This window comes from Peromyscus eremicus, unplaced genomic scaffold (assembly GCF_949786415.1).
Source record: "Peromyscus eremicus unplaced genomic scaffold, PerEre_H2_v1 PerEre#2#unplaced_2246, whole genome shotgun sequence".
Classification (NCBI taxonomy): Eukaryota; Metazoa; Chordata; class Mammalia; order Rodentia; family Cricetidae; genus Peromyscus; species Peromyscus eremicus.
This window is the reverse complement of record NW_026736481.1, coordinates 1-68,921: the sequence shown is the minus strand read 5'-3', so window position 1 is coordinate 68,921 and position 68,921 is coordinate 1. Positions and strand designations below refer to the sequence as shown.

The following is a 68,921-nucleotide window of genomic DNA, read 5'->3' as shown; positions in this document are numbered from 1 at the left end:
GGTTTTCTTGGCTTTCTTTAAGGGATTTATTGATTTCTTGCAATTTTTGTTTGTCTTTTCCTCAATTTCTTTAAGAGAATTTTTCATTTTTTCTTGAAAGGCCTCTAGCATCTTCATGAAGGTATTTTTAAGTTCATTTCTTCTGCTTCTTCTACCTTGTGATGTTCAGGTCTTGCTGTTGGAGGAGGGCTAGGTTCTGGTGATGCCATATTGCTCTTTATGTTGTTGTACATTTGCCTTGATGTCTGCCTATCTCCTCCTCTAATAGGTGCAAGAGGTGCCTGTATCTGAGTGAGCTGCTATTGATCCACTCTGTGCTTGTTGTGTCTGTGTCTCAGGGGTCCAATCTTAGCTCTTGGTCTAATTGGAGCTGGCAGATTCTGTATCTCAGGGAGCTGCTCTTGGCCCAATCTAAGCTAGCTGATTCTGTGACTCACAGAGCCACTCTGGTCTTATTAGGTCTCTTGGTCCAGTCAGAGCTGATAGATTCTGTGTCTCAGGAAGCCTCTCTTGGTCCAATGAGGATGGCACATTCCCTGTGTCAGGAAGTTATTCTTGGTCCAATGAGAGATGGCAGTTTGGTTTCTCTGTCTCAGGAAGTTACTGAGGTCACAAGCAGATGGGTATTGGGGCAGGGCATGGAACTTGTAGATTGCAGAGTCCAATGGGAGGTTTTGGTGAGGGGGGCCTTCCTGTATGAGTTTTCCCTGCCTGCTGGCAACTGGGGCAGTGTTGGGTGGGGGTTCCTGGAGACTGGGTCATGAAGCTACTTTTAATGTCACTTTCTTCTGCTTCTTCTATATTGTGATGATCAGGTCTTGCTGTTGGAGAAGGGCTAGATTCTGGTGACACCATATTGCTCTTTATGTTGTTGTATGTATTTTGCATTGAAGTCTGCCCATCTGTTCCTCTAACAGGTGCAATAGGTGTCTGTGTCTGAGCAAGCTGCTACTGGTCCACTCAGTGCTTGTTGTGTCTGTGTCTCAGGGGGTCCCTCTGGGTCCCATCTTAGCTCTTGGTCTAATTGGAGCTGGCAGATTCTGTATCTCAGGTAGCTGCTCTTGGCTCAGTCCAAGCTAGCTGATTCTCTGATTTAGAAAGTCACTCTTGGCTTTATCAGGGCTCTTGGTCCAGTCAGAGCTGGTGGGTTCTATTTCTTAGGAAGCCTCTCTTGGTCCAGTGAGAGCTGGCAGATTCTGTGTCTAAGGAAGCCACTCTTGGTCCAATGAGAACTGGCAGACTGTGGTCACAGGCAGATGGGTATTGTAGATTGTAGGGTCCCATGTGGTGTTTTTGTGGAGGAGCCTGGCCATGGGAGTTTTCCCTGCTGACATGCCAGACTATTTCAAACCTACAGGAGAAAGGGATCTGGGACACAGGACTGGTGGGGACCTGCTTTGTCAGCTATTCAGCTTGGGACATTCCCTGAATTCCCAAGGAAGAAGACTCAGAGTGCATCTGGCTTGGATTTTTTTCTCTTCCATTAAAACTGCTAGAAGTTGATCTGGGAAATACATACTGTGCAAGACTAGAAAAAAACAGCACCTTTCTCTAGTAGTCCAGAAATAAAAACAAACAAGCAAACAAACAAATGGAAAACAGCACAGCAATGTCTAAATCACAGTTCAGGAGATATATGCATGTCCTTAATTAGATACCAGGTGACTGTGGGCAAGCTGATAACTGTGTGGAGGCCTTCTAAAGGAGACAATACAACACTGTAGTAAAGGCTCTGATTAGTCCTACAGCACAGAAACATACCTGGGTTCAATTTGTTAACCTTTATACCTGCTCATAACCAGAGAAACCTTCTCACAGGAAACCCACACACACTGCAGACAGCCTGTAATCAACAGGAGTGTGCTGCATGCAAGTCTGCCCAAGAGTAGGACCATATCTCTAAAGTGATGTTCTTAAGAAAATAAAGCAGGAGGATGCATCATCCTCCACAACTGATCCATCCCCTGCTAGGTTTGGGGCTATAATAGGAAGATTTGTGGGCAGACCTAAGGGACAAGATATGCAGAACATACTAGAGATCTCAGAAGGGGAACACAATTCCTCAGATACACTGAATATCAAACATATTGTCTCCGGGACAGAAGTATTTGTTGACTGAGGTGGAAAAGCACACAGAAGTGTTCCTTCCCTGGCATTTCTGAGAGTCATGCTTATCAAGAAAAACTGAAAAGGACAGAGATCCAGCTACAGGGGATCCTCTTGTCTCCACCCTCTCCTCTCAGCCTGGGCTCCTACCTCATCTCAGAAACATCAAAATGATACTGCAGCTTTACTGCCAAGTCCTTTTGCTGCAGGACCTTCTGCTTCAGTGAGTAATAAAGTTTTTCCCAGGAAACTAGAAAATTTCTACAACCAAAAGCCAAAATAAACCTTTTGTCTCTGTAAGGGGATTGTATAAGGGATTTTGTTCCAGCTACAGAAGGCTGGCTAACTAATGGCCAAATGATTGCATGTATTACTTCATGGTGAACAATATTCCATGGAAGGGCTCAACCACATTGTACTTTTTCACTCATTGATGATGAACATCTGGATAGTTTCTGCTTCAAGACTGCTCTGAGAAATGATGCTCCCACACTGGGGTCCCCTAATTTCTCTGTGGACACATAATTATTATTTTAGAATCACTGAGTCACCTGGAAACTGCAGTTCAAATTCCAAAAAAAAAAAAACTGTAGCATGAATCTTAAAAGTTCTGATTAATAAAATCAAACCTGAAGCCAGTTATTGGGGTGAACACTGGATGATCAGAGAGACAGAACAAGCCACAGCTATCTCACCTTGCCAATTCCTCAGCTGGTTCTGTTTCCTCAGACTGGAAGCTTCTGTGTCCTCATCCCAATGGCTCTCAGCTGAACTGCTGCTAGAAGCCTGAATGCTTAACCAGCCAAACAATTAACCAGGCAAATGCTCAACCAGCCAAATTCTTAACCAGCCAAATGCCTCTAGTTTCTGGTCTCCACGCCTTATATATCTTTCTGTTTTTGCCATCACTCCCTGGGATTAAAGGCTGGCTTTCTGGGATTAAAGGCGTGAGTCACCATGCTTGGCTGTATCCTTGAACAGATGGATTTCTGCCTCTGGAATGCTAGGATTGAAGGTGTGTGCTACCACTGCCTAACTTCTATGTTTAATATTGAGGCTGCTCTGTCTCTGACCCCAGATAAGTTTATTAGCATGCACAATATTTAGGAGAATACAATACCACAAAAAAACTGTATAAAGTTTCACAGAGGGCTATACCATTTTGCACCACCAGCTATGTGTGAGGGTCTTCATCTCCTGACACTCCATGAGGCCAATTTTAACTCATTATGAAGAAATTTGAAATAAAAGTAGTTTCTGAGTGCTGCAGACACAACATGGAGTGAGTGCTTTAGACTATGATGGGCCCAAGTAGGCAGCTCTTAGACAGCCCTATTCTCAAACCACAGCATGGCTAGGGGACTTCTGCTGGACTGAAATAAAATCACAACCACGCTGAAATCCAGAATCTCTAAGAATACAATTCAGGCCAAGCTCTAAGGCCAAGATTAACTGAGCCAAGTTTCAGCAAAAGTGGAAAGAAGATGGTTGAATGTAACAAAGCAGGGTGCAGGAAAGACATAGCAAGTTACCTGACCACACAGTGGGCAGTCCCCATTCAGCCAAAGTCAAGAAGGGACACATACCCACAGCCAGCCTTTCTTGACTCGTGCCCCTTGATTTACCTCAGCAGCTGCCTCCACCTCACCTTCAAGTATGCATTCCTTCAGTTTCCTCCAAAGGGTTTCTTAGCAGATAAATATTTTGCCTCTACAAACACCTGAAAATCTTTGAGTTTACAGTAGGTTTTGTGTCCTTTTATTCTAGGGAGCTGGGTGTACATGAGATGTTTGATGGATATAAAGTGGTACTAACCAGAGGGTGCATAGAGCTTTCTCATTAAAGATGGTCTCCATCTCATACCCAGTGAAGCCTGCCCCTAGGACCCATCACTGGGCCCCAGCCATTCCCCGGGAACAACCACCCAACTCAGACCCAATTGCCAGCCAGCAGGCAGGGCTCCTACGGGAAGGCTCTCCCTTCACCAAGACCTGTCAGTGGACCCTGCAATCTACACACCCTGCCCCCATTTCCATTGGCCCAAGATCCCAGCCACTTCCTGAGGCTTGGAAACCAACCCCAAGCTCTCATCAGGCCTAGAGAGAGAGCTCTCATTGGACAAAGAGCTGTCATTGGACCAAGTGTAACCTCAGCAGACAGGGAATCTGCCAGCCCTCATTAGACCAAGAGTGGCTTTCTGAGGAGTAAAATCTCCCACCTCTCATTGGAAGAAGAGAGGCTTCCTGAAACACAGAATCAGTCAGCTCTGACTGGACGAAGAGCCCTGATAAGACCGAGAATGAATCTGTGAGTCACAGAATTAGCTTGCATGGCTTGACCCAAGAGCAACTCCTTGAGATGCAGAATCTGCCTGCACCAATTAGACCAACAGCTAAGATTAGACCGAGAAGGGCCCCCAAGACACAGTCACAACAAGCACAGAGTGGACAAACAGCAACTCAATCAGACACAGGCACCTCTTATACATATTAGATGAGGAGATGAACAAATGTCAAGGCAGAAGTACATACTGAAAGACCCCCAGCCTCCCCGCCTAACATAGCTTAGCTCAGCTGTTTTTGAATAAAGCCTGAGAGGAGCTCAGTTAGCCACCTGGCCCCAGAGGGAGGAACTAAAAGGTCAGAAAAAGGTCAGAAAAACACCCTGTACCCTAGACAGAAGCTAGGCATGGCGAGCTCGGGGAGAAACCACGAGCTGACCTGGGTTTGAACCTGGCCTCATTTGCATCATCCAATCAGAACTGGCCTCATTTGCCTCATCCAATCAAAACCCTGTAACCAGGCTTCTTGCTTCTGTACCCGTGCCGACCCTATAAAAACCCTCTGCTCCAGCCCGTGGGCGCGCCAGTCCCTTGAGCTTCTTGAGAGACTGTGTCGCCCCGGGTACCCGTGTTCCAGAATAAAGCCTCTTGCTGTTTGCATCTGACTCGTGGTTTCGGTGTGTTCCTTGGGCAAGGGTCTCTCCTGAGGGAAGACTGCCATCAGGGGGTCTTTCAATACAACAACATAAAGGGCAATATGGCATCACCAGAACCTAGCCCTCCTCCAACAGCAAGACATGAACATCACAATGTAGAGGAAGCAGAAGAAAGCGACGTTAAGAATACTATCAGGAAGATGCTAGAGGCCATCCAAGTAAAAATGAAAAATGAAATTGAGGAAAAGACAAATAAAAAATTGTAAGAAATCAATAAATCCCTTAAAGAAAATCATGAAAAAAGCAATGAAACAGGTAGGGAAATATTTCAAGACCCGAAAAATAACCCTTAAGGAAATAGAAACAGTCATTAAAAGTCTCCCAACCAAAAAAAGCCCAGGACCAGATGGTTTCAATGTAGACTTCTACCAGATCTTCAAAGAAGAGATAATACCAATACTTTTTTAAATTGTTCCACACAATAGAAACAGAAAGACCGATTCCCAAGCCAAACAAAAATGCACCAAAGAAAGAGAACTACAGACCAATCTCCCTCATGAACATTGGTGCAAATATACTCAATAAAATATTGGCAAACAGACTCCAAGAACACATCAGAACAATTATCCACCATGATCAAGTAGGCTTCATCCCAGGGATGCAAGGGTGGTTCAACATATGAAAGCCTGTCAATGTAATACACCATATAAACAAACTGAAAGAAAAAAACATATGATCATCTCACTAGAGGCTGAAAAGGCATTTGACAAACTTCATACACCCCTTCATGATAAAGGTCTTGGAGAGATCAGGAATACAGGGAACATATCTAAACATAATAAAGGCAATTTACAGCAAGCCAACAGCCAACATCAAATTAAATGGAGAGAAACTCAAAGAGATTCCACTAAAATCAGGAACAAGACAAGGCTGTCCACTCTCCCCATACTTATTCAATATAGTACTTGAAGGACTAGCTAGAACAATAAGACAACAAAAGGAAATCAAAGGGATAAAAATTGGAAAGGAAGAAATCAAACTTTCACTATTTGCAAATGACATGATAGTGTACATAAGTGACCCCAAAAACTCAACCAAGGAACTCATACAGCTTACAAACACCTTCAGCAATGTAGCAGGATACAACATCAACTCAAAAAATCATTAGCCCTCCTATATACAAATGACAAACGGGCTGAGAAAGAAATCAGAGATACATCACCCTTTATAATAGCCATAAATGATATAGAATACCTTGGGGTTACTCTAACTAAGCAAGTGAAGGACTTGTATGACAAGAACTTTAAGTCCCTGAAGAAAGAAATTGAAGAACATGTCAGAAAATGGAAAGATCTCCCATGCCCATGGATAGGCAGGATTAACATAGTAAAAATGGCAATCTTACCAAAAGCAATCTACAGATTCAATGCAGTCCCCATCAAACTCCCAACACAATTCTTCACAGACCTGGAAAGAACAATACTCAACTTCATATAGAAAAACAAAAACCCAGGATAGCCAAAAGAATCCTGTACAATAAAACAACCTCTGGAGGCATCACGATCCCTGACTTCAAGCTCTACTTTAGAGCTATAGTAATAAAAACAGCTTGATCCTGGCATGAAAACTAACATGTAGACCAATGGAACCGAACTAAGACCCTCACATTAACCCAAACACCTATGAACAGATGATTTTCGACAAAGAAGCCAAAATTATACAATGGAAAAAAGAAAGCATCTTCAACAATGATGCTGGAATAACTGGATATCAACATGTAGAAGGCTGCAAATAGATCCATATCTATCACCGTGCACAAGACTTAAGTCCAAGTGGATCAAGGACCTCAACATAAATCCAGCTACTCTGAACCTGCTAGAAGAGAAAGTAGGAAGTAGTCTTGAATGCATTGGCATAGGAGACCACTTCCTAAATAGAACACCAGTAGCACAGACACTGAGAGAAACAATCAATCAATGGGACCTCTTGAAACTGAGAAGCTTTTGTAGAGCAAAGGATACGGTCAACAAGGCAAAGCGACAGCCTACAGAATGGGAAAAGATCTTCACCAACCCCACATCTGACAGAGGACTGATATCCAGAATATATAAGGAACTCAAGAAATTAGACATCAAAATGCCCAACAGTCCAATTAAGAAATGGGCTATAGAACTAAACAGAGAATTCTCAACAGAGGAAACTCAAATGGCTGAAAGACATTTAAGGAATTGCTCAACATCCCTAATCATCAGGGAAATGCAAATCAAAACAACTCTGAGATACCACCTTACGCCTGTCAGAATGGCTAAGATCAAAAACACTGAAGACACCTTATGCTGGAGTGGATGTGGAGCTAGGGGAACTCTCCTCCATTGCTGGTGGAAATGCAAGCTTGTACAACCACTTTGGAAATCAATATGGAGCTTTCTTAGAAAATTGGGAATCCATCTCCCCCAAGATCCAGCTATACCACACTTGGGCATATACCCAAGGAATGCTCAACCACACCACAAGAGCACTTGTTCAGCTATGTTCATATCAGCATTGTTTGTAATAGCCAGAACATGGAAACAAGCTAGATGCCCTTCAACGGAAGAATGGATAAACAAAATGTGGTACATATACACAATGAAATACTACTCAGCAGAGAAAAACAATGGCATCATGAGCTTTGCAGACAAATGGATGGATCTAGAAAAAATCATCCTGAGTGATGTCGAGTAACCCAGACTCAGAAAGACAAACATGGTATGTACTCACTCATAGCAGGATACTAGATGTAGAACAAGGATGACTGGACTGCTACTCACATCACCAGGGAGGCTACCTGGAAAACAGGACCCTAAGCAAGACATGGGGATCGCCCAATGACAGAGAAATGGAATGAGACCTACATGAACAGCCTGGACATGAGTGGGGGTAGAGAACGGCAAGGGTCGAGGGAAAGAGAGCTTGGGGGAGCAGGAGATCCCAGCTGGATCAACAACAGAGAGGGAGAACAAGGAATAGGAGACCATGGTAAATGAAGACCACATGAGAATAGGAAGAAGCAAAGTGCTAGAGAGGCCCACAGAAATCCACAAAGATACCCCCACAACAGACTGCTGGCAATGGTCGAGAGACAGCCCGAACTGAACTACTCTGGTGATGGGATGGCCAAACACCCTAATTGTCGAGCTAGAAACCTCATCCAACTACTGAGGGATCTGGATGCAGAGATCCATGACTAGGCCCCAGGTGGATCTCTGGGAGTCCAATTAGCGAGAATGAGGAGGGTTTATATGAGCAAGAATTGTTGAGACCAAGGTTGGATAAAGCACAGGGACAAATAGCCAAATGAACGGAAACACATGAAATATGAACCAATGGTTGAGGGGTCACCAACTGAATCAGGCCCTCTGAGTGGGTGAGACAGTTGATTGGCCTGATCTGTTTGGGAGGCATCTAGGCAGTGGGACCGGGTCCTGTGCTCATTGCATGAGTGGGCTGTTTGAAACCTGGGGCCTATGCAGGGTTGCTTGGCTAGGCCTGGGAGGAGGGGACTGAACCTACCAGGTTGATCTCAGTCTGCAGGGAAGGCTTTGCCCTGGAGAAGATGGGAATGGGGGGCGGGCTGGGGGGAAGGTGAGGGGGGCGGGAGGGGGGAGAACAAGGGAATCCGTGGCTGATATGTAGAACTGAATTGTATTGCAAAATAAAAATTTAAAAAAAAAAAAACTTACCCAGGCTCTACTGCCCTGGCCTGCATTTATTTCCCCTCCAGGAACTTTTCCACCCAGAGACTCACTGATCCTGCAGGTAAATGATAAAATCTGCACAGCTGAGCTTGACCACACAAGTTCAAGCCCCCAAGGAGGGCTCCTAACAAAGCCTCAAGATAGCTCCAACTGACCCATCATAGTCTCTTCACTGAACCTACACTGGTTCCTCCACAGAAGACCTTGATTGCGAAAGAAAAAGGAAGCAACTCATGGTCATTCCCTAGGAACTTTTCACCAGATTATGGTACATAGAATATAAAATAAGCCAAGGTCAGTCAGGAGGGTGCTAGTGAAATCACCTGCAGTGGTCTTCTGAAATGGAGCACTCTACACAACTATGAGTAGGGAATCTGTCCTACTTATCTATCAGATAAGCACGTGATAGAGTCAGCAACAAAATGTCAGCACAGAGATGCACTATGGGATTCCATGTTATGAAGCCAGTGAGAAATCAGACATTTCCTGGGAAGTTACCTCTGTGCAGTGAAAGGAAAGAAGTCTACTTTTAATTTTTACAATAGCTGTATTGTTTGATTTTTGTTAATTATTAAAAAACACATTGATTCTAAAATAATAAAACGAATAAAAATGAAGAGAAATCTACCACATCCTTCCACTTTCTGAGCAACTAAATTTGTAGCAATCAGATGAGACTGAACAAAACAGGAAGGGAGTCTCCATGTGGGAGGGACAGGAAATCCAAAGAGCTCAGGCTAGCCAGCCTAGCCAGGGCAGGAAGTTTCAGGTTCAGTGAGAGACCTGGGCTCAAAGAAATAAAGGAAAGAGAAAGAGAGGAAGACACAATACATTATCTGGTCTTCTCACACACCCACCAATGTGCACATCTGCACAAACATGCATATACAATACCCAGACACACACACACACACACACACACACACACACACACACACACAAACTGCAAAAATCATAAGTGAGCAGAAAGCAATGAGGAGGAAATCATGCTGGACAAATAATTTTATTTAGACTATGCATAGCAGCAGTTTCAAGCAAGATCTACAACTCTGCTATTCTTCCCATAAGAACTCAAAATGCCTAGGAGAGCATGCTCTCCTTGGCCAGACTATATTTAGTTCTTTGGAGAAATTTTCTCTTGAACACTTCTACTCCTGCCTGAAGCCTGTCATAAAGCCCTTCCTATAACTGTGGTCATCCAGTCAGCTCCAGCCTGTAAGGTTCTGGCTGGGAGAAATTGTTAGCACCACTCACAGAAAACATGGCTGAATAGTTGCTATTCAGGCTTCAGTCAAAGTGGACCAAAAGCTCAGCAAGGTGAAGAGACAACCTTGAGATGCAGGGAGGGAGCACAAGAGGAAAAGGCCACCCAAAAAGATGACAGTGAGAGCCACTCATTTGGCATTTACAAGGGGCTCTCCTCTGTTGAGAGCTGCTGGCAGCAAAAGTCCATGGAGCATACAGCAGTGACAACTAGAGTTCAGAAGGTCAACCTATCCGAACTAAGGATTCTGTTAGAGGAAAGCATCACACAAGGCGTTATGGAATTACTGCCTTTTGAATGAACTGGCTGTCTCTTGTTGTAAACTTCTTGTGCAATAACAGCTATGATCCTCCCCATTTACCATGCATCTCCATGTTATGTGTACATGTAATCTCACGACTGCATCTCAATCTTGGGCACAACTCTCCTTATACATTTGGGGAAATCAGACAACTGTCCCCAGCTGTGTTTATTTTTTCATTAACATACATCTGGCCAGGGCCATTCTCCAGACAAAAGTATTTCAGCAAAGATACCTTTTTCCAAGGACAAATGCAGAGAAATAAACATTAGCTCATCTCACCCACAGACAGAGAAAAGAAGCACTAACAATCAAATCCTCAACTCCTTATCTTCACCCCGGGTTATTTACACAAGACCCTAACTAAAGAGATTTAATGCTCACATTCCTGGGTGATGTTTTAGCCACTTGCTAGTTACTTAGTTAAGGTAGTTACTTCCCACTGACCCAAGAGATTGCCCTCAAGGCCAGGCAGGTGATAGGTGCCAAGCTTCTTTCTTGTGCAAATTAAGTTTTCATTCCTCCTCAGCCAGGTGCTATTCCTAGATTCTCTAATTGATCTTAGCCTTTAGTTGACCCTAACAGAGAACTCCCCTTTAGTCTCTCCCCTTTGGGGTTGTTAATCTAGCTGACAACTATTGCTTTATGTGTGGATCCTTATCACCTCTCTCTGTGACTCTGAAAACTTCAAGCCTCTCATTGCTTTGCCAAAGAATTACTGTTTGAGTATATATACTGGTTCCCTCACAGCACTGGGGGAATTTGATGAGGACGGAGATGGAAAGAACTAGATAGACATGAGAGAACAGCAGAAGGGACTGAGAGCAGGAGGGACTGAGAGGAGGTAAGTGTGAGAACAGAAAAGAAACTGTGTAGATAGAATTGACTTAGAAGAATAAGGTGAATGGACTAAAGAACTCAGTGTGCTTAGATTCATTTGATATCCCTCAGATTAGAATCCTCAGCTGGTTGTTAGACCCTTCCATGGACCCTGGGAGAAAACGATAAAGGCTGGACCTTTTACTGATTTTGGTACTCCTCCTTGCAAGCTGCTTCCCACCTGTGATTTTACATGAACCCTGCAAAGTAAGTGAACCCCAGGCCCCTGACCTCAACCCCTCAAAGCTGTGTTACTCCCTGAATGGCTCCCCACATCACACCAATCCTGCTATAATAACATGCAGGTGTGGGAGATGGGATTGATCTGCCTGTCTCAATGGACTGCAGCTTCTAGCAGAGCAAGAGGATTTGCTTGCCAATCAAGTTTCTTCCAAGAGACTAACTCCCCCAGAGAGTCTTGTGAATGATCACAGAAATGAACACTTGGATGGCATGTAGGTGCGTGGATGGATAAGTGGGTAGATGGTTACATGGGTGTGTGTTTGTTAGAAAAGAGGCAGCCTGCCCAAGTGGTCTCAGCCTACCTGTTGCTTCTTGGCTCAGAGTTTACAGATCCTCCTCACCTCCTCACAGGACTCTTGCAACAAAATTTGCTCCCCCTGCAGCTTTCTGTTCTCATGTCTCAATGTTCACTTCTTTTCTTCAGCTGAGTCCACTCACTCAGGAACTGACTGTGCAGGATGCTGAACCACCACCAAAAAATGGTGAGCCCCGGCCAGCTTCCATCTGCCATGCCCATCTCCAAGTATCAACATCCTTGCAAGGTCCAAGGTAGCTAGACAGCCCCAGACTGGAGCCCACAATAGCCATGCCAACATGACTTATAGGCTGGCCCAATCCAGAAAAGAGTAAAATTCCAGAAAGACTCAAAGTACTTCTGAAAACTCTGACACCAAAAGAGATCCATGTACCTCCAAGTGGACCCCACCTGTGGCTTTCTATCCATGGTACTGGGGAAACACCAGCAGGTAGAGGACAAACATGCTCTAGGGAAGCAAGAAAACCAAACTGGAATAGAATCCATCTATGGGCCCCATGGAAATCTGCTCTGTAAACCCCTGCCAGAGCCCCAGAGGCCCAGGGATGCCTGAGAACCCTTCATGGTGCAAAGGGTTTTTTTTTTCTATCTAGAATTCCTCAGGATGGCAGAAAAATGCTGGGAGGGCCTCACAGTGTCTTCACTCTTAGGAAAACTGAGTCCAGGAGGCCCAAGTCCAAGAGCTATGAGGCAGGTTGCTGGCTAAGAAGCACACGGGCTAGAACCAGAGCCCCCACTTTGGTTCAAAGACAAAGAAGGGCAGAAGCAGTCCTTCCCAAGTGCTGGGGTCCCAGCTAAGTCAGGCACTCACCTGTAGGAGTTGATCTCAGTCAGCTCCTTACACTTGTCCAAGGCCTCATTAGTCTCCTTGGACAACTTGTACAGGTCCAATATCACCTGCTTATGCTCCATCTTTAACTTCCCTAACTCATTCATCCTGTGGTAGGGCATGGCCCCAGGAGCAAAGAACCCCATGAATACAGGACTCAAGGATCACATGAATTCAGGCTATGTCTTAGAACATATCAGTCCAGTGGATGCCATATCCTGGCTCCTAATCCCAGGGACCTCCTGGTGCTTATTGGACTCACTATGCTGGCCCCAGGCCAGCAGAGGCAAGGTGTCTAAAGGGAGGGAGCCAGGGCTGCGTGAGCACCTTCAACTGGCCTGGAGGAATAGACTAGCTCTCTAAGAAGTTCCCATAAGCCTTTGACACAGACCTGATCCCATCTGAAATCTGTGATGTTTCTCCTGTCTTTAGGACACGGATTCTTTGTCTTTATCTTTGCTACACAGATGCCAAGAGCACATAATCAGTGTTTCCAGGGAGGAGACCCAACAGCAGGATGGCTTTATAAACTCCCCAGAAGACTCCAATATGTCTCCAAGGTCAGCACAAGGACGAAGAGCACTTCTGCTCAAATTGGGGCTCCCTGCCCTCAGCACTGGAATCAACTGGAACCTGTGAGGCAGGCAAATCCTCATGCCCCGCCACAGACCCTTGGTTCCCAAGATCTGGAGCATCACACACACACACACACACACACACACACACACACACACACACACACAACATACTATTAGGGTGCCCACAAAATGTATGGAGGTGGCATTGTTTCAGAGTATAAGAAATAAGACCAGAGAGGAGCAGTGATGAACTCTAGGCCTTCAAGTCACACACTTGAGATGTGCCAAGTAGGACCAGGCCCTTCCCATGGCTGCCAGGAACAACCAGCACCCAAGCACCTGCTGGTCAAGTATAAAAGACTCAGTATAAACTCACAGACATAGCATCTCCCACAAGCCAACACTTGTTGAGGCCTTTTGAGATGCATGTTGAGAGCTCACACACTACTGCCCCTTCCCCCAGACTGTGATTCAGGCTACAGACTCTGATTTTCGTTTGGAGGAAGCAGAACAGCCTATGTCCCTATCTCACTCTTGTACAGGCTTCATTTCTGCCTCTCAGATGCACTTAGGAAAATCTGTTTGGGCATGAGGATACCCTGGAGGTGCAGCATCCTGTGACCTGTGTAATTCTGGGGAAGACATATGGGGTCAAGATAGTCACCAGAGAAATGGGCCTAATGACTACATGTTGTTCAAATCACTGTTGCTATAATGGGCCAGGATTACACACAGTTCATTCCTCTCTTTGGTCATCCTCTGAAGCTGAAGGATCAGTTTCTCCACCTTGTTTATCTGCTGCTCCTGCTTGGTGAGGGAGGGTGGGATTGGTGAATCCTCAGTAGTTGCTGTGTGTAAACAAACACAAGTTAACTAGTGTAGTAGAATGGCATAGAGTCCCAAGAAGTCTGAGGAAGAGAGAATGCACAGAACCCAGTGAAGCCTCCAAAGATTAGGGTAGCTGTCCTCAAGCCGGGGCCCATAAGTGATGTCCCTGTCCCAACCACTATGGCCAGACATGTACCTCAGCCCCTACTGCAGTCCCACTGGCCATAAAGGCTTAAACGAGCCTAGTCATGTTAGTTTAGGGGACAATGTCAGCTCATATCTGAAATTATGCAGGTAAGTCCTGGACTCCACAGTGCCTACCACCACCCACCCCTCATCTCCTGTAATAAGACTAAAAGCAACTGAATTTGAGCTCCCCTGGCTGCATGGCCAGGGGAAATTTCCTCCCTGTTATTGGCATCAGATCCTCTTGGAACCTAAAGGAATCTGCTGAAGATTAAGTGCAGCAGCACCCTACCCTGACATACCATTTCTCACTCTGTGACTCCTGCTGGCCTTTGCCACTCAGAATGAAATTAAGGAGCTCCCAGCACAGCAGCTGCAGCCTTGACAATTTCTGGATCTCTGACAAACTAACCATCAGAACTCCTCAGCTCTGAGTCTGCTCTTTAGGAACCCAGAAAGCAGGAGAGGCCTATTGCTTCCCAGAAACTCTGACCTCCTGAACCCCACTAATGGAAAGCCCAGCTCAAGTCCCTATCCTCCAGGATGCTATCTATCCATTGCTCAGAACTCATTGTGCCTCACACAGGCCCATTTATTTCTTGGTGTTTTATACTGAAACTGAAGGCCAGCTTCCTTCTGCTGTTCTCTAGTCTTTCTATGTTCTCTATTATCTCTCTGAAGCAGTCTGATCAGTCTTGTCAACCTGTCTATGGGTAACACTATATGCACTGAACAAATGCCCCAAGTATATTTGGTGTCCCCACAACCATGGTGACATCACAGAGGATGCCAAGGATTCTCCAGGATACAATAGAGTGTCCAAAGAAGGGTCGATTAAGGTCACTGCCAATAGCCCTCACTTACCTGCTAACTAACTCTTCCCCATTTCACCAGAAGCCAATCTACCATTTCTAAGAGCCTTCCATGACATCCAAGAGAAGCCTTTCAGCATCTCCTCCTACCAAAACCAGATTGTATTCAGAAGATTTCCTGTGTCCTGCCTGGCCCGTGGTTGGGACAAATCTCTCACCCACAGTCCCGTGGCCTTTTATAAAATAATCACACAGAGGCTTAATATTATTTACAACTGCTCGGCCATAAGCTCAGGCTTATTGCTGTCTAGCTCTTGTACTTAAATTAACCCATAATTCTTATCTATGTTTAGCCATATGGCTTGGTACCTTTTCTCAGTTCTGCCTTGTTATCTTTTCTCCCAGGTGTCTGGCTGGTGACTCCTGACTCAGCCTTCCTCTTCCCAGCATTCCTTTAGTCTGCTTGTCCCTCCTATACTTCCTGCCTGGCTACTGGCCAATCAGCATTTTATTAAACTAGTGTACAAAAGCATTATCTCACAGCACTAGATCATCTCTTTACTTCATTAGAATCTTTTCACTATTTTATCCTGTGTGGAGGTGAAGACTCACTTTCCAAACATGGCCCAGAAATGGCTCCTCCCCTCCTTAAAATCTTAATCAGATGAGAAATAAACAATGCTAAGAAATTAGCTCAGGATGATGGGGGTGGAGATCAGTTCCCTGAAGTGAACAAACATTAAGAAATACCCATATGGTAGTTACAATGTGTGGGAATGGTAGGGGATTGTGGGTGTCCTGTCAGACCAAAGGTCAGTCACATAGATAATGACAAATTTTCCCAAAACTTATGCAGAATTCATCCCGGTCATCATGGTGTTAGCAAAGGTGTGACCAACTAGTAGCAGGTCAGGCTGGAGATGCCTAAGTACTGGGGCTCCTTAGGTGAGCTCTCACACACAAGAACAAATAGTCACAGGAAAAGTGATGACCCAAACCTGCACTCAAGTTTGAGGAAAGACGACTGGTTAGGAATAGGCCAAGAACTCAGAAACCTTAAGGGTCATTGGCAGGTGGCAGCACTCGGTGGCTCCTGCCTTGCTCGTATGTGTCATGTAAAGTGTGAGAACCTCTGGCTTTGGCCAGGTGACTTTTAACTCCCTGTTATTGGTGGTACACAATCTAAAGAGACAGTCGGGGTGAAGTGCAGTGCTGGTACTGAAGCCTCGTTAGTCCCTCCGTGCCTCCTTCCCACTCAGAGTGAATCCAAGGGTCTCAGTACAGCAGCTGCAGCCTTGACCATCCCTGGCTCTCTGGCAAACTAACCATCAGAAAGCCTTGACTCTGGGGCTGCTCTTGAGGAACCCAGAGAAGCAGAATAGGCCCATTGCTTCCAAGTAGCTCCAAGCTCCTGAGCCTCACTTCCAAAAAGCCCAGATGAACCCCCCTCCTTCAGGAAGCTCCCCATCCCCTGCACAGGACTCACGGAGCTTCCCCAGGACCATTTATTTCTTAAGTGATGCACTGACACTGAAGGCCAGCTTTTTCTGCCTCTCTCTGGTCTCCCTATGCTCTCCATTCCATCTCCAAAGCAGCCTGCTCAGTCTTACCAACATGGCTGTGGATGTGACCTGTAGACACTGAACAAATGTCCCAAGGGCAGTTGGTGGTCCCACAACACTGGTGACATCACAGAGAATGGCAGAGATCCCCAAGATACAATAGAATGTCCAGGGAGGAGTTTGATGACATTATATGCTACAGCCATTACCTCCCTGCTAAGTATCTCACCCCCAAATGACCTGAAGCTAAGGTGCCATTTCCAGGAGCTTCTCTGGGGTCATGGAGGAAGCCCTTCAGTACTTCAGCCTTCCAAACCCAGATATCTAGCTCTCTGCTTCATTAGAAACTTTATCTGTATCAAGGCTCACTTGCAAAACACTGTACAGGGATGGCTCTTTCCCTCCTTAAGATTCATATGGTGAAAAATAATGGATGCTGAAAAATTAGGTCAGGACGATGTGGAGTAGGAGGGATGAGTCCTCTGAAATGAACAGCATCTGGGGAAGAGCCTCAGACTTTCAGAGATTGGTGGTACAAAACAAAGAGAAGTCACATAGGTAGTGATAAAAATCCCCCCCACACCCCGAGAGTCAGCAGAGCTCACTCAAGCTGTGTTAGTGAAACTCTTGACTGGTCTGTCTGGAGCCACCTGAGCCCAGGTGAGCCCTCAGATACTAGAAAGAGTATGATGGTGCAAATCTTGAATCAATAGATTGACAAGAGTCGTGGCAAGACAGAGGTCAGTGTGAGCTACGTGGAGGCACTACGAGTGGGAAATACATACACACACACACACACACACACAAACAGGCACACAATCAAGGGTTGTAAAAGTGAAGAGTTGGAAACTGATTTTTTATTCATTAAAAGTCATTTTGCTCAACAGAGACTTAAAAAGGGCAGTCAGTGTATACAGTTTATGGCCTTAGCCAACAATTAAAACAACAACAAGAATAAAATAATTAACAAAAAACCCATAATAATTCAAACCAAAGCGAAGAATACCAAAACCTCTAAGGAAACAAAACCCAAGCCCAAACCAGACCCCCCCAAAAAAGAAAAACTTAAGCTAAAAATATTCTCTTGCTCTAGACCCAACAAATCAATGGAGAGCATCTGGCTTTCCAAAGACACAAAAGTGACTCAAACATCCTCTATAAATCCTTTCTCAGGTCGGGTCATGCCAGTCCAGGCTGTGAAACTGAAGAATCCTCAGACATTTTCTTTAGGGAATAACCAACGACTAACACAAGGTGTGAGGGAGTGCTGCAGTCTCCACAGTGCATTATCTTCAGCAACACTTTCTTTTTATATATAGTATTTTTATTTTATAATTAACTTAATTTCACATATCAGTCACAGATTCCCCCTTCCTCACTCCCCCCACATCCCCAGGACTCCCCCAGTCCACCCCTCCCCGTTCCCACCTTCTCCAAGGCAAGGTCTCCCCTGGGGAGTCAGCCCAGCCTGATACATTCAGTTGAGGCAGGTCCAAGCCTCTCCTCCCTACACCAAGGCTGAGCAAAGTGTCCAAGCATAGGCCTCAGGCTCCCAAAAACCAGCCCATGCACTAAGGACATGTCTCGGCTCCACTGCCTGGGGGCCTCACAAACAGTTCAAGCTAATCAATTGTCTCACTTATCCAGAGGGCCTGGTCCAGTTCCATGGGAGTTACTGTGCCATTGGTTCACAGTTCATGCGTTTCCACTAGTTTGGCTTTTTGTCCCTGTGCTTTTTCCAATCATGGTCTTAATATCTCTTGCTCATATAATCCCTCCTCTCTCTCGCTGATTGACTCCTGGAGCTCCACCTGGGGCTTGGCCGTGGATTTCTGCATCAACTTCTATCAGACACTGGATAAGAGTTCTATCATTACAGCCAGAGTGTTTGGCCTTCCGATCACCAGAGCAGGTCAGCTGAGACACTCTCTTGACCATTGCAGTATGTCCTGGCATCTCACCTGCAGTGCACACCTTTCCGGCGTCTCACCTGCAGTGCACACCCATCCGGTGTCTCACCTGAAGTGCACACACATCCAGCATCATTTCACCTGCAGTGCACACCCATCCAGCATCTCATCTGCAGTGCACACCCATCTGGCATCTCACCTGCAGTGCACACCCATCTGGCATCTCACCTGCAGTGCACACCCATCTGGCGTCTCACCTGCAGTACACACCCATCCAGCATCTCACCTGCAATGCCCTGTACAGACTCTTCGGCTGTCGGTTTTGGCTCTTTTTCAGTATTGCTTCACTGTGAAATATGGAAACCCTTCTTACATTCATATAAAAACTCATTTACAAAATATTCTAAATTCTCATTATGACTTCCTAATATATCTTAGGTTAGAAGTTTCCAGAAGAATTAAATTTGTGTTTCAAGAGTTGATTATGATTGGTGACTGCTTTCCTTATAATGTTTTCTTATGTTGAAGATATGGGGAGAGTTTAGCTTGATTAAAATAGCAACAACCTCACATCCACATCCACATGCTTTGTTCTGGCAGAAGCAGTAATTGGTGGTTTTCTATTTACATGTTCACTTAGTTCGTATTCCAATTTCATTGTTCCTCATGCTCCCAGAGCAACACAATCTTGTCTCTGTCATGACAGTTTGCTGGCATTTTTTGAGACTGATATTCTCTCCCAAGAGGTTGGTTTGGTAGATCATGAAATTAATTCCTGCCTCTAAGCATCCCTCTCAAGCACTCCCGGAAGCCACCACATTTTTTATATTTTCAAGCCACCTTCTGAATAATTCATTCATGAATAAATGCTGAAACCATCACCTGAATGTGTAGTGGGTAGCCATTCCAGCTTTGGTCTGGAAGTTCCAACCCCCATTGAGGCTTCGGTATCTATCACGCCTCCGAGGCAGGGCCGAGAGAGGGCCCTGAAGACCCGAGATCCGGATGTGCCGCCTTCTCTTGGTTCCCGGATCCTGGACAGTGGAGGTAGACCTAGCAGAGTTCTCCAGAGAACACCGCCGGGCTGCACTGCGTCTTTCCCAGACCCTGAGACCTACCTATCCCTTCATTTGTAAGTTACGCCACTAAATAAACCTCCCTTTTAACTACGTGGAGTGGCCTTAATAATTTCACCAATATGGATGGTTTTGTACTTAACACATTTCTGTGTAATTCACAATCTGTGCCAAAACTCACAAGAGGACAATACTTTCCCTCAGCTCTGAGTCTTCCTGATGAGAGCTAAGAGCTCCAGATCCCAGAAGTTGTCCTCAGTAAACTCCAAGAGCTTTCCTTTCCTCTCTCCCACGCTGTGTTGCACCACTGCTGAGGATCTGCTACACCGTGGACCTGCTCTTCAGAACCTTGTTCAGCAGTGTGGTAGGATATGAAGTCACGGCAGAAATATCAGTGGCATTTCTGTACACTATCTAGCTTTAAAATGTCATTCTAAATATCATCCCCAAGGAAATATAATATTAGTGGACAATCAAAAGGCAAAAGTGTCACGCCCTTCTTATATACTTGCTGTGCTTGAAGGATTTTACAAATTGTAGACACAGCCAAGAGTTGAGGAACACAAATCTTTAAGCACTAGAAAAGACTAGGAACAGCAGAGCAAGTTTTTGTTTTCTTTGTCTTTCTAAGAATCCAAGCAAATCAAATAAAAAGGGGGTCCTGACACTTTTAACTTTAGGGGATGGGAATGACAAGAAAGATTGACTGATGAGCAAAGCCTACAAAATGCTAAAACATGCCAAGGAAAGAAAGCAAATGATCTGAATAATGGGTCAGCATCCATCAGGACTTCTCACAGGGTCCAGCCACAGGGCCTCAGGAAATGTGATCACCAGGCCTTCTGAGCTGGTGAGCACAGCAGGGCTGTGAAGGATCTGAACCATCATCCAGCTCCCCTCAGTGTTTGGTCTTTGGAGGCCAGACAGGTAGGTCTGCTTCGGAGCTGCAACTGATAAGTCTTTGCAGGTAAGCTGTGCAAGGCAGGCTAAGTTCTGGAGTTTGAGCCAGGCACGGGCAGTTGCAAGTGCATCCTTGTTGCTAGGAGACACAGGGGTATTCGCGAGGAGGTGCATGTCGTTGCTAGGAGACAAAGAGAGATTCTGCTCAAACGAACCACGGACTTGCCCTGGCAAGACGCTCCTGCGACGTGGTGGCGATCCTTGTCTGTGTTTCTAAGTTTTAGAGTGGGGTTTGGGAGGGAGTGGGTGGCAAAAGGGGAGAGTGGAGAGGGCAGAACGGGCCTGGGCGGCCCTGGGCCTGTACCATGCAGAAAGACACTGATCATGGTGCCCAGACACCGACACCGAGTGCCTCAGAGCAGGCACACTGGACTGACTGCTTGTGGACCTTCTGCCAAGGCTGTGGGTCCCATGAACAAAGCGAAGACGAATATCCTCCACACGTCATCCAGTTGGCACCTTTGGAAAAGGTCCAAAGGGCGCCCAAAAAGTCTACGGTAAAGCACTTCACCACCTCCCGTGGACACAACGTGGATGAACATGACAGGAAGAGAAGGTCCCATGAACAAAGCAAAGACGAATATCCTCCATATGTCATCCAGTTGGAACCTTTGGAAAAGGTCCAAAGGGCGCCCAAAAAGTCTACGGTAAAGCGCTTCACCACCTCCCGTGGACACAACGTGAATGAACATGACAGGAGGAGAAGGTAACGGCCTGGGGGAGTTGGCTGGGGGCAGATGGGTAGGAGGGACAGGGACTGTTAGGGACAGTCAGGGCCAATCAGGGAGAAGCACCACCTTCCAGGGCTCCTTTCTAGGGGAGGGGAGAGGACAGGCTTTGGTTCTGCTTCACTGAGGTTTGCTGGGTTTTCTGCAGGCCTTAGACCCCTAAGCACCCGAGACCACACACTTTGGAAGGATCTAGCTGTTAGGCCTTCTCTAAGGGAAGCAAAACAATAAATTTCTGTTGGTTCCTGAATCCTTTTACATTGCCCCTTTTACAGCAGTTTATTAGACATTTTAAAGAGATTTAGCTAATAAGATGATATTTTGACAGGTGTAAGGTGGTATCTCAGAGTCGTTTTGATTTGAATTTCCCTGATGATTAGGGATGTTTATGGTGGCATTTTATTTGTACTGAAATGTGATTTTAATTGTATGTTAATAAATAAAGTTGTCTGGGGGTCAGAGCTAATAGAGCCATAGCAAAACCTGGGCAGTGGTGGCCCATGCCTTTAATCTCAATACCATAGAAGACCTGGAGGGCTGTACAACAGACAGTGATGAGGCAGTCATGTGGTTGGTTTTACAACCAATGAGAAGGCAGAACAGAAAGTCTATATAAAGGCAAACAGACAGGAAGTAGCTCTTTTTCGGAGAGGTCTCTTGGCTGAAGAGGCTAGCTGCAGCAGGCTGGTAAGGCTCTTAGCTCTGATCTCTTGGCTTTCTTCTTTGCATTGGTTCTATGTTTCTTATTTAAGAAGACGGTTGCTTACATCTACAGATGTTGAGCAATTCCTTAAATGTCTTTCAGCCATTTGAGTTTCCTCTGTTGAGAATTCACTGTTTAGTTCTATAGCCCATTTCTTAATTGGACTGTTGAGCATTTTGATGTCTAATTTCTTGAGTTCTTTATATATTCTGGATATCAGGCCTCTGTCAGATGTGGGGTTGGTGAAGACCTTTTCCCATTCTGTAGGCTGTCGCTTTGCCTTGTTGACTGTATCCTTTGCTCTACAAAAGCTTCTCAGTTTCAAGAGGTCCCATTGATTGATTGTTTCTCTCAGTGTCTGTACTACTGGGGTTATATTTAGGAAGTGATCTTCTATGCCAATGCATTCAAGACTACTTCCTACTTTCTCTTCTATCAGGTTCAGAGTAGCTGGATTTATCTTGAGGTCTTTGATCCACTTGGACTTAAGTTTTGTGCACATGACAGATATGGATCTATTTGCAGCCTTCTACAAGTGCTAGAGAGGTCCACAGAAATCCACAAAGAAAGATACCTCCACAATAGACTACTGGCAATGGTCGAGAGACAGCCCAAACTGACCTACTCTGGTGATAGGATGGCCAAACACCCTAATTGTCATGCTAGAAACCTCATTCACTGACTGAGGGAACCAGATGCAGAGACCCATGGCCAGGCCCAATTGGAGCTCCAGGAGTCCAATTGGCAAAAAAGAGGGGGGTTTGTATGAGCAAGAATTGTTGAGACCAAGGTTGGACAAAGATAGCCAAATGAATGGAAACACATGAACTATGAACCAATAGCTTAGGAGCCCCCAACTGAATCAGGCCCTCTGGATAAGTGAGACAGTTGATTAGCTTGAACTGTATGGGAGGCATCCAGGCAGTGGGACCGGGACCTGTCCTCAGTGCATGTGCTGGCTGTTTGGAACCTGGGGCTTATGCAGGGACACTTGGCTCAGCCTGGGAGGAGGGGACTGGACCTGCCTGGACTGAATCTACCAGGTTGAACTCAATCCTCAGGGGAGTCTTTGCCCTGGAGGAGATGGGAATGGAGGGTGGGCTGGGGGGAAGGCGGGGGGGGGGCACAGGAGTGGGGAGAACAAGGGAATCGTGGCTGATATGTAAAATTAAATTAAATTACAAAATAAAATTAAAAATAAATAAGTAAATTATCTCTCCTAAAAACAAACAAAAAAGATGACATTTTTTTTAAGTATGCATTTAGAGACTGTTTAGATTATGTGAATGAGTGTTTTGACTGTACGCAATTTCTTTGCACCACGTGTGTCAGAAGAGAGTGTTGGGTCCCCTGGAGTTATGAATGGCTGTGAAGTGCTATGTGGGTGATAAGAATTGAACCCAAGTCCTCTACAAGAAAAACCAGGGTTCCTTACCATCAAGCCATCTCTCCAGCCCTTAATATATATGTTTTTAATACTAAATTATACACATTGCAGAAAATTGTATCATGAGATAAATTCTCCCATATGACATCAATGTTAAGGCTTAGAGAAGCAACCAAAGGAAATTTCGCATCAGAGTGACCCATGTTTGCTGAGGGATCTTATGAGGAAAGTTTGAACAGGGAAGGTGACTCTACTCACCTCTCCTTCCTTGGTGTGCAGGGTGTGTGTGTGTGTGTGTGTGTGTGTGTGTGTGTGTGTGTGTGTACAGATGTGAAGGCTAGAAGGCTGACATTGTCTTTCTCTATTGCCTTTCACCTCATTAAAATTGTGTGTGTTTGTGCTCCTGAATTTGGTCTGCCAGGTTTTTTTGGTTTTGTTTTGTTTTTATTTTATTTTTCTTTATTAAGAAAATTTCTAGCCACTCCTCATGCTATCCACAGACCCCCCTCCTCCCTCCTCCCTCCTCCTACCCCCAGCCCTCTTTCCCAAGCCGCCCCACATTCCCACATCCCCCAAATCAAGCTCTCCCATGGGGAGTCAGCAGAGACCTGCTCACTGAGCCTAGGCAGGTCCAAGCCCCTTCCCACTGCACTAAGGCTGTGCAAGGTGTCACACCACAGGAACCGGATTCCCAGAAGCCTGCCCATGCACCAGGGACAGATCCTGATCCCCCTGCCTAGGTGCCCCCCAAACAGTTTGAGCCAAACAACCATCTTCCATATCCAGAGGGCCTAGTCCAGTCCCATGGGGGCTCCATAGCCATTAGTCTACAGTTCATGGGCTTCCACTAGTGTGGCCAGTCATCTCTGCACGTCCTCCCATCATGATCTTGATGTCCACCACCTGCCGAATCCCTTCTCTCTCTCATTGATTGGATTCCCGGAGGAGCTCAGTCTGGTGCCTGGCCATGGATCTCTGAATCTGCCTTCATCAGTCACTGGACAAAGGCTCTATGATCCTCTTTGGGACCTGAACCCCCACTGAAGAAGATCTCTGGCATTAAATATCATGAGTTATAAGTGGCATTCCAATGTCAGAGATGCTAAAATGTGAATAAAATGTAAGGTAGGCACAGTGACGTTAGCCTGCAACCCTATCTACAGGGAAGATAAGTTAGAGGGATTACAAAATTCAAGGCTAGCCTAGGCAATATAATTTTTAAAAAACTATAAGCTTATTTGAATATAATTTTGCAGTAGGTAAAATTCTGCTATTGCTCTTCATTGAAATGCTGTGTTTGACAGTAGTAGGAAAAGCAATCATCATTATTGAACCAACACTGAGCTGTCAGGTGCTGGAAACACTGGTACATGCTTTGTGTAGACTGAAGCATCACCACAGCACTGTGTAACATTAACATAGATACTGTTTAATCCTCCTCATAGGGATGAGAAAATTGAGTTATGGAACTCAAAGAAAGCCCAAGAAGTAACCAGTAGGAAACAGATTAGAGAAGGAATCAAATCCAAGCTGAGTTAAACCTACTGGGCATTCTCTTATTGTTCAGAAAGGCTTCTCTGAGGAGGTTTGTAGCTCCTGATACAGCATTTGCTTGAATGGGAGAGCCATGTACTATAGCTCCAGTACTGCAAATGAACACTTGAGTAGAGAAATAAACAAATAAGGAAATTCCAGTTGCTGCTTTTACTTCAGAAGGAAACGAATTACATAGCTCTGGTATTTACAGTTGAATGTACTTTGACATAGTATCCCATGATTTCCTAAAATATCCTTTTAATTTATAGGACTTCCTGCACTATGCATGTATTTATAACCATCCAGATATGGTAATGTTGTTAAAAGAAAATAACTGCAACGTTAATGCCCAGGCATGCATATCTCTGTGAGATCAAGGCTTACATGGTCCACATACTAGGTTTCAGGTCAGTTGGGCTACATAGTTAGATCCTGTATTGGACAGAGACTCAAAAGTAAAGCATTTAGAGCACTTGCTAAATGCCTTTCATACTAATAGTACAATAATGATTACTTTTAACATATGTCACAGCAAAGGAACATCTGCCAAAGAGCCAGAACAGAGAAACAAAGAGCATGTGAGACTCAACAGAGGTAAGATTTTAATTACTCTATCTGTTCCTAACTACCCTAAATAAAACAAATAAGAGTAAAAATTTTATCACCCCCCAAAGGAGTTAAGGAAATCAAATATAAATGCAGTTATTTTGTTTTAAAATTTGTTTCCTAACAGTCTGGAAAAATCAGAATCAATTAAACTATTTCTAAGCACTTTCGACTATGAAAATATACTGTCAAAATGTTGCTTATTTGATTTTGACACTGATACATGTACTGTCTTTGTATAAAGGAGAAAACTTCTTAACCTGACAGGGGACCTGTATAAGCATACTGTAATAAATTTGATTGTTAGAAAAACTGATTTTTCTTTTTTTCAAATTAAAACTGCTTGGCCATTAGTTCAGGCTAATTACATTTAAACAACTCAGTTTTGCTAACCTATACGTTGCCATGCGTTCCATAACTTTACCTGTGTGCTATTATTACATGCTGCTCCCTGGACAGCGGACTGGCGTCTCCTGACTCAGCCTTTCTCCCCCAGAATTCTCCTTTTCTGCTTATCCTGCCTATACTTTCTGCCTGGCTACTGGCCAATCAGCATTTTATTTATCAACCAATCAGAGCAACACATTCACAGCATACAGAACATCCCACAGCACTGTCTAGCCTCGATGTTTAATCTAGTGGCTGAATTGTCCTTTGATCCCCAGATAAGTTTATTAGAGTATACAATATATTGGGGCACACAATATAACACCACATTCTTTGGTTTTGGCTTGGATAATCCAACAAAAATGTTCAACAGTTGTTTTCATATGACCTACAATTGTTCTAGAAATAAAACTCCTTTTCTGGTCCCGGTTCATCTACTTGTAGAACAAATAAAACCCTTCCCACATCTATTTGAAGAGGGTAGATGTAGGTGTGAGACAGGCTTTTCTTTCTATGCTGATTTCTGTCAACATGTACCAGTATAGGCACTTTCACCCTATGACAACCATGAAACACTAGTATATTTTCTTAAAAGTAAGTTTCTCCTCATTCTCTCATTTTCTTTTTTTTTTCAATCTTTTTTAAAATACTTTTTTAAAGAAATTTTCTACTCACCCTACATAACACCCACAGATCCCACCTCCTCCCTCCTCCCACCCCCTAGCCCTCCCTCCCAAGCCATGCCACATCCCCACAACCCCCAAATCAAGCTCTCCCATGGGGAGTCAGCAGAGCCCAGCACACCGAGCTGAGGCAAGTCCAAGCCCCTCCCTACCACACCAAGGCTGTTCAAGGTGCCACACTGAAGGCACTGGGCTTCCAAAAGCCTGCCCATGCACCAGGGATGGATCCCAATCCCCCTGCCCAGGTGTCCCCCAAACAGATCCAGCTAAACAGCTGTCTCCCATATCCAGTGGGCCTAGTTCAGTACCATGGGGGCTCCACAGCCATTATTCCACAGTTCATGGGTCTCCACCAGTGTGGCTGGTCATCTCCGCACATCTTTCCATCATGGTCTTGACCTCCCCTGTGTGCAGAATCCATCCTCTCTCCATTCAGTTGGATTCCTGGAGCTCAGCCTGGTGCCCCACCATGGATCCAAGCGTCCACCTCCATCAGTCACTGGATAAAGGCTCTATGATGACAGTTAGGGTATTCACTAGACCGGTCACCAGAGTAGATCAGTCCAAGCATCCCCTCAATCACGGTCAGCAGTCCATGGTGGGGTCATCCCTGTGGATTCCTGAGAGCCTCCCCGGCACCCTGTCTCTTCCCACTCCTATGGTGTCTTCATCTATCACGGTATCTCCTTCCCTGCTCTCCCACTCTGTCCCTGCTCCAGCTCGACCCTCCCATTTCCTTATGTTCTCACCCCCCATTTCTTGCCCTTCACCACCCTCCCACCCCCAGCCCACTTATGCAGATCCCATCCACTTCTGCTTCACTGGGCTATCCATACATGCCTCCCAGGATCCCTCCCTGTCGGCTAGTCTCTACGAAGTCGTGGGCTGCAGTCTGGCCATCCCTTGCCCTACATCTAGTAACCACTTATGAGTGAGTACATACTATGTTTGTCCTTCTGAGTCTGGGTTACCTCACTTAGGATGATATTTTCTAGTTCCATACATTTGCCTGCAAATTTCATGATATCATTGTTTTTTACTGCTGAGTAGTACTCCATTGTGTATATGTGCCACATTTTCATTATCCACTCTTCAGTTGAGGGGCATCTAGGTTGTTTCCAGCTTCTTGCTATTACAAATAATGCTGATATGAATGTAGTTGAGCATGTGTCCTTGGGGTAAGATTGAGCATTCCTTGGATATAAGCCCAAGAGTAGTATAGCTAGGTCTTAAGGAAGACTTATTCCCAATTTTCTGAGAAACCGCCATACTGATTTCCAGAGCGGCTGTACAAGTTTGCATTCCCACCAGCAGTGGAGGAGAGTTCCCCTTGCTCCACATCCTCTCCATCATCTTTTTTTTTCTCTGTTTCTTTTTTCTTTCTCTGTTTCTTTTTTTGGTTTTTGGTTTTTGACATTCTGGGGTTTGAAGGTAGGACACTGTGACCAATCTAGGCATGCACCCTTCATATTAACTCTACCCTTATAACTTTTTTCCCTTGAGTTTTTGTTAAGTGCATAGGGTATGATAAAAACATGGTTTGCACACTGAAAAGCACAATTTCCAGAGCAATTTGGACATGAAGGGAGAGTTAAGCCAATGACATCATTCTGTATGTCAAAGAATTAGCTGCATCTCCACTGAGTCTAGAGAGACTCTCTGACAGTGGAAGGAACACTGCAGAGTTTGTATTTCAACAACTGTCATCACAGTGTCTTTTATACCTAACTTGCCACTGGCAGCCACACTAGGTAGTAAATCCAAATGCCTTCTTCCCTTCAGAGGTAAGACAAAAAGTGTCAGTATTATGGTAATACATGTAAATTTCTAGTATCACGTTACTGTGAATTTTGTTGTTCTCTGCACTTATAGTGATGAGGGCTGACTGAGGGCTCCCACATGATAGGCATAGGCTTTACCACTGAGCCACAGTCCCAGCTGTTTTGTGACTCAGTCAGTTTGAGGTACTGAGTCTGGTAAGGATGCTGCTCTCTCTGTCTGAGATTGTTTAGTTAGGATCATCACAGATGTGCATGAGAGTTTAGTTTTAGGCATTAATGCTTGATAGATTGCTCTCTCTCTGAGTTTAAATATACCGTGAATGGAAGTAATAGCTCTCTGTGAATTAATTTCCTACAATTGAATATGTACTCAATAATAGTCTCCAGATCAGTCTAAATGAAACTGATATTAACAAAGAGTCTAATTCCTTTTATATGTTTTTCTAGAGTTATAATAAGCAATTTTGTCTTTATTTTTAGAAGTGCACCACAGTACTGATCCAAAGTCTTTCTTCAGGTAAGATTTAAGAGATTTAACAGTACATTAACATTAGGGAAATTCAAAGATAAGAGACTGATTCGTGTAGGGTGTTGTTCTGAGTTAGGTACTCTATACTTAACGCCTGCTGTGTCTTATGGTCCCCATGGTGTTATGGAATATAATTTTAGACTGAGAACTTGTTCATTTTTGTTCATGTAGACACTAGTTTTACACTCAACTATCATTTCCCAAGTACTAATTCTCTGCTTTGGAAAAGGAAATTTTTGTGTTACTCACACTTATTAATCTCAAACCGACTCTCCTTACTTATTCAAAAACATTCTGAAGTCAGCATTGAACCTAGACTTTCACCAGGAGTTATCCTTTGAGACATTTATCTTTTCTGAGAGCATACATGATTTGGGATCATTCTGAATTATCAGACAGTATCACAGGCAACCAACATTTTGAGTTCCTTCTTTGATACCAGATTTACATGCAAAGTCTCTTTGCATCCTGTCTTAGATGGTGGAAGACTCACTCCATCCTTTTCCCAAAATAGCTCCATCCATCAATTATTTCATCAGTGATCTGTTTTCCCCATAATGAGTCCTCTGAATACCAAGTGGATTATCTGAATTGAAGAGAGCCGAACCATAACACGACGACTAGTTATCTCTGTATAAAGAGTTTTTTCCTTCCATGTTATTTGGACATAAACAGAGTTGAAGGCACATTTGTGTCCATGATCTGCTAGTCTAGACATTTGCTTAGGTAGAGAATTTTTTTTTTTTTACTCTTTCACAACTGAGACTTTATTGGTTGAGTACAGAGACATTTCAATTCTTAAAACATGGACCCAAACTCTAAGAGTCAGACATTGTGTTCTCGTACCCAAAAGAGCCATGTGTTGTTTCTCTTTGAACTTATTCCAGTGGTGTTCCATCCTAAGTTTGGCAAGTTTTCCCAAAGACCTCACATAACAATTCTTAGTTCCACTGACTCACAATTTTATGCCACATACAGTACATATTCAAAATTTCAATCTTTCACAGCACATTATCACAATTTTTAGGAAAATGGACTGCCATGACCAGAGACAGTTCTGACAGGACAAGGACCAAGGAGTTGTTTTTTAGGATACAGTTCTACTAGAAACACAAGACCAGAAACAACTGAAAATATTCCAGATAGAAATGCACGACCAAGACTCCAAATTACCATTTAGTATGCTTTGTGTTATAGGATATAAAATTAGCCCCCTCTAAGGTCACAGCCTCTCCTGATTCAGTATCCTGCTATTTTCTGGTTGTACCAAAAAATAAATAACCAGCAAGTGAATTAACCTCTTTTTTTCTTCCTTTTTTTAAAAAAATAATTTTTTTAATTTTATAATTTAATTTTACATGTCAGGCACGGATTCCCTTGTCCTCCCCCTCCTGTACCCCCACACATTCCTCCCAGCCCATGCCCCATTCCCATCTCCTCCAGGGCAAAGACTCCCCTGGGAATTCAGCTCAACCTGGTAGATTCAGTCCAGGCAGGTCCAGTCCCTTCCTACCAGGCTGAGCAAAGTGTCCCTGCATAAGCCCCAGGTTCCAAACAGCCAGATCATGCACTAAGGACAGGTCCCGGTCCCACTGCATGGATGCCTCCCAAACAGTTCAAGCTAATCAACTGTCTCATTTATCCAGAGGGCCTGATCCAGTTGGGGGCTCCTCAGCTATTGGTTCATAGTTCATGTGTTTCCATTCATTTGGCTATTTGTCAGTGTGCTTTTTCCAATCTTAGTCTCAACAATTCTTGCTCATACAAACCCTCCTCTTTCTCACCAATTGGACTCCTGGAGCTCCACCTGGGGCCTGGCCATGGATCTCTGCATTCGGTTCCCTCAGTCATTGGATGGGGTTTCTAGCATGACAATTAGGGTGTTTGGTCATCCTATCACTAGAGTAGGTCAGTTCGGGCTGTCTCTTGACCATTGCCAGTAGTCTATTGTGGAGGTATCTTTGTGGATTTCTGTGGGCCTCTATAGCACTTTACTTCTTCCTACTCCCATGGGGTCTTCATTTACCATGGTCTCCTATTCCTTGTTCTCCCTCTCTGTTGTTGATCCAGCTGGGATCTCCCGCTCCCCTAAGCTCCCTTTCCCTCAAACCTTGCCCTTCATTACTCCCACTCACGCCCAGGTTGTTCATGTAGATCTCATCCATTTCTCTGTCATTGGGTGATCCCTGTGTCTTTCTTGGGGTCCTGTTTTCCAGGTAGCCTCCCTGGTGATGTGAGTAGCAGTCTAGTCATCTTTGTTTTACATCTAGTATCCTCCTATGAGTGAGTACATACCATGTTTGTCTTTCTGAGTCTGGGTTACCTCACTCAAGATGATTCTTTCTAGATCCATCCATTTGCCTGCAACCCTCATGATGTCATTGTTTTTCTCTGCTGAGTAGTATTCCATTGTGTATATGTACCACATTTTATTTATTCATTCTTCAGTTGAAGGGCATCTAGGTTGTTTCCAGGTTCTGGCTATTACAAACAATGCTGATATGAAATAGCTGAGCAAATGCCCTTGTGGTATGATTGAGCATTCCTTGGGTATATGCCAAAGAGTGGTATGGCTGGATCTTGGGGGAGATTGATTCCCAATTTTCTTTTTTTTTTTTCTTTTTTCTTTTTGAGCTGAGGATCAAACCCCGGGCCTTGCGCTTGCTAGGCAAGCACTCTACCACTGAGCTAAATCCCCAATCCGATTCCCAATTTTCTAAGAAAGCACCATATTGATTTCCAAAGTGGTTGTACAAGCTTGCATTCCCACCAGCAGTGGAAGAGAGTTCCCCTAGCTCCACATCCTCTCCAGCATAAGCTGTCTTCAGTGGTTTTGATCTTAGCCATTCTGACATGTGTAAGATGGTATCTCAGAGTCATTTTGATTTGCATTTCCCTGATGATTAAGGATGTTGAGCAATTCCTTAAATGTCTTTCAGCCATTTGAGCTTCCTCTTTTGAGAATTCTCTGTTTAGTTCTATAGCCCATTTCTTAATTGGACTGTTGGGCATTTTGATGTCTAATTTCTTGAGTTCTTTATATATTCTGGATATCAGTCCTCTGTCAGATGTGGGGTTGATGAAGACCTTTTCCTATTCTGTATACTGTTGCTTAGCCTTGTTGACCTTATCCTTTGCCACACAAAGTTTCAAGAGGTCCCATTGATTGATTGTTTTTCTCAGTGTCTGTGCTACTGGTATTGTATTTAGGAAGTGATCTCCTATGCCAATGCGTTCAAGACTACTTCCTATTTTCTCTTCTACCAGGTTCAGAGTGGCTGGTTTTATGTTGAGATCTTTGATCCACTTGGACTTAAGTTTTGTCAATGGTGACAGATATGGATGTATTTGCAGTTTTCTACATTTTGACATCCAGTTATGCCAGCACCATTTGTTGAAGATGCTTTCTTTTTTCCATTGTACAGTTTTGGCTTCTTTGTCAAAAAGTATATGTTCATAGGTGTGGGGATTAATGTCAGGGTCTTCAATTTGATTCCATTGGTCCACATGTCGGTTTTTATGCCAGTACCAAGCTGTTTTTATTACTGTAGCTCTATAGTAGAGCTTGAGGTCAGAGATTGTGATGCCTCCAGAGGTTGTTTTATTGTACAGGATTCTTTTGGCTATCCTGAGTGTTTTATTTTTCCATATGAAGTTGAGTATTATTCTTTCCAGGTCTGTGAAGAATTGTGTTGGTATTTTGATGGGGATTGCATTGAATCCGTAGATTGCATTTGGTAAGATTGCCATTTTTACTATGTTAATCCTGCCTATCCATGAGCATGGGAGATCTTTCCATTTTCTGACATCTTCAATTTCTTTCTTCAGGGACGTAAAGTTCTTGTCATGTAGGTCCTTCACTTGCTTAGTTAGTGTTTCCCCAAGGTATTTTATATCATTTGTGGCTATTGTAAAGGGTGATGTATCTCTGATTTCCTTCTCAGCCTGTTTGTCAATTGTATATAGGAGGGCTACTGATTTTTTTGAGTTGATCTTGTATCCTGCTATGTTGCTGAAGGTGTTTGTAAGCTGTATGAGTTCCTTGGTTGAATCTTTGGGGTCACTCAAGTATGCTATCATGTCATCTGCAAATAGGGAAAGCTTGACTTCTTCCTTTCCAATTTGTATTCCCTTAATCTCCTTATGTTGTCTTATTGCTCTGGCTAGAACTTCAAGTACTATATTGAATAAGTATGGGGAGAGCAGTCAGCCTTGCCTTGTTTCTGATTTTAGTGGAATCTCTTTGAGTTTCTCTCCATTTAATTTGATGTTGACTGTTGGCTTGCTGTAAATTGCCTTTATTATGTTTAGGTATGTTCCCTGTATTCCTGATCTCTCCAAGACCTTTATCATGAAGGGGTGTTGAATTTTGTCAAATACCTTTTCAGCATCTAGTGAGATGATCATGAGGGTTTTTTTTTTCAGTTTGTGTATATGGTATATTACGTTGACAACTTTAGTATGTTGAACTACCCTTGCATCCCTGGGATGAAGCCTACTTGATCATGGTGGATAATTGTTTTGATGTGTTCTTGGAGTCTGTTTGCCAATATTTTATTGAGTATTTTTGCATCAATGTTCATGAGGAAGATTGGTCTGTAGTTCTCTTTCTTTGGTGCATCTTTGTTTGGTTTAGAAATCAGGGTAATTGTAGCCTCATAGAAGGAGTTTGGTAATGTTCCTTCTGTTTCTATTGTGTGGAACAATTTAAAGAATATTGGTATTAACTCTTCTTTGAAGATCTGGTAGAATTCTGTGCTGAAACCATCTCGTCCTGGGTTTTTTTTGGTTGGGAGTCTTTTAATGACTGATGAATGAATCTTTGGGGTCACTCAAGTATGCTATCATGTCATCTGCAAATAGGGAAAGCTTGACTTCTTCCTTTCCAATTTGTATTCCCTTAATCTCCTTATGTTGTCTTATTGCTCCGGCTAGAACTTCAAGTACTATATTGAATAAGTATGGGGAGAGCAGTCAGCCTTGCCTTGTTCCTGATTTTAGTGGAATCAATTTCCTTAGGGGTTATTGGACTATTTAAATAGTTTATCTGGTCTTGATTTAACTTAGGTATGTGTTACCTATCCAGAAAATTATCCATTTCTTTTAGATTTTCCAGTTTTGTGGAGTACAGGTTTTTGAAGTATGACCTAATGATTCTCTGGATTTCCTCATTGTCTGTTGTTATGTCCCCCTTTTCATTTCTGATTTTGTTAATTTAGATGCTCTCTCTGTGTCTTTTGGTTAGTTTGGATAAGGGCTTGTCTATCTTGTTGATTTTCTCAAAGAACCAACTCTTTGTTTCATTAATTTTTTGTATTGTTCTCTTTCCATTTTATTGATTTCAGCTCTCAATTTGATAATTTCCTGGCATCTATTCTTCCTGGGAGACTTTGCTTCTTCTTGTTCTAGAGCTTTCAGGTGTGCTATTCAGTCACTAGTGTGACATTTCTCCAACTTCTTTCTGTGGGCATTTAGTGCTATGAATTTTCCTCTTACCACTGCTTTCAGAGTGTCCCATTAGTTTGGGTACTTAGTACATTCATTTTTATTGAACTCTAGGAAGTCTTTAATTTCTTTGTTTATTTCTTCCTTGTTGAGCATTATTCAGTTTCCATGACATTTTAGACTTTCTGTAATTTTTGTTGTTGTTGAAATCTAACTTTAAACCATGGTGGTCTGATAGAATGCAGGAGGTTATTCCAGTTGTTTTGTATCTCTTTAGATTTGCTTTGTGGCCAAGTGTGTGGTGGATTTTAGAGAAGGTTCCATGGGGTGCTGAGAAGAAGGTATATTCTTTTTTCTTAGGATGAAATGTTCTGTAGATATCGATTAAGTCCATTTGAGTCATAACATCAGTTAAGTTCTTTATTTCTCTGTTAAGTTTTGATATGACTGATCTCTCCATTGGTGAAAGTGGGGTGTTGAAGTCTCCCACTATTAATGTGTGGGGTTTTATATGTGGTTTAAGCTTTAGTAATGTTTCTTTTACATATGTGGTTGCCCTTGTGTTTTGGGCATAAATGTTCAGAATCGGAACTTCATCTTGGTGGATCTTTCCTGTGATCAGTATGTAATGCCCTTCTTGATCTCTTTTGACTGATTTTAGTTTGAAGTCTATTTTGCTGGATATTAGGAGGCTACACCCACTTGCTTCTTAAGACCGTTTGATTGGAAAGTCTTTTCCCAGCTTTTTATTTTAGGTAGTGTCTATCTTTGAATTTGAGGTGTGTTTATTGTATGTAGCAGAAAGATGGGTCCTGCCTTCATATCCATTCTGTAAGCCTGTGCCTTTTTATAGGTGAATTAAGTCCATTGATATTAAGGGATATTAATGATCAGTGATTGTTCATTCCTGTTATTTTTTGGTAGTAGTGTGTGCATACTTCTCTTCTTTGGGGTTTACTGCTGTGGCATTATCTATTGCCTGTGTTTTCGAGGGTGTATCTGACTTCCTTAAGTTGGTATTTTTCTTCTAGTGCTTTCTGTAGGGCTGGGTTTGTGGATAAGTATTGTTTAAATCTGGCTTTGTCATGGAATGTCTTGTCCACTCCGTCTATGATGATTGAAAGTTTTGCTGGGTATATTAGTCCAGGCTGGCATCCATGGTCTCTTAGTGTCTCCATTACATCTGTCCAGGTCCTTCTGGGTTTCAAAGTCTCCATTGAGAAATCGGGTGTTATTCTGATGGGTTTGCCTTTATAAGTCATTCGGACTTTTTCCTTTGCTGCTCTTAATATTCTTTCTTTATTCTGTATGTTTAGTTGTTTAATTATTATGTGGCAAGGGGACTTTTTTGGAGGGGGTCTAGTCTGTTTGGTGTTCTATAGGCTTCTTGTATCTTCATAGGCATTTCCTTTTTTAAGTTGGGAAAATTTTCTTCTATGATCTTGTTGAATATATTTTCTGTGCCTTTGAGTTGGTATCCTTCTCCTTCCTCTATCCCTATTATTCTTAGGTTTGGTCTTTTCATGGTGTCCCAAATTTCTTGGACATTTTGGGTCATGACTTTGTTGGCTTTAGTGTTTTCTTTGACTGAGGAATCTATTTCTTCTACCGTATCTTCAACGCCAGAGATCCTTCTTCCATCTCTTGCATTCTGTTAGTTATACTTGCATCTGAAGTTCCTGTTTGTTTACTCAAATTTTCTATTTCCAGCATTCCCTCTGTTTGTGTCTTCTTCATTTTTTCTATTTCCCTTTTCAGGTCTTGGACTGTTTCCTTCATCTTTTTCATTGCTTTTTCATGATTTTCTTTCAGGGATTTATTGTTTTCTTCTGCTTTATTTGTCCTTTCCTCTAGTTTTTTAGAGCATTCTTCCCATTTTTTGTTTGTCTTTTCCTCAATTTCAGTTGTGATTTCTTCTTTATAAGCCTCTAGCCTCTTCATGATGTTATTCATAAGGTTGCTTTCTTCTGCTTCTTCCATTTTGTGATGTTCAGGTCTAGCTGTTGGAGGAGGGCTAGGTTTGGTAATGCTGTATTGCTCTTCATTTTGTTGTATGAACTTCTGCCTTGACGTCTGCCCATCTCCTTGTGGATTCGTTCTTGGGGATATCAGCGCTCTTGGTCCAGACAGAGCTGACAGATTCAGGAAGTCTCTCTCTTGTCCAGATGGAGCTCTGGGCCTGATAGGCACTGGGGGCTGGTCTCTGAGTCTCAGGTAGTGGTTGGGGTCTCTCTTGTCCGGATGGGAGCTCTGGGACAGGATGGGATCTGGGGGCTGGTCTCTAAGTCTCAGGAAGTGGCTGGGGTCTTGGGCAGATGGGTGTGAGGGCAGGGCGTGGAGATTGCCGAGCCTGCCGGGGGTCTTGGAGAAGGGGAACCTTCCCGGTGGGGGTGGGGAGAGTTCCTGTATGATGGCTAGAACCTGGGGCCAAGTTGGGCAGGTCTTCCCCGGAATGGCTGGTGCCCAGGATTGGGACCTAGGGGCAGGCCTCTCTGGGTATCGATTTAACCTCTTAAAAAAATCATTTACACTTAAAAAATGGGATGAGGCAGGACTTCCTCACACCTTTTAAAAATGTTTCGAGAGCTACTAAAAAACTCGTATTTACAAAATAGTTGATAAAGATATTCATCTGGATTGTACAAGAAGGGAGGCGGGAACACTGACAGACAGATGGATGGTTAGTCGGCCTTGGCTTCTTCTCTTCTACTTCATAGGCTATAATCTGGTTCTCAGCCTCTCCATTTTCTGCAGGCACATCTGTGGTTTATTGCTCAGCCACCTCAGCCTGTTTGCCCTTTGCTCCCCTTTTCCCTTTGGTTTGCACTTTTTTATCTGATGATTTATCCTTTCCCGTGGCCTTCTTCGGCTTCGTGTCCACCTTGGCAGGGGCGGCTTGGCAGACAGCCTGGTGGAGCGCCGCTTGGGCTCCGCCTTCGCTGCTCCATCCGTGCTAACCTTCCTCTTGGGCATCCTGTCAGTGCTGGGTGGGATGCGCGTGCGAGGCGGAACCTGTCACCACACATAATGCTGCGACCCGCTGGGGGGGGGGGGGATCTAGGTAGAGAATTTAGCCTTCATTTCAAGCCAGTTCTGTCCTCGGTATAGTTGACTAGGTCCATAATAGAGGACATTGTTATCTTCTTTAATGGGGCTGTATATAATAAAACATGTTACATATTGTTAAATAGCTGATTTACTCCAAGTTAAAAGATCCCCAAGTTGGCAGAGTTAATTACCCATGTAAAGATTCATAATTTTCTGGTAGCTACATTTCAAAGACACACCTTGAATGTTAAGTTCTACTTGGAATTCTAAATAGTTCCACAGCAAATAACAAAAATTATCCACCAGGTTTTATTTTTGTCTTCATGTTATTACCTTGTTTAGTCTTTGTAGAAATCCTTGTTTACCATATAAACAGCCAGATTGTGGTGCAGGTTTCCCTCCTGAATGGGCTGTCAAGGAACTGTTTGGAAGTTACAGTGTTAGCAAAAGCGGGACTCTATTCCATAATCTGCAAACCAAGCTCTTGGGAGGTAACACCACAGTCACTGAAATGCCAAAAAAGCATGACAAAGAAGGTGCTGTGGTGCTCTAAGGGCAAGGAATGGGGATGGAGTCAGGATATTAATTCCATTGAGCAAGTGACTATAGAACCACCAGTTACTGTAGCCATCGAACAAAGGCTGTGAAAGAACCAGTGTCTCTTCTGTCTGCCTGTCTCTGACTCTCTGTCTCTCTTTCTCTCTGTCTCTCTGTCTCTAGCCCTCTCTCTGTCTCTATGTCTCTCTCTGTCTCTCTGTGCTTTTGTTGAGGTATTTTTTGTGGCTGAGTTCTTCTTTTTCTTCAACACAAGAAGGAAAAAGTAAGGAAAGAGTCACCCACTACAGTCAAAATGTTGAAGAACGTATTAGTAGCTGTTTGTAAATTGATAGTGTAAGTTATGAACTGAAACAACGACAAATTCAAATCATTGGGTAAATGTTTTTTAAAATGGTTATTAAATTATCACTTTTAAAATCTGTCACAGTGAAGAAAGACATCCAGGAGAGCTACAATTGATACCTGAAAAGCCTGTCCAGATCAGTACAGGTAAGATTAATAGTGAATACTCTATTGGTCCTACCCTAATTGAAAAAGAATAATAAGATTTGTTCCTGCAAAAAACTGCCAAGGAAATCCAATAAAAATGCAGTTATAGTCTTTTTTAATTTGCTTCTTAACATTTGTAGAATACAAAATCAGTTAAATTATTTCTAAGAAATTTCATTCTAAAACCATATCATCTGAAACATGTTTGTGTTTTTCACATGAGCCATTGATGAATGGCTCTTTGTATAAATAGAAAAAGCTATTTAATTTAGTCCACAGTATCCTCTATATCCACTTAATAGCAAGTTGGCTCTGTTATAAAATGGATTGTTTTCCAGTTGTCATAATAAATGCATTGTATTTTTGCTATGTATTACTATGTAGTTAAGTATCACGAAATATGATTATATTTAAAAACCAAGAATACAATATCCAATTACCTTCATTAATTTTTTGTGACTAAATGCAATTAAGATTACCTGTTTTTTTCCATTCTGTAATTTTTCAATTTAGACATATTAGACAATTAACATATTGTCTTACTGTTACCTTTAAGTTTCTGCCACTTAATGTGAATGTGTCTTGAAAGAGTATGTAACAGGTTCAAGGAATATCTTTTAAAAGTCAATGGATTTTGAATTTTGTAGGCAGTGCTAGGGATTGAACACTGCCATTGTGAGCATTCTAGGCAAGTGCTTTCCCTATTGATTATGTGGCCAGATTATGCCAGCATATGCCGGTTATGATGACAATTGGTTTATGTGATATAAGATGTATTTCAAGAAAATACGCCACAGTAGCAGGAAAGTTGAGAAAACAACACTATTATCAAGTAGGCAACATTGACTACAGGGTCCTGGTCCACTGAGTCTGGATAAGATTCTAACAGTGGAGAGAATGCTACAGAATTTGTGCTTTCATCAACTGTAACCACAGAATCTTTCACACCTTTGGAAGGCAAACCAGGGAGTCAATAGTGTAGATGAAATGGAATGACCCTCTTCACATAAGAGATGAGGTGAAAAGTGGCAGCCAGTATTACTATAACGTGGGTGACTTTCTTTTATATCATTTCAACACGATATTATTGAACTTCCCTTGTGGTGATGAGGATTGGCAAAGGCCTCCCACATGCTGAATGTAGGCTCTACCACTGAGCTGCATTCTCAGTCCATTTACTGGTGGGACAAATGCTCTACCTCAGTCATGGGCAGGGTCAAGAAAATTACACTGGACTTTTGCATACTGCAAATGAAGCCAACAAGAATTGATTTTCTTTCTTTTTGGAGGGCAGAGTGTTAGCATAGAGTGAAAGCTCAACTCATTGATGGTTTACATGTGGAAACATAAAAGTGTTTCATGTGAGATACTACTCCCTTGAAATGGCTGCTTTGCGCCCATGCTTCTTCCACGATTCTCTCACTGGAGATCCAGTTCAAGGTGCATAACTGCTAAGTGATGACCTTTCCAGTAGTTCTTATGGTGGGAGGTGATGGGAGCTGATGCTGAGCTCCTTTACACTGCACAGGCATGAGGGACTCTAGCTAGAATGGAGGGGCTTCTTAGCATCCTCCTCAGATGGGGACAAGGAGACAAAGCACACTGACCTCTCCGGAGCTTTGCCACACTGGCAGGTGGAAATTATTCCCAAAGGTGTTTGTCCTTGGTCTGTTTGCATCTCCTATGTTCTGCTATGCTGCAGAGGGCAGTCACCATAGTCTTAGCTTCCTTGTGTCTGGAAATTTCATCCTCAATGGAGCAAGTTAAACTCAATCCTTGGAGAAGCTCCTTTCACTCCTATACAAGATGAAAATATTCATAATTTCTAGCACCATTAGTCCACAGACAAAACAGCAACAGCAACAAGGTGCAGTTTGGGATACTGATCTGGTGTAGATGCCAGTTCCTCTGTCTGGTAGGGTCATAGGTATTTGCACAATTTGTTATGCTTATTAACTTCTGGTAAAGTTGTCTCTTTGCCTTTAAAATATACAGGAAAATGGAAATTAAGAGTTCTCCATATATTTATTGTATATAAATCAATATTCGCTTGAAAGACTATCCAGAAATGGTGTCAAAGTATATGTGGTAGCAAAACTTTAGCCTTGGCATTTAATAGTTGTATTTTTCTGCAGTTGTTTATAGCACATTTTGTCTTTTTCTTTCATAGTGAATGCAGGAACTGAACAGAAGACTCCAATCAGGTAAGAGTATATGTGTTTTAAAATACACTGTATATCTGGAGATATCAAATTTGGAAATCACACTGTTTTCCTCTGTGTAAGTCAATTTCACCATCTTTATTCTTCCTTTATTCACAAGCTGAATAATTATTTGTAGAGCACACAATCTTGCAATTACTGATTACACCTGATTCAGTGTGAAATACTCTTAAGAATCCATGGCTAGAGAGATGGTTCAGTAGAGAAAGTGCTTGCCATGCGTGTGTCAGACTGGGAGTTTGGATGCCCAGAAGTCACATGAGGCCTGATGGTCTCATGTGCATCTGTAATCTTGAGGAACTTAGAGTGAGTTGGAAGGGAGACAGAGAATCCCCCAAATTTGACTCAATAATTATTTGGGGGTGTGCATTCATGGACAAGACACAGCAACAAAAAAAAGGTTGAAGGTGAAGGTTGACCTTCCCCGCAGTTTGTACTCTAATTGCCAAACTATGCACCCTGGCATGCATGTATGTACCTGAAATCACATATGCATGCAAGGGCACTGCCCATAACATGCTATGCACATGTATTTAAAGTATCAGCTTCAGGTCATTCATTCAGATCACTAGTATGTTTGGGCCAAGTTATCTGTTGGCAAGAGTGTGAGTAACAAGGCAGGGTTCAAGACTCTCCCAGGCATTGCTGAAGATCTCTTCAGAATGGCCTTATGGACATGTTCTGCACAGACATAAAGAGCCTCCTCAATGAGTTCCACAACGGTGCTGAAAACCAAGGTCGGTGGAAGGTAGGAGAACGAAGAGGTTTATTATTACCAACAACAAGCCCTGAAGTCTGGAGTTCTGAACTGTAGTTTGGATAAAGTGGTGCTGAGGGGACAGCGTTGCTCCCCACTGTGCTATAAAGACTCAGCATTACAGAATTGCTTGTTGAGCATAAAAGTAGCCATTTGACAGCTTCATCATATACTTGTGAATAGACTATCAAAAAGCAGCTTTAAAGCACCAAAAATGTGGTGGCTTCTGAGAGTGCTGGCCCTTCAGTGCTTAGAGCTATGAATCAGTTTCATGTTCTACCCACCAACCTCTTGGGAGGGAGCATGAGACTCAGCGAAATACCTAAAAAGTTTCCTGATAGTGAAGGGACCATGGTGCTCTAGGGTGTGGGAAAGGAATTAAACAGGAGCATTAAGTGCATTGAGCACACAAACAAAGTCAGCAGTTCCTGCAGCCATGGGAACAAAGTGTGTGGAAGAACCCCTGGCCCCTCCTGTGTGTGATCATTAATTTCTGCCCTCATGTCCAGTTCCACTTTGTTGTGTTCTTGTTTCTCTGAGGCACAAAGATGCATCATTAAGTTATTTGAGATCGTTCTGACTCTTTTTAATGTAGGTACTTATAGCTACTGATTTCTTTCTGAGTATGTCGTTCATTGTATACCAAAGATCTAGCATGGAATATTTTAAATTCATTCAATTTTAGAGAATTTAAAATTTCTTCTTAAAGCCTATGATGTATAACTCATTGCTCAAACAGAGAAAAATCTGAGTTAAATGTCAGAGTTTTGCCAAAGGCTTTAATCTCAGAACTCAGGAGGCAGAATGCAGGCATATCTTTTTAAGTTCAAGGCTTACATGGTCCACATACTAATTTTTCGGTCAGATGGGCTACATAGTGAGATTCTATATCAGATAGGGACTCAAAAGTAAAGCATTTAGAGCACTTGCTAAATGTCTCTCATACTAATAGTACAATAATGATCAATTTTAACATATGTCACAGCAAAGGAACATCTGCCAATGATCCAGAACAGAGAAACAAAAAGCATGTGAGATTCAACACAGGTAAGATTTTTATAATGAACTACTCTATCTGTTCCTAACTACCCTAAATAAAACAAATAAGAGTGAAAATTTTTAACACCCCCAAGGAGTTAAGGAAATCAAATATAAATGCAGTTATTTTGTTTTAAATTTTGTTTCCTAACATTCTGGAAATATCAGAATCAATTACATTTCTAAGCACTTTCAACCATGAAAATATACCGTCAAAAATGTTGCTCATTTGATTTGACACTGATACATGTACTGTCTTTGTATAAAGGAGAAAACTGTTTAACCTGGCAGGGGACCTCCATAAGCACACTAGCAAATTGGACTGTTATAAAAACTGATTTTTTCTTTCAGGTTTTATAACAAATGCTTCATCCTTTGTACTGCATATGATTACAAACTTGAATGTTACTAAAACGTAATTATGTCACAAACTTAATAAATCAGTCACTTTAATTAATTTCTTGCCTAATGAGGTAATTACAGTCATCTTGGTGTTTTATTTATCTTGCAATTTCTCACTTGAGATAGATTCCACACGCTTAACTAAGTTTATCTTTAGTCCTGTCCCATAGTAGACTGACAATGCTGTCATAGAAAGTGAAATAGACTTTAAGAAGACTGTCAATCCTTATATGTTCTTCTGTTCTTTGTTTCTTTCTTTGGTTTTGGGTTTTTGAAGTTCTGGGATTGAATGCATGGCCTTGTGAATATTCTAGGTTGCACCCTTCATATTTACTCTACCCTTATAACGTTTTCCCTTGAGTTTTGTTAAGTACATAAGGGTATGATAAAAACATGGCTTACACACTGAAAAGCACAATTTCCAGAGAAACTTTGGACATGAAGGGAGAGTTGAGCCAATGACATCATTCTGTATGTCAAAGAATTAGCTGTATCTCCACTGAGTCTAGAGAGACTCTCTGACAGTGGAAGGAACACTGCAGAGTTTGTATTTCAACAACTGTCATCACAGTGTCTTTTATACCTAACTTGCCACTGTCAGCCACACTAGGTAGTAAATCCAAATGCCTTCTTCCCTTCAGAGGTAAGACAAAAAGTGTCAGTATTATGGTAATGCAGGTAAATTTCTAGTATCACGTTACTGTGAATTTTGTTGTTCTCTGCACTTATAGTGATGAGGGCTGACTGAGGGCTCCCATATGATAGGCGTAGGCTTTACCACTGAGCCACAGTCCCAGCCCATTTGATAGTGGGTCAGATGCCCTTCCTGAGTCATGAGGAATGCTAAGAAGGTACAGAAAGTTCCTCTTGAAACAAGACAGAAAGAGGAGTAATTTTCATTTATGAAAGACAAACTGTCAGTGTACAGTGAAAACTTGAGTGAGTTCCTATTTTGTGGACACAGACATGTAAATTGATTCCAGGTCAGCAGGTGACCCATGGGATGTGGTGCTCCACCCCACTGATGTTCCTGTTGCTCTCTCACTGTGAGATACAGCTCACCGTACATAACTACTTGAAGGATTCATTCCAACAACTGTTTTTATGGGAGATGATGAACACTGAAATGACTTGGTTTTAAGCTGCACATGAGTTTGTAAACAGAGCTGGAACTAAGGGGCCTCTTTCCCAAAAAAGGTGAGGAGAGTAAGCACATTGTTCCCTCTTCAGCTTTTTGTAAAGGTCTTAGTCCCTGGTCCATTTCTGTCTGCCCTGTTTCATCATGCTGCGAAGGACAGTTGCTGTACACCCAGCTTCCCGTGCTGGGGCTTTTTACCTAAACTGAACAATATCAGCTAAAAAGCTGAAGAAACTTCTTTGTGTTTTTGAAGGAAAAGAAATAGGACTATACAGTTTAAGTAATTTTCCTTTTTGGTTTTTTATGTTATGTGACTAATCTTTTTGTTATGAAGCTCTGGCTGTCCTAGAACTCACAGAAATCTCTCTGGCTCTGCTGCTCCCCTTGTGTTAAGTGTGTGTACCACCACACCAAATCAAGAATTCTTTCTAGTTCTTTTAGCCCAGAGTCAAACAACAAGAAGCAATTTTGTGATTCAGTCAGTTTGAGGTCCTGAGTCTGGTAAGGATACTGCTCTCTCTGTCTGAGATTGTTTAGTTAGGATCATCACAGATCTGCATAGGAGTTTATTTTTAGGCTTTAATGCTTGATAGATTGCTCTCTCTTTGAGTTTAAATATACCGTGAATGGAAGTAAGAGCTCTCTGTGAATTAATTGCCTACAACTGAATGTTTACTCTAGAATAGTCTACACATTGATCTTAATGGAATTGATATTGATAATGAGTTTATTTCCATTTATATATTTTTGTGGAGTTATAATAAACCCATTTTTTTTTATCTTTAGAAGTGCAACACAGTACTGATCCAAAGCCTTTCTGCAAGTAAGATTTAAGAGATTTAACAGTACATTAACATTAGGGAAATTCAAAGATAAGAGACTAATTCCTGTTTGGTGTGCTCTGAGTTAGGTACTCTATACTGGATGCTTGCTGTGTCTTACAGTCCCTATGGTATTATGAATATAATTTTAGACTGAGAACTTGTTCATTTTTGTTCATATAGACACAAGTTTTACACTCAACTATCATTTCCCAAGCACTAACTCTCTGCTTTGGTAAAGGAACCTTTTGTGTTACTCACACTTATTAATATCAAATCGACTCTCCTTACTTATTCAAAAACATTCTGAAGTCAGCATTGAACCTAGACTTTCACTAGCAGTTATCATTTTTGACATCTTTTTTTTTTGACATCATCTTTCCTGAGAGCATACATGATTTGGGATCATTCTGAATTATCAGAAGGTATCAGAGGCAGCCAACATTTGGCTTTCCTTCTCTGATACCAAAATTACATGCAAAGTCCCTTTGTATCAGGTATAGCACCCAATTTTCGATGGTGAAGACCCACTCCATCCTTTTCCCAGAAGAGCTCCATTCATCAATTGTTTCATCAGTGATCTGTTTTCCCCCATAATGAGTCCTATGAATCTCAAATCTTAACCACAACAAGACTACTAGTTATCTCTGTCTAAAGAGTTTTTTCCTTCCCTGTTATTTGGACATAAACACAGAGGTGAAAGCACATTTGTGTCCATGATCTGCTAGCCTAGACACTGCTTAGGTAGAGAATTTAACCTTCATTTCAAGCCAGTTCTGTCCTCGGTATAGTTGACTAGGTCCATAATAGAGGACATTGTTATCTTCTTTAATGGGGCTGTATATAATAAAACATCTGTTACATATTATTAAATAGCTGATTTACTCCAAGATTTACTCAAATCCCCAAGTTGGCAGAGTTAATTACCCATGTAAAGATTCATAATTTTCTGGTAGCTACATTTCAAAGACACACCTTGAATGTTAGGTTCTACTTGGAATTCTAAATAGTTCCACAGCAAATAACAAAAACTATCCACCAGGTTTAATTTTTGTCTTCATGTTATTACCTTGTTTAGTCTTTGTAGAAATCCTTGCTTAGCACATAAACAGCCAGATTGTGGTGCAGGATTCCCTCCTGAATGGGCTGTCAAGGAACGGTTTGAGAGTTAGAGTGTTAGCAGAAGCGGGATTCTATTCCATGGTCTGCAAACCAAGCTCTTGGTCGTAACACCACAGTCACTGAAATGCCAAAAGTATGACAAAGAAGGTGCTGTGGTGCTCTAAGGGCAAGGAATGGGGATGGAGTCAGGATATTAATTCCATTGAGCATGTGACTATAGAACCACCAGTTACTGTAGCCATTGAACAAAGGCTGTGAAAGAACCAGTGTCTCTTCTGTCTGCCTGTCTCTGACTCTGTCTCTCTTTCTCTCTATCTCTCTGTCTCTAGCTCTCTCTCTCTGTCTCTCTGTTTCTCTCTGTCTCTCTGTGCTTTTGTTGAGGTATTTTTTTGTGGCTGAGTTCTTTCTTTTCTTCAACACAAGAAAAAGTTGTAAGGAAAGAGTCACCCACTACAGTCAAAATGTTGAAGAACGTATTAGTAGCTGTTTGTAAATTTATAGTGTAAGTTATGTTATGAACTGTAACAACAACAAATTCAAATCATTTGGTAAATGTTTTTTTAAAATGGTTATTAAATTATCACTTTTAAAATCTGTCACAGTGAAGAAAGACATCCAGGAGAGCTACAATCGATACTTAAAAAGCCTGTCCAGATCAGTACAGGTAAGATTAATAGTGAATACTCTATTGGTCCTACCCTAATTGAAAAAAAGAGTAACAAGTTTGTTTTTTCCAGAAAAAAAAAGGCCAACGAAATCCAATATAAATGCAGTTATATTTTTTCTTAATTTGCTTCTTAACAGTTGTAGAATTTAAAATCTACAACTCAAAATTACAGTCTCAAACCCTATCATCTGAAACATGTTTGTTTGTTTTTTAACATGAGCCATTGACGAATGTAATATTTTTGTATAAATATGAAAATGATGTTTAACCTAGTCCAAATGTCCTCTATATCCACTTCATAGCAAGATGGCTCTGTTATAAAATGGATTGTTTTTCAGTTGTTATAGTAAACACATCATTTTTTTTGCTATGTATTATTATAGAGCAATGTGATTATGTTTAAAACCAAAAATGCAATATCCAATTACCTTCATTAATTTTTGTGACTAGATGTAATTAGGATGATCAGATATTTTTCCATTCTGTAATTTCTCAATTTAGACGTATTAGACAATTGACATATTGTCTTACTGTTACCTTTAAGTATCTGCCACTTAATGTGAATGTGTCTTGAAACAGTATGTAATAGGCTCAAGGAATAACTTTTAAAAGTCAATGGATTTTGAATTTTGTAGGCAGTACAAAATGGATTGAACAGTGCCATTGTGAGCATTCTAGACAAGTGCTTTCCCTATTGGCTATGTTGCCAGCACCTAGGGTATGATGACACATTGTTTATATGTTGTAAGACACACTTTCCGGCCAGTGCTTCTGGGCCCTCCATGTGCTTGCCCACAATCGCATGACTGCACGCACCCACGACAGGGAGATGCTGCAGCTTCTGCGCTCCTCCCTGTGCTGGGTGCTCGTCAGTGGCTCTCTGTTCGGACCTCCAGCGCCCGCCACGCGGAACAGCAGCCCTGGGTTTCACGAGGATTCGCTGTGCACCACGTGTCGCCGCCTCGCCACGCATTCCCACGCGTCCGCAGCTTGCCGTGGCCTGCTTGCCCCGGGGAACTGCAACCCTGGCCCCCCAGGACTGCAGTAATGGATGCGCAGCACCCTTCGCTGGAGAATGAGGATCAGAAGTGGCTGAGACTTTTAGGGCCAAAGACCTTGTCATTACATCAGCCACTGTCTTGAAGGAAAAGCCAGACCCCGACTCTCTGGTGTTTGGAGCTACGTTCACCGACCACATGCTGACGGTAGAGTGGTCCTTGGCATCTGGATCGGAGAAACCTCACATTAAGCCTTTTGAAAACTTGTCTATACATCCTGATGCCTCAGTTTTACACTATGGCGTGGAACTGTATGAAGGCTTGAAGGCCTTTCGAGGAGTCCATAACAAGATCCGGTTGTTTCGGCCTGAACTCAACATGAAGAGAATGTGCCGATCTGCTCTGCGGGCCACTTTGCTGGTGTTTGACCAGGAGGAGCTTCTGGAATGCATTCGGCAGCTTATACAGATAGACCAAGAGTGAGTCCCCTATTCCACCTCTGCCAGTCTCTACATCCGCCCCACGTTTATCAGGACTGAGCAATCTCTTGGAGTCAAGAAGAAGCCATCCAGAGTCTTGCTCTTTGTGATCCTGAGCCCTGTGGGACCTTATTTTTCTAGCGGAACCTTTAATCCAGTGTCACTGTGGGCCAATCCAAAGTATGTCAGAGCCTGGCAAGGTGGAACTGGGGAGTGCAAGGTCGGCGGCAATTATGGTGCGTCCCTTTTGGCACAGTGCGAGGCAGCAGAGAATGACTGTCAGCAGGTCCTCTGGCTGTATGGCAAGGATGACCAGATAACTGAAGTGAGCACGATGAATCTGTTCTTCTACTGGATAAATGAAGATGGAGAGGAAGAGCTGGCGACACCTCCACTAGATGGCATCATTCTCCCAGGTGTGACGAGACAGAGCATCATAGATCTGGCACAACAGTGGGGTGAATTTAAGGTGTGTGAGAGATACCTCACCATGGATGACCAGACCCCTGCCCTGGACAGGAAGAGAGTGAAGAAGATGTTTGGCTCAGGGACAGCCGGCGTCGTCTGCCCAGTTTCAGACATTCTCTACAAGGGCCAGATGCGGCACATTCCAACAACGGAGAATGGTCCCAAGCTTGCAAGCCACATCTTGGGAAAGTTGACTGATATCCAGTACGGAAGGGTGGAGAGCAACTGGACAACAGTGTTACCCTGATGGAAACCCCATTGGGTTGGTGATGTGCCACAGAAGACGGACCTCTGCCCTCAACCGTGACCACCTGTTAGTAGTTTTGCATATTGCAGTTGCAGAGTTTATGTTTTACCAAGTGGAGGTTTTTTCTTGAGCCACAGAAAATTGCCAATGCCAAATGTCACCTGTAAACGTGGTAGTAATTGCTTCCTGTAGCATTCTCTGGAAAGATGATGATAAATGCCTATCCTTGTCCTGAAAAAAAAAAAAAAAACAGATACACTTTCCAGAAAATATGCCACAGTAGCAGGAAAGTTGAGAAAACAACACTATTATCAAGTAGGCAACATTGACTACAGGGTCCTGGCCCACTGAGTCTGGACAAGATTCTAACAGTGGAGAGAATGCTACAGAATTTGTGCTTTCAGCGACTGTAACCACAGAATCTTTCACACCTATCTTGCCTTTGGAAGGCAAACCAGGGAGTGATAGTGTAGATGAATTGGAATGACCCTCTTCACATAAGAGATGAGGTGAAAAGTGGCAGCCAGTATTACTATAACATGGGTGACTTTCTTTATATTATTTCAACATGATATTATTGAACCTCCCTTGTGGTGATGGGGACTGACCAAGGCCTCCCACACGCTGAATGTATTCTCTACCACTGAGCTGCATTCTCAGTCCATTTACTGGTGGGACAAATGCTCACCTCAGTCATGGGCAGGGTCAAGGAAATGACACTGGACTTTTGCATACTGCAAATGAAGCCAACAAGAATTGATTTTCTTTCTTTTTGGAGGGCAGAGTGTTAGCATAGAGTGAAAGCTCAACTCATTGATGGTTTACACGTGGAAACATACAAGTGTTTCATGTGAGATACTACTCCCTTGAAATGGCTGCTTTGCGCCCATGCTTCTTCCACGATTCTCTCACTGGAGATCCAGTTCAGGGTGCACAACTGCTAAGGGACAACCTTTCCAGTAGTTCTTATGGTGGGAGGTGATGAGAGCTGATGCTGAGCTCCTTTACACTGCACAGGCATGAGGGACTCTAGCTAGAATGGAGGGGCTTCTTAGCATCCTCCTCAGATGGGGACAAGGAGACAAAGCACACTGACCTCTCCGGAGTTTTGCCACACTGGCCGGTGGAAATTCTTCCCAAAGGTGTTTGTCCTTGGTCTGTTTGCATCTCCTATGTTCTGCTATGCTGCAGAGGGCAGTCACCATAGACTTAGCTTCCTTGTGTCTGGAATTTTCATCTTCAATGGAGCAAGTTAAACTCAATCCTTGGAGAAGCTCCTTTCACTCCTATACAAGATGAAAATATTCATAATTTCTAGCACCATTAGTCTACAGACAAAACAGCAACAGCAACAAGGTGCAGTTTGGGATACTGATCTGGTGTAGATGCCAGTTCCTCTGTCTGGTAGGGTCATAGGTATTTGCACAATTTGTTATGATTATTAACTTCTGGTAATGTTGTCTCTTTGCCTTTGAAATATACAGGAAAATGGAAATTAAGAGTTCTCCATATATTTATTGTATATAAATCAATATTCACATGAAAGACTATCCAGAAATGGTGTCAAAGTATATGTGGTAACAAAACTTTAGCCTTGGCATTTAATAGTTGTATTTTTCTGCAGTTGTTTATAGCACATTTTGTCTTTTTCTTTCATAGTGAATGCAGGAACTGAACAGAAGACTCCAATCAGGTAAGAGTATATGGGTTTTAAAATACACTGTATATCTGGAGATATCAAATTTGGAAATCACACTGTTTTCCTCTGTGTAAGTCAATTTCACCATCTTTATTCTTCCTTTATTCACAAGCTGAATAATTATTTGTAGAGCACACAATCTTGCAATTACTGATTACACCTGATGCAGTGTGAAATACTCTTAAGAATCCATGGCTAGAGAGATGGTTCAGTAAAGAAAGTGCTTGCCATGCGTGTGTCAGACTGGGAGTTTGGATGCCCAGAAGTCACATGAGGCCTGATGGTCTCATGTGCATCTGTAATCTTGAGGAACTTAGAGTGAGTTGGAAGGGAGACAGAGAATCCCCCAAATTTGACTCAATAATTATTTGGGGGTGTGCATTCATGGACAAGACACAGCAACAAAAAAAAGGTTGAAGGTGAAGGTTGACCTTCCCCGCAGTTTGTACTCTAATTGCCAAACTATGCACCCTGGCATGCATGTATGTACCTGAAATCACATATGCATGCAAGGGCACTGCCCATAACATGCTATGCACATGTATTTAAAGTATCAGCTTCAGGTCATTCATTCAGATCACTAGTATGTTTGGGCCAAGTTATCTGTTGGCAAGAGTGTGAGTAACAAGGCAGGGTTCAAGACTCTCCCAGGCATTGCTGAAGATCTCTTCAGAATGGCCTTATGGACATGTTCTGCACAGACATAAAGAGCCTCCTCAATGAGTTCCACAACGGTGCTGAAAACCAAGGTCGGTGGAAGGTAGGAGAACGAAGAGGTTTATTATTACCAACAACAAGCCCTGAAGTCTGGAGTTCTGAACTGTAGTTTGGATAAAGTGGTGCTGAGGGGACAGCGTTGCTCCCCACTGTGCTATAAAGACTCAGCATTACAGAATTGCTTGTTGAGCATAAAAGTAGCCATTTGACAGCTTCATCATATACTTGTGAATAGACTATCAAAAAGCAGCTTTAAAGCACCAAAAATGTGGTGGCTTCTGAGAGTGCTGGCCCTTCAGTGCTTAGAGCTATGAATCAGTTTCATGTTCTACCCACCAACCTCTTGGGAGGGAGCATGAGACTCAGGGAAATACCTAAAAAGTTTCCTGATAGTGAAGGGACCATGGTGCTCTAGGGTGTGGGAAAGGAATTAAACAGGAGCATTAAGTGCATTGAGCACACAAACAAAGTCAGCAGTTCCTGCAGCCATGGGAACAAAGTGTGTGGAAGAACCCCTGGCCCCTCCTGTGTGTGATCATTAATTTCTGCCCTCATGTCCAGTTCCACTTTGTTGTGTTCTTGTTTCTCTGAGGCACAAAGATGCATCATTAAGTTATTTGAGATCGTTCTGACTCTTTTTAATGTAGGTACTTATAGCTACTGATTTCTTTCTGAGTATGTCGTTCATTGTATACCAAAGATCTAGCATGGAATATTTTAAATTCATTCAATTTTAGAGAATTTAAAATTTCTTCTTAAAGCCTATGATGTATATAACTCATTGCTCAAATGGAGAAAAATCTGAGTTAAATGCCAGAGTTTTGCCAAAGGCTTTAATCTCAGAACTCAGGAGGCAGAATGCAGGCATATCTCCTTAAGTTCAAGGCTTACATGGTCCACATACTAGGTTTCAGGTCAGCTGGGCTACATAGTGAGATCCTATATCAGATAGGGACTCAAAAGTAAAGCATTTAGAGCACTTGCTAAATGTCTTTCATACTAATAGTACAATAATGATCAATTTTAACATATGTCACAGCAAAGGAACATCTGCCAAAGAGCCAGAACAGAGAAACAAAAAGCATGTGAGAGTCAACACAGGTAAGATTTTTATAGTGAACTACTCTATCTGTTCCTAACTACCCTAAATAAAACAAATAAGAGTGAAAATCTTAACACCCCCAAAGGAGTTAAGGAAATCAAATATAAATGCAGTTATTTTGTTTTAAATTTTGTTTCCTAACATTCTGGAAATATCAGAATCAATTACATTTCTAAGCACTTTCAACCATGAAAATATACCGTCAAAAATGTTGCTCATTTGATTTGACACTGATACATGTACTGTCTTTGTATAAAGGAGAAAACTGTTTAACCTGGCAGGGGACCTCCATAAGCACACTAGCAAATTGGACTGTTATAAAAACTGATTTTTTCTTTCAGGTTTTATAACAAATGCTTCATCCTTTGTACTGCATATGATTACAAACTTGAATGTTACTAAAACGTAATTATGTCACAAACTTAATAAATCAGTCACTTTAATTAATTTCTTGCCTAATGAGGTAATTACAGTCATCTTGGTGTTTTATTTATCTTGCAATTTCTCACTTGAGATAGATTCCACACGCTTAACTAAGTTTATCTTTAGTCCTGTCCCATAGTAGACTGACAATGCTGTCATAGAAAGTGAAATAGACTTTAAGAAGACTGTCAATCCTTATATGTTCTTCTGTTCTTTGTTTCTTTCTTTGGTTTTGGGTTTTTGAAGTTCTGGGATTGAATGCATGGCCTTGTGAATATTCTAGGTTGCACCCTTCATATTTACTCTACCCTTATAACGTTTTCCCTTGAGTTTTGTTAAGTACATAAGGGTATGATAAAAACATGGCTTACACACTGAAAAGCACAATTTCCAGAGAAACTTTGGACATGAAGGGAGAGTTGAGCCAATGACATCATTCTGTATGTCAAAGAATTAGCTGTATCTCCACTGAGTCTAGAGAGACTCTCTGACAGTGGAAGGAACACTGCAGAGTTTGTATTTCAACAACTGTCATCACAGTGTCTTTTATACCTAACTTGCCACTGTCAGCCACACTAGGTAGTAAATCCAAATGCCTTCTTCCCTTCAGAGGTAAGACAAAAAGTGTCAGTATTATGGTAATGCAGGTAAATTTCTAGTATCACGTTACTGTGAATTTTGTTGTTCTCTGCACTTATAGTGATGAGGGCTGACTGAGGGCTCCCACATGATAGGCGTAGGCTTTACCACTGAGCCACAGTCCCAGCCCATTTGATAGTGGGTCAGATGCCCTTCCTGAGTCATGAGGAATGCTAAGAAGGTACAGAAAGTTCCTCTTGAAACAAGACAGAAAGAGGAGTAATTTTCATTTATGAAAGACAAACTGTCAGTGTACAGTGAAAACTTGAGTGAGTTCCTATTTTGTGGACACAGACATGTAAATTGATTCCAGGTCAGCAGGTGACCCATGGGATGTGGTGCTCCACCCCACTGATGTTCCTGTTGCTCTCTCACTGTGAGATACAGCTCACCGTACATAACTACTTGAAGGATTCATTCCAACAACTGTTTTTATGGGAGATGATGAACACTGAAATGACTTGGTTTTAAGCTGCACATGAGTTTGTAAACAGAGCTGGAACTAAGGGGCCTCTTTCCCAAAAAAGGTGAGGAGAGTAAGCACATTGTTCCCTCTTCAGCTTTTTGTAAAGGTCTTAGTCCCTGGTCCATTTCTGTCTGCCCTGTTTCATCATGCTGCGAAGGACAGTTGCTGTACACCCAGCTTCCCGTGCTGGGGCTTTTTACCTAAACTGAACAATATCAGCTAAAAAGCTGAAGAAACTTCTTTGTGTTTTTGAAGGAAAAGAAATAGGACTATACAGTTTAAGTAATTTTCCTTTTTGGTTTTTTATGTTATGTGACTAATCTTTTTGTTATGAAGCTCTGGCTGTCCTAGAACTCACAGAAATCTCTCTGGCTCTGCTGCTCCCCTTGTGTTAAGTGTGTGTACCACCACACCAAATCAAGAATTCTTTCTAGTTCTTTTAGCCCAGAGTCAAACAACAAGAAGCAATTTTGTGATTCAGTCAGTTTGAGGTCCTGAGTCTGGTAAGGATACTGCTCTCTCTGTCTGAGATTGTTTAGTTAGGATCATCACAGATCTGCATAGGAGTTTATTTTTAGGCTTTAATGCTTGATAGATTGCTCTCTCTTTGAGTTTAAATATACCGTGAATGGAAGTAAGAGCTCTCTGTGAATTAATTGCCTACAACTGAATGTTTACTCTAGAATAGTCTACACATTGATCTTAATGGAATTGATATTGATAATGAGTTTATTTCCATTTATATATTTTTGTGGAGTTATAATAAACCCATTTTTCTTTATCTTTAGAAGTGCAACACAGTACTGATCCAAAGCCTTTCTGCAAGTAAGATTTAAGAGATTTAACAGTACATTAACATTAGGGAAATTCAAAGATAAGAGACTAATTCCTGTTTGGTGTGCTCTGAGTTAGGTACTCTATACTGGATGCTTGCTGTGTCTTACAGTCCCTATGGTATTATGAATATAATTTTAGACTGAGAACTTGTTCATTTTTGTTCATATAGACACAAGTTTTACACTCAACTATCATTTCCCAAGCACTAACTCTCTGCTTTGGTAAAGGAACCTTTTGTGTTACTCACACTTATTAATATCAAATCGACTCTCCTTACTTATTCAAAAACATTCTGAAGTCAGCATTGAACCTAGACTTTCACTAGCAGTTATCATTTTTGACATCTTTTTTTTTTGACATCATCTTTCCTGAGAGCATACATGATTTGGGATCATTCTGAATTATCAGAAGGTATCAGAGGCAGCCAACATTTGGCTTTCCTTCTCTGATACCAAAATTACATGCAAAGTCCCTTTGTATCAGGTATAGCACCCAATTTTCGATGGTGAAGACCCACTCCATCCTTTTCCCAGAAGAGCTCCATTCATCAATTGTTTCATCAGTGATCTGTTTTCCCCCATAATGAGTCCTATGAATCTCAAATCTTAACCACAACAAGACTACTAGTTATCTCTGTCTAAAGAGTTTTTTCCTTCCCTGTTATTTGGACATAAACACAGAGGTGAAAGCACATTTGTGTCCATGATCTGCTAGCCTAGACACTGCTTAGGTAGAGAATTTAACCTTCATTTCAAGCCAGTTCTGTCCTCGGTATAGTTGACTAGGTCCATAATAGAGGACATTGTTATCTTCTTTAATGGGGCTGTATATAATAAAACATCTGTTACATATTATTAAATAGCTGATTTACTCCAAGATTTACTCAAATCCCCAAGTTGGCAGAGTTAATTACCCATGTAAAGATTCATAATTTTCTGGTAGCTACATTTCAAAGACACACCTTGAATGTTAAGTTCTACTTGGAATTCTAAATAGTTCCACAGCAAATAACAAAAACTATCCACCAGGTTTAATTTTTGTCTTCATGTTATTACCTTGTTTAGTCTTTGTAGAAATCCTTGCTTAGCACATAAACAGCCAGATTGTGGTGCAGGATTCCCTCCTGAATGGGCTGTCAAGGAACGGTTTGAGAGTTAGAGTGTTAGCAGAAGCGGGATTCTATTCCATGGTCTGCAAACCAAGCTCTTGGTCGTAACACCACAGTCACTGAAATGCCAAAAGTATGACAAAGAAGGTGCTGTGGTGCTCTAAGGGCAAGGAATGGGGATGGAGTCAGGATATTAATTCCATTGAGCATGTGACTATAGAACCACCAGTTACTGTAGCCATTGAACAAAGGCTGTGAAAGAACCAGTGTCTCTTCTGTCTGCCTGTCTCTGACTCTGTCTCTCTTTCTCTCTATCTCTCTGTCTCTAGCTCTCTCTCTCTGTCTCTCTGTTTCTCTCTGTCTCTCTGTGCTTTTGTTGAGGTATTTTTTTGTGGCTGAGTTCTTTCTTTTCTTCAACACAAGAAAAAGTTGTAAGGAAAGAGTCACCCACTACAGTCAAAATGTTGAAGAACGTATTAGTAGCTGTTTGTAAATTTATAGTGTAAGTTATGTTATGAACTGTAACAACAACAAATTCAAATCATTTGGTAAATGTTTTTTTAAAATGGTTATTAAATTATCACTTTTAAAATCTGTCACAGTGAAGAAAGACATCCAGGAGAGCTACAATCGATACTTAAAAAGCCTGTCCAGATCAGTACAGGTAAGATTAATAGTGAATACTCTATTGGTCCTACCCTAATTGAAAAAAAGAGTAACAAGTTTGTTTTTTCCAGAAAAAAAAAGGCCAACGAAATCCAATATAAATGCAGTTATATTTTTTCTTAATTTGCTTCTTAACAGTTGTAGAATTTAAAATCTACAACTCAAAATTACAGTCTCAAACCCTATCATCTGAAACATGTTTGTTTGTTTTTTAACATGAGCCATTGACGAATGTAATATTTTTGTATAAATATGAAAATGATGTTTAACCTAGTCCAAATGTCCTCTATATCCACTTCATAGCAAGATGGCTCTGTTATAAAATGGATTGTTTTTCAGTTGTTATAGTAAACACATCATTTTTTTTGCTATGTATTATTATAGAGCAATGTGATTATGTTTAAAACCAAAAATGCAATATCCAATTACCTTCATTAATTTTTGTGACTAGATGTAATTAGGATGATCAGATATTTTTCCATTCTGTAATTTCTCAATTTAGACGTATTAGACAATTGACATATTGTCTTACTGTTACCTTTAAGTATCTGCCACTTAATGTGAATGTGTCTTGAAACAGTATGTAATAGGCTCAAGGAATAACTTTTAAAAGTCAATGGATTTTGAATTTTGTAGGCAGTACAAAATGGATTGAACAGTGCCATTGTGAGCATTCTAGACAAGTGCTTTCCCTATTGGCTATGTTGCCAGCACCTAGGGTATGATGACACATTGTTTATATGTTGTAAGACACACTTTCCGGCCAGTGCTTCTGGGCCCTCCATGTGCTTGCCCACAATCGCATGACTGCACGCACCCACGACAGGGAGATGCTGCAGCTTCTGCGCTCCTCCCTGTGCTGGGTGCTCGTCAGTGGCTCTCTGTTCGGACCTCCAGCGCCCGCCACGCGGAACAGCAGCCCTGGGTTTCACGAGGATTCGCTGTGCACCACGTGTCGCCGCCGCGCCACTCATTCCCACGCGTCCGCAGCTTGCCGTGGCCTGCTTGCCCCGGGGAACTGCAACCCTGGCCCCCCAGGACTGCAGTAATGGATGCGCGGCACCCTTCGCTGGAGAATGAGGATCAGAAGTGGCTGAGACTTTTAGGGCCAAAGACCTTGTCATTACATCAGCCACTGTCTTGAAGGAAAAGCCAGACCCCGACTCTCTGGTGTTTGGAGCTACGTTCACCGACCACATGCTGACGGTAGAGTGGTCCTTGGCATCTGGATCGGAGAAACCTCACATTAAGCCTTTTGAAAACTTGTCTATACATCCTGATGCCTCAGTTTTACACTATGGCGTGGAACTGTATGAAGGCTTGAAGGCCTTTCGAGGAGTCCATAACAAGATCCGGTTGTTTCGGCCTGAACTCAACATGAAGAGAATGTGCCGATCTGCTCTGCGGGCCACTTTGCTGGTGTTTGACCAGGAGGAGCTTCTGGAATGCATTCGGCAGCTTATACAGATAGACCAAGAGTGAGTCCCCTATTCCACCTCTGCCAGTCTCTACATCCGCCCCACGTTTATCAGGACTGAGCAATCTCTTGGAGTCAAGAAGAAGCCATCCAGAGTCTTGCTCTTTGTGATCCTGAGCCCTGTGGGACCTTATTTTTCTAGCGGAACCTTTAATCCAGTGTCACTGTGGGCCAATCCAAAGTATGTCAGAGCCTGGCAAGGTGGAACTGGGGAGTGCAAGGTCGGCGGCAATTATGGTGCGTCCCTTTTGGCACAGTGCGAGGCAGCAGAGAATGACTGTCAGCAGGTCCTCTGGCTGTATGGCAAGGATGACCAGATAACTGAAGTGAGCACGATGAATCTGTTCTTCTACTGGATAAATGAAGATGGAGAGGAAGAGCTGGCGACACCTCCACTAGATGGCATCATTCTCCCAGGTGTGACGAGACAGAGCATCATAGATCTGGCACAACAGTGGGGTGAATTTAAGGTGTGTGAGAGATACCTCACCATGGATGACCAGACCCCTGCCCTGGACGGGAAGAGAGTGAAGAAGATGTTTGGCTCAGGGACAGCCGGCGTCGTCTGCCCGGTTTCAGACATTCTCTACAAGGGCCAGATGCGGCACATTCCAACAACGGAGAATGGTCCCAAGCTTGCAAGCCACATCTTGGGAAAGTTGACTGATATCCAGTACGGAAGGGTGGAGAGCAACTGGACAACAGTGTTACCCTGATGGAAACCCCATTGGGTTGGTGATGTGCCACAGAAGACGGACCTCTGCCCTCAACCGTGACCACCTGTTAGTAGTTTTGCATATTGCAGTTGCAGAGTTTATGTTTTACCAAGTGGAGGTTTTTTCTTGAGCCACAGAAAATTGCCAATGCCAAATGTCACCTGTAAACGTGGTAGTAATTGCTTCCTGTAGCATTCTCTGGAAAGATGATGATAAATGCCTATCCTTGTCCTGAAAAAAAAAAAAAAACAGATACACTTTCCAGAAAATATGCCACAGTAGCAGGAAAGTTGAGAAAACAACACTATTATCAAGTAGGCAACATTGACTACAGGGTCCTGGCCCACTGAGTCTGGACAAGATTCTAACAGTGGAGAGAATGCTACAGAATTTGTGCTTTCAGCGACTGTAACCACAGAATCTTTCACACCTATCTTGCCTTTGGAAGGCAAACCAGGGAGTGATAGTGTAGATGAATTGGAATGACCCTCTTCACATAAGAGATGAGGTGAAAAGTGGCAGCCAGTATTACTATAACATGGGTGACTTTCTTTATATTATTTCAACATGATATTATTGAACCTCCCTTGTGGTGATGGGGACTGACCAAGGCCTCCCACACGCTGAATGTATTCTCTACCACTGAGCTGCATTCTCAGTCCATTTACTGGTGGGACAAATGCTCACCTCAGTCATGGGCAGGGTCAAGGAAATGACACTGGACTTTTGCATACTGCAAATGAAGCCAACAAGAATTGATTTTCTTTCTTTTTGGAGGGCAGAGTGTTAGCATAGAGTGAAAGCTCAACTCATTGATGGTTTACACGTGGAAACATACAAGTGTTTCATGTGAGATACTACTCCCTTGAAATGGCTGCTTTGCGCCCATGCTTCTTCCACGATTCTCTCACTGGAGATCCAGTTCAGGGTGCACAACTGCTAAGGGACAACCTTTCCAGTAGTTCTTATGGTGGGAGGTGATGAGAGCTGATGCTGAGCTCCTTTACACTGCACAGGCATGAGGGACTCTAGCTAGAATGGAGGGGCTTCTTAGCATCCTCCTCAGATGGGGACAAGGAGACAAAGCACACTGACCTCTCCGGAGTTTTGCCACACTGGCCGGTGGAAATTCTTCCCAAAGGTGTTTGTCCTTGGTCTGTTTGCATCTCCTATGTTCTGCTATGCTGCAGAGGGCAGTCACCATAGACTTAGCTTCCTTGTGTCTGGAATTTTCATCTTCAATGGAGCAAGTTAAACTCAATCCTTGGAGAAGCTCCTTTCACTCCTATACAAGATGAAAATATTCATAATTTCTAGCACCATTAGTCTACAGACAAAACAGCAACAGCAACAAGGTGCAGTTTGGGATACTGATCTGGTGTAGATGCCAGTTCCTCTGTCTGGTAGGGTCATAGGTATTTGCACAATTTGTTATGATTATTAACTTCTGGTAATGTTGTCTCTTTGCCTTTGAAATATACAGGAAAATGGAAATTAAGAGTTCTCCATATATTTATTGTATATAAATCAATATTCACATGAAAGACTATCCAGAAATGGTGTCAAAGTATATGTGGTAACAAAACTTTAGCCTTGGCATTTAATAGTTGTATTTTTCTGCAGTTGTTTATAGCACATTTTGTCTTTTTCTTTCATAGTGAATGCAGGAACTGAACAGAAGACTCCAATCAGGTAAGAGTATATGGGTTTTAAAATACACTGTATATCTGGAGATATCAAATTTGGAAATCACACTGTTTTCCTCTGTGTAAGTCAATTTCACCATCTTTATTCTTCCTTTATTCACAAGCTGAATAATTATTTGTAGAGCACACAATCTTGCAATTACTGATTACACCTGATGCAGTGTGAAATACTCTTAAGAATCCATGGCTAGAGAGATGGTTCAGTAAAGAAAGTGCTTGCCATGCGTGTGTCAGACTGGGAGTTTGGATGCCCAGAAGTCACATGAGGCCTGATGGTCTCATGTGCATCTGTAATCTTGAGGAACTTAGAGTGAGTTGGAAGGGAGACAGAGAATCCCCCAAATTTGACTCAATAATTATTTGGGGGTGTGCATTCATGGACAAGACACAGCAACAAAAAAAAGGTTGAAGGTGAAGGTTGACCTTCCCCGCAGTTTGTACTCTAATTGCCAAACTATGCACCCTGGCATGCATGTATGTACCTGAAATCACATATGCATGCAAGGGCACTGCCCATAACATGCTATGCACATGTATTTAAAGTATCAGCTTCAGGTCATTCATTCAGATCACTAGTATGTTTGGGCCAAGTTATCTGTTGGCAAGAGTGTGAGTAACAAGGCATGCTCAAGACTCTCCCAGGCATTGCTGAAGATCTCTTCAGAATGGCCTTATGGACATGTTCTGCACAGACATAAAGAGCCTCCTCAATGAGTTCCACAACGGTGCTGAAAACCAAGGTCGGTGGAAGGTAGGAGAACGAAGAGGTTTATTATTACCAACAACAAGCCCTGAAGTCTGGAGTTCTGAACTGTAGTTTGGATAAAGTGGTGCTGAGGGGACAGCGTTGCTCCCCACTGTGCTATAAAGACTCAGCATTACAGAATTGCTTGTTGAGCATAAAAGTAGCCATTTGACAGCTTCATCATATACTTGTGAATAGACTATCAAAAAGCAGCTTTAAAGCACCAAAAATGTGGTGGCTTCTGAGAGTGCTGGCCCTTCAGTGCTTAGAGCTATGAATCAGTTTCATGTTCTACCCACCAACCTCTTGGGAGGGAGCATGAGACTCAGTGAAATACCTAAAAAGTTTCCTGATAGTGAAGGGACCATGGTGCTCTAGGGTGTGGGAAAGGAATTAAACAGGAGCATTAAGTGCATTGAGCACATAAACAAAGTCAGCAGTTCCTGCAGCCATGGGAACAAAGTGTGTGGAAGAACCCCTGGCCCCTCCTGTGTGTGATCATTAATTTCTGCCCTCATGTCCAGTTCCACTTTGTTGTGTTCTTGTTTCTCTGAGGCACAAAGATGCATCATTAAGTTATTTGAGATCGTTCTGACTCTTTTTAATGTAGGTACTTATAGCTACTGATTTCTTTCTGAGTATGTCGTTCATTGTATACCAAAGATCTAGCATGGAATATTTTAAATTCATTCAATTTTAGAGAATTTAAAATTTCTTCTTAAAGCCTATGATGTATATAACTCATTGCTCAAACGGAGAAAAATCTGAGTTAAATGCCAGAGTTTTGCCAAAGGCTTTAATCTCAGAACTCAGGAGGCAGAATGCAGGCATATCTCTTTAAGTTCAAGGCTTACATGGTCCACATACTAGGTTTCAGGTCAGCTGGGCTACATAGTGAGATCCTATATCAGATAGGGACTCAAAAGTAAAGCATTTAGAGCACTTGCTAAATGTCTTTCATACTAATAGTACAATAATGATCAATTTTAACATATGTCACAGCAAAGGAACATCTGCCAAAGAGCCAGAACAGAGAAACAAAAAGCATGTGAGAGTCAACAGAGGTAAGATTTTTATAGTGAACTACTCTATCTGTTCCTAACTACCCTAAATAAAACAAATAAGAGTGAAAATTTTAACACCCCCAAAGGAGTTAAGGAAATCAAATATAAATGCAGTTATTTTGTTTTAAATTTTGTTTCCTAACATTCTGGAAATATCAGAATCAATTAAACATTTCTAAGCACTTTCAACCATGAAAATATACCGTCAAAAATGTTGCTCATTTGATTTGACACTGATACATGTACTGTCTTTCTATAAAGGAGAAAACTTTTTAACCTGGCAGGGGACCTCCATAAGCACACTAGCAAATTGGACTGTTATAAAAACTGATTTTTTTCTTTCAGTTTTTATAACAAATGCTTCATCCTTTGTGCTGCATATGATTACAAACTTGAATGTTACTAAAACGTAATTATGTCACAAACTTAATAATCAGTCACTTTAATTAATTTCTTGCCTAATGAGGTAATTACAGTCATCTTGGTGTTTTATTTATCTTGCAATTTCTCACTTGAGATAGATTCCACACGCTTAATTAAGTTTATCTTTAGTCCTGTCCCATAGTAGACTGACAATGCTGAGTCATAGAAAGTGTAATAGACTTTAAGAAGACTGTCAATCCTTATATGTTCTTCTGTTCTTTGTTTCTTTCTTTGGTTTTGGGTTTTTGAAGTTCTGGGATTGAATGCATGGCCTTGTGAATATTCTAGGTTGCACCCTTCATATTTACTCGACCCTTATAACGTTTTCCCTTGAGTTTTGTTAAGTACATAAGGGTATGATAAAAACATGGCTTACACACTGAAAAGCACAATTTCCAGAGAAACTTTGGACATGAAGGGAGAGTTGAGCCAATGACATCATTCTGTATGTCAAAGAATTAGCTGCATCTCCACTGAGTCTAGAGAGACTCTCTGACAGTGGAAGGAACACTGCAGAGTTTGTATTTCAACAACTGTCATCACAGTGTCTTTTATACCTAACTTGCCACTGTCAGCCACACTAGGTAGTAAATCCAAATGCCTTCTTCCCTTCAGAGGTAAGACAAAAAGTGTCAGTATTATGGTAATGCAGGTAAATTTCTAGTATCACGTTACTGTGAATTTTGTTGTTCTCTGCACTTATAGTGATGAGGGCTGACTGAGGGCTCCCATATGATAGGCGTAGGCTTTACCACTGAGCCACAGTCCCAGCCCATTTGATAGTGGGTCAGATGCCCTTCCTGAGTCATGAGGAATGCTAAGAAGGTACAGAAAGTTCCTCTTGAAACAAGACAGAAAGAGGAGTAATTTTCATTTATGAAAGACAAACTGTCAGTGTACAGTGAAAACTTGAGTGAGTTCCTATTTTGTGGACACAGACATGTAAATTGATTCCAGGTCAGCAGGTGACCCATGGGATGTGGTGCTCCACCCCACTGATGTTCCTGTTGCTCTCTCACTGTGAGATACAGCTCACCGTACATAACTACTTGAAGGATTCATTCCAACAACTGTTTTTATGGGAGATGATGAACACTGAAATGACTTGGTTTTAAGCTGCACATGAGTTTGTAAACAGAGCTGGAACTAAGGGGCCTCTTTCCCAAAAAAGGTGAGGAGAGTAAGCACATTGTTCCCTCTTCAGCTTTTTGTAAAGGTCTTAGTCCCTGGTCCATTTCTGTCTGCCCTGTTTCATCATGCTGCGAAGGACAGTTGCTGTACACCCAGCTTCCCGTGCTGGGGCTTTTTACCTAAACTGAACAATATCAGCTAAAAAGCTGAAGAAACTTCTTTGTGTTTTTGAAGGAAAAGAAATAGGACTATACAGTTTAAGTAATTTTCCTTTTTGGTTTTTTATGTTATGTGACTAATCTTTTTGTTATGAAGCTCTGGCTGTCCTAGAACTCACAGAAATCTCTCTGGCTCTGCTGCTCCCCTTGTGTTAAGTGTGTGTACCACCACACCAAATCAAGAATTCTTTCTAGTTCTTTTAGCCCAGAGTCAAACAACAAGAAGCAATTTTGTGATTCAGTCAGTTTGAGGTCCTGAGTCTGGTAAGGATACTGCTCTCTCTGTCTGAGATTGTTTAGTTAGGATCATCACAGATCTGCATAGGAGTTTATTTTTAGGCTTTAATGCTTGATAGATTGCTCTCTCTTTGAGTTTAAATATACCGTGAATGGAAGTAAGAGCTCTCTGTGAATTAATTGCCTACAACTGAATGTTTACTCTAGAATAGTCTACACATTGATCTTAATGGAATTGATATTGATAATGAGTTTATTTCCATTTATATATTTTTGTGGAGTTATAATAAACCCATTTTTCTTTATCTTTAGAAGTGCAACACAGTACTGATCCAAAGCCTTTCTGCAAGTAAGATTTAAGAGATTTAACAGTACATTAACATTAGGGAAATTCAAAGATAAGAGACTAATTCCTGTTTGGTGTGCTCTGAGTTAGGTACTCTATACTGGATGCTTGCTGTGTCTTACAGTCCCTATGGTATTATGAATATAATTTTAGACTGAGAACTTGTTCATTTTTGTTCATATAGACACAAGTTTTACACTCAACTATCATTTCCCAAGCACTAACTCTCTGCTTTGGTAAAGGAACCTTTTGTGTTACTCACACTTATTAATATCAAATCGACTCTCCTTACTTATTCAAAAACATTCTGAAGTCAGCATTGAACCTAGACTTTCACTAGCAGTTATCATTTTTGACATCTTTTTTTTTTGACATCATCTTTCCTGAGAGCATACATGATTTGGGATCATTCTGAATTATCAGAAGGTATCAGAGGCAGCCAACATTTGGCTTTCCTTCTCTGATACCAAAATTACATGCAAAGTCCCTTTGTATCAGGTATAGCACCCAATTTTCGATGGTGAAGACCCACTCCATCCTTTTCCCAGAAGAGCTCCATTCATCAATTGTTTCATCAGTGATCTGTTTTCCCCCATAATGAGTCCTATGAATCTCAAATCTTAACCACAACAAGACTACTAGTTATCTCTGTCTAAAGAGTTTTTTCCTTCCCTGTTATTTGGACATAAACACAGAGGTGAAAGCACATTTGTGTCCATGATCTGCTAGCCTAGACACTGCTTAGGTAGAGAATTTAACCTTCATTTCAAGCCAGTTCTGTCCTCGGTATAGTTGACTAGGTCCATAATAGAGGACATTGTTATCTTCTTTAATGGGGCTGTATATAATAAAACATCTGTTACATATTATTAAATAGCTGATTTACTCCAAGATTTACTCAAATCCCCAAGTTGGCAGAGTTAATTACCCATGTAAAGATTCATAATTTTCTGGTAGCTACATTTCAAAGACACACCTTGAATGTTAAGTTCTACTTGGAATTCTAAATAGTTCCACAGCAAATAACAAAAACTATCCACCAGGTTTAATTTTTGTCTTCATGTTATTACCTTGTTTAGTCTTTGTAGAAATCCTTGCTTAGCACATAAACAGCCAGATTGTGGTGCAGGATTCCCTCCTGAATGGGCTGTCAAGGAACGGTTTGAGAGTTAGAGTGTTAGCAGAAGCGGGATTCTATTCCATGGTCTGCAAACCAAGCTCTTGGTCGTAACACCACAGTCACTGAAATGCCAAAAGTATGACAAAGAAGGTGCTGTGGTGCTCTAAGGGCAAGGAATGGGGATGGAGTCAGGATATTAATTCCATTGAGCATGTGACTATAGAACCACCAGTTACTGTAGCCATTGAACAAAGGCTGTGAAAGAACCAGTGTCTCTTCTGTCTGCCTGTCTCTGACTCTGTCTCTCTTTCTCTCTATCTCTCTGTCTCTAGCTCTCTCTCTCTGTCTCTCTGTTTCTCTCTGTCTCTCTGTGCTTTTGTTGAGGTATTTTTTTGTGGCTGAGTTCTTTCTTTTCTTCAACACAAGAAAAAGTTGTAAGGAAAGAGTCACCCACTACAGTCAAAATGTTGAAGAACGTATTAGTAGCTGTTTGTAAATTTATAGTGTAAGTTATGTTATGAACTGTAACAACAACAAATTCAAATCATTTGGTAAATGTTTTTTTAAAATGGTTATTAAATTATCACTTTTAAAATCTGTCACAGTGAAGAAAGACATCCAGGAGAGCTACAATCGATACTTAAAAAGCCTGTCCAGATCAGTACAGGTAAGATTAATAGTGAATACTCTATTGGTCCTACCCTAATTGAAAAAAAGAGTAACAAGTTTGTTTTTTCCAGAAAAAAAAAGGCCAACGAAATCCAATATAAATGCAGTTATATTTTTTCTTAATTTGCTTCTTAACAGTTGTAGAATTTAAAATCTACAACTCAAAATTACAGTCTCAAACCCTATCATCTGAAACATGTTTGTTTGTTTTTTAACATGAGCCATTGACGAATGTAATATTTTTGTATAAATATGAAAATGATGTTTAACCTAGTCCAAATGTCCTCTATATCCACTTCATAGCAAGATGGCTCTGTTATAAAATGGATTGTTTTTCAGTTGTTATAGTAAACACATCATTTTTTTTGCTATGTATTATTATAGAGCAATGTGATTATGTTTAAAACCAAAAATGCAATATCCAATTACCTTCATTAATTTTTGTGACTAGATGTAATTAGGATGATCAGATATTTTTCCATTCTGTAATTTCTCAATTTAGACGTATTAGACAATTGACATATTGTCTTACTGTTACCTTTAAGTATCTGCCACTTAATGTGAATGTGTCTTGAAACAGTATGTAATAGGCTCAAGGAATAACTTTTAAAAGTCAATGGATTTTGAATTTTGTAGGCAGTACAAAATGGATTGAACAGTGCCATTGTGAGCATTCTAGACAAGTGCTTTCCCTATTGGCTATGTTGCCAGCACCTAGGGTATGATGACACATTGTTTATATGTTGTAAGACACACTTTCCGGCCAGTGCTTCTGGGCCCTCCATGTGCTTGCCCACAATCGCATGACTGCACGCACCCACGACAGGGAGATGCTGCAGCTTCTGCGCTCCTCCCTGTGCTGGGTGCTCGTCAGTGGCTCTCTGTTCGGACCTCCAGCGCCCGCCACGCGGAACAGCAGCCCTGGGTTTCACGAGGATTCGCTGTGCACCACGTGTCGCCGCCGCGCCACTCATTCCCACGCGTCCGCAGCTTGCCGTGGCCTGCTTGCCCCGGGGAACTGCAACCCTGGCCCCCCAGGACTGCAGTAATGGATGCGCGGCACCCTTCGCTGGAGAATGAGGATCAGAAGTGGCTGAGACTTTTAGGGCCAAAGACCTTGTCATTACATCAGCCACTGTCTTGAAGGAAAAGCCAGACCCCGACTCTCTGGTGTTTGGAGCTACGTTCACCGACCACATGCTGACGGTAGAGTGGTCCTTGGCATCTGGATCGGAGAAACCTCACATTAAGCCTTTTGAAAACTTGTCTATACATCCTGATGCCTCAGTTTTACACTATGGCGTGGAACTGTATGAAGGCTTGAAGGCCTTTCGAGGAGTCCATAACAAGATCCGGTTGTTTCGGCCTGAACTCAACATGAAGAGAATGTGCCGATCTGCTCTGCGGGCCACTTTGCTGGTGTTTGACCAGGAGGAGCTTCTGGAATGCATTCGGCAGCTTATACAGATAGACCAAGAGTGAGTCCCCTATTCCACCTCTGCCAGTCTCTACATCCGCCCCACGTTTATCAGGACTGAGCAATCTCTTGGAGTCAAGAAGAAGCCATCCAGAGTCTTGCTCTTTGTGATCCTGAGCCCTGTGGGACCTTATTTTTCTAGCGGAACCTTTAATCCAGTGTCACTGTGGGCCAATCCAAAGTATGTCAGAGCCTGGCAAGGTGGAACTGGGGAGTGCAAGGTCGGCGGCAATTATGGTGCGTCCCTTTTGGCACAGTGCGAGGCAGCAGAGAATGACTGTCAGCAGGTCCTCTGGCTGTATGGCAAGGATGACCAGATAACTGAAGTGAGCACGATGAATCTGTTCTTCTACTGGATAAATGAAGATGGAGAGGAAGAGCTGGCGACACCTCCACTAGATGGCATCATTCTCCCAGGTGTGACGAGACAGAGCATCATAGATCTGGCACAACAGTGGGGTGAATTTAAGGTGTGTGAGAGATACCTCACCATGGATGACCAGACCCCTGCCCTGGACAGGAAGAGAGTGAAGAAGATGTTTGGCTCAGGGACAGCCGGCGTCGTCTGCCCGGTTTCAGACATTCTCTACAAGGGCCAGATGCGGCACATTCCAACAACGGAGAATGGTCCCAAGCTTGCAAGCCACATCTTGGGAAAGTTGACTGATATCCAGTACGGAAGGGTGGAGAGCAACTGGACAACAGTGTTACCCTGATGGAAACCCCATTGGGTTGGTGATGTGCCACAGAAGACGGACCTCTGCCCTCAACCGTGACCACCTGTTAGTAGTTTTGCATATTGCAGTTGCAGAGTTTATGTTTTACCAAGTGGAGGTTTTTTCTTGAGCCACAGAAAATTGCCAATGCCAAATGTCACCTGTAAACGTGGTAGTAATTGCTTCCTGTAGCATTCTCTGGAAAGATGATGATAAATGCCTATCCTTGTCCTGAAAAAAAAAAAAAAACAGATACACTTTCCAGAAAATATGCCACAGTAGCAGGAAAGTTGAGAAAACAACACTATTATCAAGTAGGCAACATTGACTACAGGGTCCTGGCCCACTGAGTCTGGACAAGATTCTAACAGTGGAGAGAATGCTACAGAATTTGTGCTTTCAGCGACTGTAACCACAGAATCTTTCACACCTATCTTGCCTTTGGAAGGCAAACCA

General features: G+C 42.2%; 1 protein-coding gene, 1 long non-coding RNA gene and 4 pseudogenes across 2 annotated transcripts; 4 read left to right on the top strand and 2 right to left on the bottom strand.

Moving 5' to 3' along the window:
- Window positions 1-13,862: 13,862 nt before the first annotated feature.
- LOC131902096 (uncharacterized) lies at window positions 13,863-16,705 on the bottom strand. The gene is made up of 2 exons (XR_009377002.1): window positions 16,627-16,705; window positions 13,863-14,038 (listed from the first exon to the last, which is right to left on the bottom strand). It is a non-coding gene; the product is annotated as an uncharacterized LOC131902096 (long non-coding RNA).
- Window positions 16,706-20,662: 3,957 nt separating this feature from the next.
- On the top strand, window positions 20,663-66,395 carry LOC131902095 (uncharacterized). Its single transcript, XM_059253141.1, has 16 exons — window positions 20,663-21,230; window positions 25,411-25,472; window positions 28,816-28,852; window positions 38,343-38,404; window positions 40,575-40,608; window positions 42,369-42,430; window positions 44,748-44,784; window positions 46,507-46,568; window positions 50,423-50,456; window positions 52,219-52,280; window positions 54,598-54,634; window positions 56,357-56,418; window positions 60,272-60,305; window positions 62,067-62,128; window positions 64,450-64,486; window positions 66,209-66,395. Exons 1-16 carry the CDS (start codon window positions 20,830-20,832, stop codon window positions 66,393-66,395), a joined length of 1,272 nt encoding a protein of 423 aa, XP_059109124.1. The 5' UTR covers window positions 20,663-20,829.
- On the bottom strand, window positions 36,370-37,282 carry LOC131902101 (non-histone chromosomal protein HMG-14-like; annotated as a pseudogene).
- On the top strand, window positions 46,991-49,304 carry LOC131902099 (branched-chain-amino-acid aminotransferase, cytosolic-like; annotated as a pseudogene).
- Window positions 56,841-59,153, top strand: LOC131902098 (branched-chain-amino-acid aminotransferase, cytosolic-like; annotated as a pseudogene).
- A 297-nt stretch (window positions 66,396-66,692) lies between the features above and the next one.
- LOC131902097 (branched-chain-amino-acid aminotransferase, cytosolic-like) lies at window positions 66,693-68,805 on the top strand (annotated as a pseudogene).
- The last annotated feature ends 116 nt before the right edge of the window (window positions 68,806-68,921 follow it).

What these genes read in the sequence shown, in the direction of transcription:
- LOC131902095 (XM_059253141.1), top strand. Translation starts at nt 20,830, where the DNA reads ATGCAGAAAGACACTGATCATGGTGCCCAGACACCGACACCGAGTGCC. An exon ending in GATCCAAAGTCTTTCTTCAG is followed by an intron (nt 28,853 to 38,342) that starts GTAAGATTTAAG and finishes AATCTGTCACAG; the next exon opens with TGAAGAAAGACATCCAGGAG. An exon ending in GATCCAAAGCCTTTCTGCAA is followed by an intron (nt 44,785 to 46,506) that starts GTAAGATTTAAG and finishes AATCTGTCACAG; the next exon opens with TGAAGAAAGACATCCAGGAG.